The sequence below is a fragment of the Amborella trichopoda genome, chromosome 13 (assembly GCF_054954075.1).
Source record: "Amborella trichopoda isolate Santa Cruz 75 chromosome 13, AtrichopodaSantaCruz75HAP2 v2.0, whole genome shotgun sequence".
In the NCBI taxonomy this organism is placed as follows: Eukaryota; Viridiplantae; Streptophyta; class Magnoliopsida; order Amborellales; family Amborellaceae; genus Amborella; species Amborella trichopoda.
The window spans coordinates 34099728-34171816 of record NC_142348.1 but is presented as its reverse complement, the minus strand read 5'-3'; the positions used below and the strand labels follow the sequence as shown (position 1 = coordinate 34171816).

Genomic DNA, 72089 nt, shown 5'->3' with positions numbered 1-72089 from the left:
AGGCAAAAGCTTAATAAAATTTCTCATTAGAGGTGGGTCCAAGAGTTGAAACCGAGGTACTAATAGTCCATCGCCGAAAAAGGCCAGGAGAGTCGCGAAAAGGCACCGTGACATAAATCTATTGACCCGTGTACTCATCCGTCACCCTAAATGGAAAATTTTATCAGGACATTGTCCAATAAAACAACATCATCATCTAATTGTACACTTAGACTAAAAAATAGTGAAGAAATAATTATTGATAACATAGAGAAACAAATACATAATTGGAACATACCCAAGGATCCTATTACTGATATATATAAAAAAGGCACGTTTGAATTCAAAACTAGTTATGCTATGAAAACAGTTGAACAAGGTGTTTCTATTAATAATGAACAAGAAAGTTTCCAATTACTATCTGTGAAAATGTTACAAAAACATAAATAAAAAGAATATAAGTATCTACATATAGGTCTAATCCAAATAGTTGTTAAGCCTTTAACTAGGTTAGGGCTAAATAATTATATATTATTATGTTTAAGAGATAATAGGCATAATAAATTCTTTGATTCACTCCTAGAAATAGTTGAGTCTAGCCTCTGTAATGGTCCTATATATTTTAATTGTTTTCCTAACTTTTCTGTTTCTCTAACGGATCCCAATATTTTAAAAGTTGTTAAGCCACGGTTATCCATATAAGTTCTAAAAATAACTTCAAGAATAGATCTTGGGTGTAATGGTATATATATATATATATATATATATATATATATATATATATATATATATATATATATATATATATATATATATATATATATATATATATATATACAAACGGTAGTACTGTGCAAACAGTCAAACTGTAACAAACAGTAACAGTAACTGTTAAAGGTAAAAGTTACATTTTTACGGTAGAAACCAAATTAAATTTACATCTAAGAAAGTTGGTCCGAGAGTTAAGGCAAGAGACGAAAGGACAAGCCTAGGCAAAGTACTTGCCAAGGCCAGGAAGAGGCGCTTAGGGGAACACGCTGGACCCTTGATCGTCCAGATTGTCATTATCCGCAACCTACAGATGGAAAATTTAATTAGGAATCTTACAGGTAATAATGCAACTTCATCTCAAACACTTGGAGTTAAAAATAAGGAACCGATCATAATAAATGGCATTGAAGATCACATTCAGAATTGGAATATTCCTAAGGTACCAATAACCGATATTTATCATAAAGGCTCATTTAAATTTAAAATGGGTTATGCTATTAAGACAATAGAAGAAAGCTTGTCTGTTACAAAGAACCAGGAAGACTTTCAACTACTATCTAAAAAAGTTATTGAAAAACATAAGGAAAACCATTACAAATATTTACACATTGGCCTTATTCAAATAGCAATCAAACCTTTAACCCGACTAGGGTTAAACACTTCAGTGCTTGTATGCCTAAGAGATACAAGACACAATAATTTCACTGATTCACTCCTAGGCATGGTCGAATCCAGTCAGTGTAGTGGACCAATATATTTTAACAGTTTTCCGAATTTTTCAGTTTCTTTAACTGACCCCAATATCTTAAATATACTTTCAATAAATCTGAAAACTCATGGATTTAATATGTTACATGGTTCCCAGAATTTAGCCATAGTATACAGAATATATTATAAGGCAATGAATACTCTTTGTCTTAATATTATGAGAATAGATAGAAAAGATCAAACCATATTATTCCAAACAAATATGGAAAAATCCCATACTATTGTACCTAAAACAATCAAATGGTCAGATATTGTTTTACCACAGTCTTGGCATTGCAACATGCAAATCAACCCCAAGAAGTACCAAGTCATAATATTCCAAATCAAATAATTAAACATCCAGATGGAAATATTGAAATAAAATTTCAACAAATACAAGATGATATAAATGTGAACATGAAAATAAAAAAAAAACCAATAATACCAAATAGAAAATCATGTTCTAATACTCCTAATGTCATTATACTTCCTCCTCCTTCTCAAACAATACCCTACTCAGATTTACAATTCCAAGGAACACGAAGAACAGCTGACCATGTTGTTCTCTCTACCTATACTCCTGAGCCAAGTATAGAAGAATTTCAAATATTAACCTTACAAATAGAGGATAATATAGAAGAAGATAACGATATATATACTGATGAATATTTCGCAACTAAAGAAGCCTATTTAGTAGCCAAATTAGCGGCTAAAAGAGAGAAAAGGAAGAAGAAAATCAATACTACTGATATTAAGCAAGATTATATTTCAGATGAAAATAAACATATTAGAGAATGATATCTTACAACAGTACCAATAAAATTAAGAAACTTATTACAAGCAAAATATAATAAATTTCTCAAAAAAGAAAGAGAAACAACATGATATTTTATATGGTTAAAAGAAAAATATCAGGATAAACTTAATATTCCTTCATTTGAAAATATTCAAACTTTAGAAGAAAAAACCTATATAAGTACAAATCGAACTACAACTGCTAGTACACATCCTCCTGAAAAAAACATAATACTTAAAGGAGTCACTCCATCTAATAAAGGAGAACTACCTCAATCTGTATATGATATCATTGCTACTCCATACAAGGTCTTACCCAAAGAAACTGGTAAGAAACAAGAATTGATACCTCATATAGTGGAACAAAATAATTATACCATTTTATATATGCAATCTTTAGGGAAACAGGCAGAAAGAATAGAAAGACTAGTATCCAAGGAAAAAGCAATTCCTTCTCCTCCTAAAGCAGTTTTGTTCAAACCACCTCCAGAATTAAATAAAAATAAATTCCATATTGGAGACAATAATAAATCCCTAATGGATCAATTAATAGCCAAACTATCTCAACTAGATATTAAAGGAATACCATCTCCCAAGATTACTATTCCCACACCAACGATACCTAGTCCAATACCTTAATCTTCAAAAAAAGGCAAAGCTAAAATCTCAGAGCATGAGACAATGATGCTCCAAGAAGAACCAAAAATAGAAGATACTATCCAAAATCAAGAGAATGCATTTATGGATACCACTCCTATGAATCTGAATGATAATCTGAATAGAATAGCTTATGGAAAAAATTGGAAACCAATTACTGCTCTTCCATATCATAAAAGACCCACACCTGTTGATATCCAAATGGAAGAAGAAGCTATACAACAAGTAGTATCATACTCAGGTAGATCAATAATCAATTGGACCATAAATGGTTTATCTAACTTAAAGATTTTAGATGTCATGAGACATATGACAATGTTTGCCTCTGCAAATAAAATGGCAGGCAACCCAGATCAAGAGGTTGCAAAAGCAATCGTTAATGGATTCACTGGCTGGTTGAGAGGATGGTGGGATTTTTATGTAGACGATGAAACAAAAAATAGAATCCTCACCAATACTAGACAATGGACTGCCAGAAATGAACATAATCAAAAAATAATTTATACGGAAAGTGATGCCGTCAATACTTTGATATATACCATTACACTTCACTTTGTAGACAGTACAACACTGTTAGCAGCAAGATCGAAAGATCTGCTGTCCAATCTCCGCTGTCCTACATTATCTCATTATAAATGATATAAAGAGGTATTTTTCTCACGATTATTAATACGAGAAGACTATCAGCTAGACCACTGGAAAGAGAAATTCATAGCCGGTCTACCATATTTATTTGCTGAAAAAGTCAAGGAAAGACTTAGGAAAAAACATAATGGAATCATTGTATATTCATCTTATACACTTGGAGAACTCTCCACAGAAATATGTGCTGAAGCCTTAGCCTTATGCATAGATATGAAACTCAAAAGACAATTGGATAAACAACAAACAACCAAGAGGAAAGAACTTGGTGACTTTTGCGAACAATTTGGATATTATCTTGATAGAAAAAATATGCCTGAAAAACTCAATAAGAAAAAGAAAAAATATAAGAAAGACAAGTATAAATCCAAAACTGATAAATCTCATAAACAATATAAAAAATCTAAAAGAAAACTTATCAATAAATTTTCTCCCAATATAAAACATAAAAGAAAACTTCCAGTATGTTATAAGTGTGGTAAGGTAGGCCATTATAATCATCAATGTAAATTAAAAAAGAAAATAGAGTCATTACATTTAGATGATACAATTAAAACCAGATTATACAATAAAATCAACTATGATTCTACATCTTCAAATTCTTCCTCCGATTCTCATATAGACAATATACATGATGATGATCTGCTATGGACAGAATCATCTGATTCTTCTAATACTTCAACATATTCAGAATCATTGAATCCAAAGAAAGATAATGATTGTAGCTGTCCCATACCTTCACATAATCTTCATACACTTACACAAGAAGATAATTTCATCTTAGACATTATTGACAAAATTACTGATCCAAATGAAAAAAGATCTGTTATTACTCAATTCATTTCTATAACGAAAAATAAAGCAAAATACCTCCCATCAATAAATCTCCTGATGAATACAATTTTGCTTCAATAATGAAAAGAGTAAGTGAACAACATACTTCTCAACAAAAAGAACCTTCAATTTCTGATTTGAAACATAAAATCAAAGACATAAAAAGAGAAGTATCTCAACTAAAAAATAGAATTAAAATTTTAGAATTACAACAAGTATCTCCACAAGTTACAGATACAGATGAAATAGATTTTGATCAAATCATAATGGAAGAATCAGAAGAGATTCCAGAAACCTCAAAGAATAAACCTTATCTGGTAACACTCCCTTCAGTCAATTTAATAGATAAAATAATGATTCAAAAATGGTTTGTCCAAGTCAAAATTATCGTTGCAAAAGATTATAGTTTTGAAACTTCAGCCTTAATAGACTCAGGCGCTGACCTGGATTATATCAATGAAGGTCTAGTACCTTCAAAATATTTTGATAAGACAACCTAAATATTGAATACAGCAGATGGAAGTAGATTGTTTATAAATTATAAAATATCAAATGCTTCTAATTGTAATAATCATCAATGTATTAGTACACCTTTCATAATGGTTAAAGGGTTAAGCCAAGCGGTTATACTTGGAGTCTCATTCCTTACCCTTTTATATCCATTGACAATAGACCAAACAAGAATATCTTCTAAATATCAAAATGTACCAATACACTTTGACTTTATACATAAACCCAAATTAAAAGAAATAAATAATGTAAAAAGTCAATTACAAAATAAAGAAAAATTTCTTTGCACGTTGAAACAAGAAATTAAATATAAGCATATTGAAGAACAACTAAACAATCCTTTGATTCAACAAAAAATACAATGCATACAAAAACAAATAGAAACTTCTATATGCAGTGAACATCCCAATGCTTTTTGGGAAAGGAAAAAGCATAGTATTAGCTTACCATATGAACAAGGTTTTGATGAAAAACAAATACCTACCAAAGCTAGACCAATACAGATGAATACTATCCTACTTGATATGTGCCGCAAAGAAATCAAGGATCTTCAAATAAAGAAATTAATAAGACCAAGCTCCTCACCTAGGAGCTAAGCAGGCTTTTATGTTAACAAAAACGCTGAAAAAGAACGAGGAGTTCCTCGACTGGTTATTAATTATAAACCTCTTAATAAAGTATTAAGATGGATTCGATATTCTATCCCTAATAAGAAAGATTTATTAGATAGAGTTGCTAATACTTGTATCTTCTCTAAATTTGATATGAAGTCTGGATACTGGCAAATACAAATTCAAGAACAAGATAAATATAAAAACTCATTTAATGTACCATTTGGTCAATACGAATGGAATGTCATGCCCTTCGGTTTAAAAAATGCTCCATCAGAATTTCAGAAAATAATGAATGACGTTTTCAATGCTTATCATCATTTCATGATAGTCTATATTGATGATGTTTTAATCTTTTCTGAATCTATAGATCAACATATCAAACATATTCATACTTTTATCACTGCAGTCCAAAATGCTGGATTAGTTGTATCAGCCAAAAAGATTACTTTATTCAAAACTAACATTAGATTTCTAGGACATATGATCCACCAAGGTACAATTATTCCCATTGATAGATCAATTCAATTTGCTGATAAATTTTCTGATCAAATACTTGATAAGAAAAACCTTCAAAGAATTTTAGGATGTTTAAATTATGTTAGTGATTTTTATCCTAATCTTGCCATAGATTCTAAACCTTTATATGATAGACTCAAAAAGAATCCTCCACCATGGACAAATATCCATACTCGTACAGTACAAATAATCAAAGAAAAGGTAAAAACTCTTGTTTGCCTTTCTCTTCCACATCCAACGGCGTTTAAAATTATAGAATGTGACGCCTCTGATATAGGCTTGGGTGGTATTCTCAAACAAAGAATTGAGAACAAAGAACAATTACTCAGGTATACTTCGAAAGCTTGGAATCCCACACAGAAAAATTATTCAATAGTTAAAAAAGAATTATTAGCCATTGTTCATTGTGTCACCAAATTTCAAAGTGACATTCTTAATCAATCAATTCTTATACGAACTGACTGCAAGGTAGCCAAAGATATTTTGCAATAAGATGTTCAAAATTTAGTTTTCAAACAAATATTTGCTCGATGGCAGGCTATATTGTCTGCCTTTGATTTTCCATCGAACACCTTCCAGGGTCTTCTAATTCCTTGCCTGACTTCTTAACCCGTGAATTTTTGTAGGGGGGGCAACACTGACAGCAACGACGAATCACCCTTGTCCCTTGCACTACAGCTATTCAACGAGAATAGAAATAATAATATTACACTTTCACCTTCACCTATAATGGGTTCTCGTAGCACTTCTCGCCACGATAAACGCCCAATGACTAATATAATACCATTTGAAGGAGAACCTTCGCCTTTGGCAACCCGTTCCCCTTCACACTCTCCTATGCACCAAATAGCCTATCCTGAAGCAAATGCTTCCAATCCCATATATTCTCCAGCCCAGTCTAAGTCTGCTTCAAGACCTAATATACCCAGATCTTCATATATTGAACGAGCTTACCTTATGGACATTACTATTGATGAACACCACATCAATACAGAACCAATAAAACTTACTCCATTATATCTGCTCAATCACTTAAATCCAACCAATGGTGTAAAAACCAAAGAATACTTTGAAGCCATCCTTATGGAAACGGGATCCATTTCCGTTGTCCATTATTACCAGTAAAACACCAGAGTCATTGCGTACTCAAAAGTACAAATAAAAAAACTACTTTCCTATGATGAGTGGGGTTGTAATCCTGCGCAAGGAAAGAAATTGCACAACCCAGATTTCTCTTATAAATATGCATTGAAACCTGGCATAAGTTCTTTTACTACGAAAATCCAAATAACACACACAGTTGGTACATACAGTTTCGACTACCTGTTTTTGAAAGATTCCCTACATGGTTTAAAAACTGGTTCTTTGTGTGGGGCTCAACATCTTCAATCTTACCTCCTGCTTTCAAAACAGTGCAGGAACAATTTATGGAATACAATAATATTAATAATACCATTGATATTCACCTATATTTCAAGGCCTTGTATCAAATCCCATGGATTATGAAATGGGAGTATACTATTTCAGTCAATACCACTGCTGACTACACCCATATTCCCCGACTGGGAAAAACGATCTCTGTAAAATGGTGGGACATATTCAATATGGATCCCACAACAATTACACTCAAAAGAATACCTCGGCCAACACCTATATACCAGCCAAGCCCAAATACTGCCAACACTTCTTTTGATTTCCCAACCTATTTGAGAAATATGCTCCAGTCCAACCCCAATGCCTCAAAAGAAGCTCTAGAGCAACAAATGAAAGAAATATTTGCTGAAGCAGGAAGAAAGCCAGTTTCTTCTGAAGAAACTGTACAATCTTCACCCTTACACACCAATCAGTACTTGCAACTACCCGTAACAGATCCGGATGTTAAAGAAGATCCAGAAGAAGATGATCCGGATGAATTCAGCCAAAGACCATAAGGAATCCTTGAAGAATATTCCAGAAGGACACCTTACCTCACCAGCATATTCCAACAAAGATTCATCTTACTAACAAGATCACTATCACCGACAAAGATAAAGCTCCATTGACGCATATGCCAAAAGAAGAATAGTCTCCACCGACATATATGCCAAAAGATAAATAGTCAAAGATGCCAGCACTATGCCCATTGTCATAAAATTCAACAAAGTCACTATAGCCATGATCATATAAGACAAAAAGAAACACTGTACAAAGATGCTTTCTTTTCTTTTTATTTTTGTCTTTTATGCTTTAAGTCATATCTCTTTTGTCCTCTGTCTCCCACTAGACATTATTCTTTTGTCCTTTGTCTCCCACTCGGCTTTTGTCCTCTTCCTCTTTTCTTTGCTTAGCCCCTAAGCAATCTCGCTTATAAAAGGGGGGCCTCTCCCCTTTCATTCGGCAGGGTCTCAACCTCTTCCCTCCTCTGCTCTTCTTTGCTCTCTCAAAGGTCTAAACCTTTTCCCTCAGAGGTCTCCTACTCCTCAGAGGTCTCTCTGCTTTTCTCTCTGCTCCTCTCCGCTTCTCTCTTTGCTCCTCTCTCAGCCTCTTATGAGCTCCTTATCTCTCTCTCTTCTCTTTCATCCCCGAAGATAAAAGCATACCAGCAATCAAGAGCTATCCTGACCTTCATAGCTCCATACTCAAATACCAAGTTCTATCATTCTCTCTTTTTAATATGTGTGACTGCAATATAAATTCTCTTCCTTCATATTGCTCGCAACACTGGAAACTCTTTTCCAGTTACTGCATCTGTAAACAGTAAGTCTACTGTTTTCATACTCTTTATACAGTTGGTTTGTCTATGAGTCTGTAATCATCTACCCAGTTCAGTTAGTCCCTCTATGTTTATTTCTATCTTTAATTCAGTTTGTCAGTCTGTAAAATAGTTTCAGTTTATATTAAGTTTGCATCAGAGCACTCATCTTTGTGGCTTGTGGCTTAGTTTGTGTAATCATATATTGTGATTAATACAGTGTGATGTTTAAACAGTTTATCTTAGTTTGTCTCAGATGTTTTAATATTTAATATGCAGTTTAAAATTTTATTCAGTGTCAAAATTGGAGATAATAATTATGCTCAATGGTTTATTATTGATATATCGATTATACTCCTTCTTTGCATAATCCTCTTCAATCTAAATTATTATAAAATTCTACAAGAACTAATTAAATATAATAGTCTCATAGTTACATATCTACTCTAGAGTTACTCTAGAACCATAGTCACCACCTCCCCGGTCTTCTAATTCCTTGCCTGACTTCTTAACCCGTGAATTTTTGCAGGTGGGGCAACACTGACAGCAACGACGAATCACCCTTGTCCCTTGCACTACAGCTATTCAACGAGAATAGAAATAATAATATTACACTTTCACCTTCACCTATAATGGGTTCTCGTATCACTTTTCGCCACGATAAACGCTCAATGACTAATATAATACCATTTGAAGGAGAACCTTCGCCTTTGGCAACCCGTTCCCCTTCACACTCTCCTATGCACCAAATAACCTATCCTGAAGCAAATGCTTCAAATCCCATATATTTTCCAGCTCAGTCTAAGTCTGCTTCAAGACCTAATATACCCAGATCTTCATATATTGAACGAGCTTACCTCATGGATATTACTATTGATGAACACCGAACCAATAAAACTTGCTCCATTATATCTGCTCAATCACTTAAATCCAACCAATGGTGTAAAAACCAGAGAATACTTTGAAGCCATCCTTATGGAAATGGGATCCATTTCCGTTGTCCATTATTACCAGCAAAACACCAGAGTCATTGCGTACTCAAAAGTACAAATCAAAAAACTACTTTCCTATGATGAGTGGGGTTATGATCCCGCGTAAGGAAAGAAATTACACAACCCAGATTTCTCTTATAAATACTACAAGTATGCCGAATATATTGAAGCCTGGCATAAATTCTTTTACTACCAAAATCCAAATAGCACACACAGTTGGTACATACAGTTCCGACTACCTGTTTTTGAAAGATTCCCCACATGGTTTAAAAACTGGTTCTTTGTGTGGGGCTCAACATCTTCAATCTTACCTCCTGCTTTCAAAACAGTGCAGGAACAATTTATGGAATACAATAATATTGATAATACCATTGATATTCACCTATACTTCATGACCTTGTATCAAATCCCATGGATTATGAAATGGGAGTATACTATTTCAGTCAATACCACTGCTGACTACACCTATATTCCCCGACTGGGAAAAACTATCTCTATAAAATGGTGGGACATATTCAATATGGATCCCACAACAATCACACCCAAAAGAATACCTCAGCCATCACCTATATACCAGCCAAGCCCAGATACTGCCAACACTTCTTTTGATTTCCCAACCTATTTGAGAAATATGCTCCAGTCCAACCCCAATGCCTCAAAAGAAGCTCTAGAGCAGCAAATGAAAGAAATATTTGCTGAAGCAGAAAGAAAGCCAGTTTCTTCTGAAGAAACTGTACAATCTTCACCCTTACACACCAATCAGTACTTGCAACTACCGGTAACCGATCCGGATGATGAAGAAGATCCAGAAGAAGATGATCCTGATGAATTCAGCCAAAGACCATAAGGAATCCTTGAAGAATATTCCAGAAGGACACCTTACCTCACCAGCATATTCCAACAAAGATTCATCTTACTAACAAGATCACTATCACCGACAAAGATAAAGCTCCACCGACGCATATGCCAAAAGAAGAATAGTCTCCACCGACATATATGCCAAAAGAAGAATAGTCAAAGATGCCAGCACTATGCCCATTGTCATAAAATCCAACAAAGTCACTATAGCCATGATCATATAAGACAAAAAGAAACGCTGTACAAAGATGATTTCTTTTCTTTTTATTTTTGCCTTTTATGCTTTAAGTCATATCTCTTTTGTCCTCTGTCTCCCACAAGACATTATTCTTTTATCCTTTGTCTCCCACTCGGCTTTTGTCCTCTTCCTCTTTTCTTTGCTTAGCCCCTAAGCAATCTCGCTTATAAAAGGGGGGCCTCTCCCCTTTCATTCGGCAGGGTCTCAACCTCTTCCCTCCTCTGCTCTTCTTTGCTCTCTCAAAGGTCTAAACCTTTTCCCTCAGAGGTCTCCTACTCCTCAGAGGTCTCTCTGCTTTTCTCTCTGCTCCTCTCCGCTTCTCTCTTTGCTCCTCTCTCAGCCTCTTATGAGCTCCTTATCTCTCTCTCTTCTCTTTCATCCCCGAAGATAAAAGCATACCAACAATCAAGAGCTATCCTGACCTTCATAGCTCCATACTCAAATACCAGGTTCTATCCTTCTCTCTTTTTAATATGTGTGACTGCAATATAAACTCTCTTCCTTCATATTGCCCGCAACACTGAAAACTCTTTTCCAGTTACTGCATCTGTAAACAGTAAGTCTACTGTTTTCATACTCTTTATACAGTTGGTTTGTCTATGAGTCTGTAATCATCTACCCAGTTCAGTTAGTCTCTCTTTGTTTATTTCTATCTTTAATTCAGTTTGTCAGTCTGTAAAATAGTTTCAGTTTATATTAAGTTTGCATCAGAGTACTCATGTTTGTGGCTTGTGGCTTAGTTTGTGTAAACATATATTGTGATTAATACAGTGTGTTGTTTAAACAGTTTATCTTAGTTTGTCTCAGATGTTTTAATATTTAATATGCAGTTTAAAATTTTATTCGGTGTCAAAATTGGAGATAATAATTATGCTCAATGGTTTGTTATTGATATATCGATTATACCCCTTCTTTGCATAATCCTCTTCATTCTAAATTATTATAAAATTCTGCAAGAACTAATTAAATATAATAGTCTCATATTTACATATCTACTCTAGAGTTACTCTAGAACCATAGCCACCACCTTATACTCTAACAAATGTTATAAATAGGATCGGACTGTAGATCCTGGGCGTTTTGGTATCATAATGGAATCATTGTATATTCATCTTATACACTTGGAGAACTCTCAGCAGAAATATGTGCTGAAGCCTTAGCCTTATGCACAGATATGAAACTCAAAAGACAATTGGATAAACAACAAACAACCAAGAGGAAAGAACTTGGTGACTTTTGCGAACAATTTGGATATTATCTTGATACTGGAGAAACCAAATTAAATTTACATCTAAGAAAGTTGGTCCGAGAGTTAAGGCAAAAGACGAAAGGACAAGTCTAGGCAAAGTACCCGTCAAGGCCAGGAAGAGTCGCTTAGGGAACACGCTGGACCCTTGATCGTCCAGATTGTCATTATCCGCAACCTACAGATGGCAAATTTAATAAGGAATCTTACAGGTAATAATGCAACTTCATCTCAAACACTTGGAGTTAAAAATAAGGAACAGATCATAATAAATGACATTGAATATCACATTCAGAATTGGAATATTCCTAAGGTACCAATAACCGATATTTATCATAAAGGCTCATTTAAAGTTAAAATGGGTTATGCTATTAAGACAATAGAAGAAAGTTTGTCTGTTACACAGAACCAGGAAGACTTTCAACTACTATCTAAAAAAGTTATTGAAAAACCTAAGGAAAATCATTACAAATATTTACATATTGGCCTTATTCAAATAGCAATCAAACCTTTAACCCGACTAGGGTTAAACACTTCAGTGCTTGTATGCCTAAAGAGATACAAGACACAATAATTTCATTGATTCACTCCTAGGCATAGTTGAATCTAGCCTGTGTAGTGGACCAATATATTTTAACTGTTTTCCGAATTTTTCAGTTTCTTTAACTGACCCTAATATCTTAAATATACTTTCAATAAATATGAAAACTTATGGATTTAATATGTTACATGGTTCCCAGAATTTAGCCATAGTATACAGAATATATTATAAGGTAATGAATACTCTTTGTCCTAATATTATGAGAATAGATAGAAAAGATCAAACCATATTATTTCAAACAAATCTGGAAAAATCCCATACTATTGTACCTAAAACAATCAAATGGTCAGATATTGTTTTACCACAGTCTTGGGCATTGCAACATGCAAATCAACCCCAAGAAGTACCAAGTCATAATATTCCAAATCAAATAATTGAACATCCAGATGGAAATATTGAAATAAAATTCCAACAAATACAGGATGATATAAATGTGAACAGGAAAAGAAATAAAAAAACAATAATACCAAATAGAAAATCATGTTCTAATACTCCTGATGTCATTATACTTCCTCCTCCTTCTCAAACAATACCTTACTCAGATTTACAATTCCAAGGAATACGAAGAACAGCTGACCATGTTGTTCTCCCTACCTATACTCCTGAGCCAAGTATAGAAGAATTTCAAATATTAACCTTACAAATAGAGGATAATATAGAAGAAGATAATGATATATATACTGATGAATATTTTGCAACTAAAGAAGCCTATTTAGTAGCCAAATTAGTGGCTAAAAGAGAAAAAAGGAAGAAGAAAATCAATACTACCGATATTAACCAAGATTATATTTCAGATGAAAATAAACATATTAGAGAATGGTATCTTACAACAATACCATTAAAATTAAGAAACATATTTCAAGCAAAATATAATAAATTTCTCAAAAAAGAAAGAGAAACAACATGATATTTTATATGGTTAAAAGAAAAATATCAGGATCAACTTAATATTCCTTCATTTGAAAATATTCAAACTTTGGAAGAAAAAACCTATATAAGTACAGATGGGACTACAACTGCTAGTACACATCCTCCTGAAAAAAGCATAATACTTAAAGGAGTCACTCCATCTAATAAAGGAGAACCACCTCAATCTGTATATGATATCATTGCTACTCCATACAAAGTCTTACCCAAAGAAATTGGTAAGAAACAAGAATTGATACCTCATATAGTGGAACAAAATAATTATACCAATTTATATATGCAATCTTTAGGGAAACAGGAAGAAAGAATAGAAAGACTAGTATCCAAGGAAAAAACAATTCCTTCTCCTCCTAAAGCAGTTTTGTTCAAACCACCTCCAGAATTAAATAAAAATAAATTCCATATTGGAGACAATAATAAATCCATAATGGATCAATTAATAGCCAAACTATCTCGACTAGATATTAAAGGAATACCATCTCTCAAGATTACTATTCCTACACCAATGATACCTAGTCCAATACCTGAATCTTCAGAAAAAGGCAAAGCTAAAATCCCAGAGCATAAGACAATGATGCTCCAAGAAGAACCAATAATAGAAGATACTATCCAAAATCAAGAGAATGCATTTATGGATACCACTCCTATGAATCTGAATGATAATCTGAATAGAATAGCTTATGGAAAAAATTGGAAACCAATTACTGCTCTTCCATATCATAAAAGACCCACACCTGTTGATATCCAAATGGAAGAAGATGCTATACAACAAGTAGTATCATACTCAGATAGATCAATAGTCAATTGGACCATAGATGGTTTATCTGACTTAAAGATTTTAGATGTCATGAGACATATGACAATGTTTGCCTCTGCAAATAAAATGGCAGGCAACCCAGATCAAGAGGTTGCAAAGGCAATAGTTAATGGATTCACTGGCTGGTTGAGAAAATGGTGGGATTTTTATGTAGACGATGAAACAAAAAAAAGAACCTCACCAATACTAGACAATGGACTGCCAGAAACGAACATAATCAAGAAATAATTTATACGAAAAGTGATGCCGTCAATACTTTGTTATATACCATTACACTTCACTTTATAGGCAGTACATCACTGTTAGCAGTAAGATCGGAAGATCTGCTCTCCAATCTCCGTTGTCCTACATTATCTCATTATAAATGGTATAAAGATGTATTTGTCTCACGATTATTAATACGAGAAGACTGTCAGCTAGACCACTGGAAAGAGAAATTCATAGCCGGTCTACCATATATATTTGCTGAAAAAGTCAACGAAAGACATAGGAAAAAACATAATGGAATCATTGTATATTCATCTTATACACTTGGAGAACTCTCCACAGAAATATGTGCTGAAGGCTTAGCCTTATGCACAGATATGAAACTCAAAAGACAATTGGATAAACAACAAACAACCAAGAGGAAAGAACTTGGTGACTTTTGCGAACAATTTGGATATTATCTTGATAGAAAAAATTTGCCTGAAAAAACTCTATAAGAAAAAAAATATATATAAGAAAGACAAGTATAAATCCAAAACTGATAAATCTCATAAACAATATAAAAAATCCAAAAGAAAGCTTATCAATAAATTTTCTCCCAACACAAAACATAAAAGAAAACTTCCAGTATGTTATAAGTGTGGTAGAGTAGGCCATTATAAACATCAATGTAAATTAAAAAAGAAAATAGAGTCATTACATTTAGATGATACAATTAAAACAAGATTATACAATATAATCAACTATGATTCTACATCGTCAAATTCTTCCTCCGATTCTCATATAGACAATATACATGACGATGATCTGCTATGGACAGAATCATCTGATTCTTCTAATACTTCAACAGATTCAGAATCATTGAATCCAATGAAAGATAATGATTATAGCTGTCCCATACCTTCACATAATCTTCATACACTTACACAAGAAGATAATTTCATCTTAGACATTATTGACAAAATTATTGATCCAGATGAAAAAAGATCTGTTATTACTCAATTCATTTCTATAACGAAAAATAAAGCAAAAATACCTCCCATCAATAAATCTCCTGATGAATACAATTTTGCTTCAATAATGAAGAGAGTAAGTAAACAACATACTTCTCAACAAAAAGAACCTTCAATTTCTGATTTAAAACAAGAAATCAAAGACATAAAAAGATAAGTATCTCAACTAAAAAATAGAATTAAAATTTTAGAATTACAACAAGTATCTCCACAAGATACAGATACAGATGAAATAGATTTTGATCAAATCATAATGGAAGAACCAGAAGAGATTCCAGAAACCTCAGAGAAAAAACCTTATCTGGTAACTCTCCCTTCAGTCAATTTAATAGATAAAATAATGATTCAAAAATGGTTTGTCCAAGTCAAAATTATAGTTGCAAAAGATTATAGTTTTGAAACTTCAGCCTTAATAGACTCAAGCGCTGACCTGAATTGTATCAATGAACGTCTCGTACGTTCAAAATATTTTAATAAGACAACCCAAATATTGAATACAGCAGATGGAAGGAGACTGTTTATAAATTATAAATTATCAAATGCTTTTGTTTGTAATAATCATCAATGTATTAGTACACCTTTCATAATGGTTAAAGGGTTAAGCCAAGCGGTTGTACTTGGAGTCCCATTCCTTACCCTTTTATATCCATTGACAATAGACCAAACAGGAATATCTTCTAAATATCAAAATGTACCAATATACTTTGACTTTATACATAAACCCAAATTAAAAGAAATAAATAATGTAAAAAGTCAATTACAAAATAAAGAAAAATTTCTTTGCACGTTGAAACAAGAAATTAAATATAAGCATATTGAAGAACAACTAAACAATCCTTTGATTCAACAAAAAATACAATGCATACAAAAACAAATAGAAACTTCTATATGCAGTGAACATCCCAATGCTTTTTGGGAAAAGAAAAAGCATAGTATTAGCTTATCATATGAACAAGGTTTTGATGAAAAACAAATACCTACCAAAGCTATACCAATACAGATGAGTACTATCCTACTTGATATGTGCCGCAAAGAAATCAAGGATCTTCAAATAAAGAGATTAATAAGACCAAGCTCCTCACCTTGGAGCTATGCAGCCTTTTATGTTAACAAAAACGCTGAAAAAGAACGAGGAGTTCCTCGACTGGTTATTAATTATAAACCTCTTAATAAAGTATTAAGATGGATTCGATATCCTATCCCTAATAAGAAAGATTTATTAGATAGAGTTGCTAATGCTTGTATCTTCTCTAAATTTGATATGAAGTCTGGATACTGGCAAATACAAATTCAAGAACAAGATAAATATAAAACCGCATTTAATGTACCATTTGGTCAATATGAATGGAATGTCATGCCCTTCGGTTTAAAAAATGCTCCATCAGAATTTCAGAAAATAATGAATGACGTTTTCAATGCTTATCATCATTTCATGATAGTCTATATTGATGATGTTTTAATCTTTTCTGAATCTATAGATCAACATATCAAACATATTCATACTTTTATCACTGCAGTCCAAAATGCTGGATTAGTTGTATCAGCCAAAAAGATTACTTTATTCAAAACTAACATTAGATTTCTAGGACATATGATCCACCAAGGTACAATTATTCCCATTGATAGATCAATTCAATTTGCTGATAAATTTCTTGATAAAATACTTGATAAGAAAAACCTTCAAAGATTTTTAGAATGTTTAAATTATGTTAGTGATTTTTATCCTAATCTTGCCATAGATTCTAAACCTTTATATGATAGACTCAAAAAAAATCCTCCACCATGGACAAATATCCATACTCGTGCAGTACAAATAATCAAAGAAAAGGTAAAAACTCTTGTTAGCCTTTCTCTTCCTCATCCAATGGCGTTCAAAATTATAGAATGTGACGCATCTGATATAGGCTTGGGTGGTATTCTCAAACAAAGCATTGAGAACAAAGAACAATTACTCAGGTATAATTCGAAAGCTTGGAATCCCACATAGAAAAATTATTCAATGGTTTCAAAAGAATTATTAGCCATTGTTCATTGTGTCACGAAATTTCAAAGTGACATTCTTAATCAATCATTTCTTATACGAACTGACTGCAAGGCAGCCAAAGATATTTTGCAAAAAGATGTTCAAAATTTAGTTTCCAAACAAATATTTGCTCGATGGCAGGCTATATTGTCCGCCTTTGATTTTTCCATCGAACACCTTCCGGGTCTTCTAATTCCTTGCCTAACTTCTTAACCAGTGAATTTTTGCAGGGGGCAACACTGACAGCAAAGACGAATCACCCTTGTCCCTTGCACTACAGCTATTCAACGAGAATAGAAATAATAATATTACACTTTCACCTTCACCTATAATGGGTTCTCGTAGCACTTCTCGCCACGATAAATGCCCAATGACTAATATAATACCATTTGAAGGAGAACCTTTGCCTTTGGCAACCCGTTCCCCTTCACACTCTCCTATGCACCAAATAACCTATCCTGAAGCAAATGCTTCAAATCCCATATATTCTTCAGCCCAGTCTAAGTCTGCTTCAAGACCTAATATACCCAGATCTTCATATATTGAACGAGCTTACCTCATGGACATTACTATTGATGAACACCACATCAATACAGAACCAATAAAACTTGCTCCATTATATCTGCTCAATCACTTAAATCCAACCAATAGTGTAAAAACCAGAGAATACTTTGAAGCCATCCTTATGGAAACGAGATCCATTTCTGTTGTCCATTATTGCCACCAAAACACCAGAGTCATTGCGTACTCAAAAGTACAAATCAAAAAACTACTTTTCTATGATAAGTGGGGTTGTAATCCCGCGCAAGGAAAGAAATTACACAACCCATATTTCTCTTATAAATACTATAAGTATGCCGAATATATTGAAGCCTGGCATAAGTTCTTTTACTACCAAAATCCAAATAACACACACAGTTGGTACATACAGTTCCGACTACCTGTTTTTGAAAGATTCCCCACTTGGTTTAAAAACTGGTTCTTTGTGTGGGGCTCAACATCTTCAATCTTACCTCCTGCTTTCAAAACAGTGTAGGAACAATTTATGGAATACAATAATATTGATAATACTATTGATATTCACCTATACTTCATGACCTTGTATAAAATCCCATGGATTATGAATGGGAGTATACTATTTCAGTCAATACCACTGCTGACTACATCTATATTCCCCGACTGGGAAAAACTATCTCTGTAAAATGGTGGGACATATTCAATATGGATCCCACAACAATCACACCCAAAAGAATACCTCAGCCAACACCTATAAACCAGCCAAGCCCAAATACTGCCAACACTTCTTTTGATTTCCCAACTTATTTGAGAAATATGCTCCAGTCTAACCCCAATGCCTCAAAAGAAGCTCTAGAGCAGCAAATGAAAGAAATATTTGTTGAAGCAGGAAGAAAGCCAGTTTCTTCTGAAGAAACTGTACAATCTTCACCCTTACACACCAATCAGTACTTGCAACTTCAGGTAATAATGCAACTTCATCTCAAACACTTAGAGTTAAAAATAAGTAACAGATCATAATAAATGACATTGAAGATCACATTCAGAATTGGAATATTCCTACGGTACCAATAAACGATATTTATCATAAAGGCTCATTTAAATTTAAAATGGGTTATGCTATTAAGACAGTAGAAGAAAGCTTGTCTGTTACACAAAACCAGGAAGACTTTCAACTACTATCTAAAAACGTTATTGAAAAACATAAGGAAAATCATTACAAATATTTACACATTGGCCTTTTTCAAATAGCAATCAAACCTTTAACCCGACTAGGGTTAAACACTTCAGTGCTTGTATGCCTAAGAGATACAAGACACAATAATTTCACTGATTCACTCCTAGGCATGGTTGAATCCAGCCTGTGTAGTGGACCAATATATTTTAACTGTTTTCCGAATTTTTCAGTTTCTTTAACTGACCCTAATATCTTAAATATACTTTCAATAAATATGAAAACTCATGGATTTAATATGTTACTTGGTTCCCAGAATTTAGCCATAGTATACAGAATATATTATAAGGTAATGAATACTCTTTGTCCTAATATTATGAGAATAGATAGAAAAGATCAAACCATATTATTCCAAACAAATATGGAAAAATCCCATACTATTGTACCTAAAACAATCAAATGGTCAGATATTGTTTTACCACAGTCTTGGGCATTGCAACATGCAAATCAACCCCAAGAAGTACCAAGTCATAATATTCCAAATCAAATAATTGAACATCCAGATGGAAATATTGAAATAAATTTCCAACAAATACAGGATGATATAAATGTGAACAGGAAAAGAAATAAAAACCCAATAATACCAAATAGAAAATCATGTCCTACTACTCCTGATGTCATTATACTTCCCCCTCTTTCTCAATCTTCTTCTTCTCAAACAATACCTTACTTAGATTTACAATTCCAAGGAATACGAAGAACAACTGACCATGTTGTTCTCCCTACCTATACTCCTGAGCCAAGTATAGAAGAATTTCAAATATTAACCTTACAAATAGAGGATAATATAGAAGAAGATAATGATATATATACTGATGAATATTTTGCAACTAAAGAAGCCTATTTAGTAGCCAAATTAGCGGCTAAAAGAGAAAAAAGGAAGAAGAAAATCAATACTACCGATATTAACCAAGATTATATTTCAGATGAAAATAAACATATTAGAGAATGGTATCTTACAACAGTACCATTAAAATTAAGAAACTTATTACAAGCAAAATATAATAAATTTCTCAAAAAAGAAAGAGAAACAACAGGATATTTTATATGGTTAAAAAAAAAATATCAGGATAAACTTAATATTCCTTCATTTGAAAATATTCAAACTTTGGAAGAAAAAACCTATATAAGTACAGATGGGACTACAACTGCTAGTACACATCCTCCTGAAAAAAGCATAATACTTAAAGGAGTCACTCCATCTAATAAAGGAGAACCACCTCAATCTGTATATGATATCATTGTTACTCCATACAAAGTCTTACCCAAAGAAATTGGTAAGAAACAAGAATTGATACCTCATATAGTGGAACAAAATAATTATACCATTTTATATATGCAATCTTTAGGGAAACAGGCAGAAAGAATAGAAAGACTAGTATCCAAGGAAAAAGCAATTCCTTCTCCTCCTAAAGCAGTTTTGTTCAAACTACCTCCAGAATTAAATAAAAATAAATTCCATATTGGAGACAATAATAAATCCTTAATGGATCAACTAATAGCCAAACTATCTCAACTAGATATTAAAGGAATACCATTTCCCAAGATTACTATTCCTACACCAACGATACCTAGTCCAATACCTGAATCTTCAGAAAAAGGCAAAGCTAAAATCCTAGAGCATGAGACAATGATGCTCCAAGAAGAACCAATAATAGAAGATACTATCCAAAATCAAGAGAATGCATTTATGGATACCACTCCTATGAATCTGAATGATAATCTGAATAGAATAGCTTATGGAAAAAATTGGAAACCAATTACTGCTCTTCCATATCATAAAAGACCCACACCTGTTGATATCCAAATGGAAGAATATGCTATACAACAAGTAGTATCATACTCAGGTAGATCAATAATCAATTGGACCATACATGGTTTATCTGACTTAGAGATTTTAGATGTCATGAGACATATGATAATGTTTGCCTCTGCAAATAAAATGGCAGGCAACCCAGATCAAGAGGTTGCAAAAGCAATAGTTAATAGATTCACTGGCTGGTTAAGAGGATGGTGGGATTTTTATGTAGACGATGAAACAAAAAATAGAATCCTCACCAATACTAGACAATGGACTGCCAGAAACGAACATAATCAAGAAATAATTTATACAAAAAGTGATGCCGTCAATACTTTGATATATACCATTACACTTCACTTTGTAGGCAGTACAACACTGTTAGCAGCAAGATCGGAAGATCTGCTCTCCAATCTCCGCTGTCCTACAATATCTCCTTATAAATGGTATAAAGATGTATTTTTCTCACGATTATTAATACGAGAAGACTGTCAGCTAATTCACTGGAAAGAGAAATTCATAGCTGGTCTACCATATTTATTTGCTGAAAAAGTCAAGGAAAGACTTAGGAAAAAACATAATGGAATCATTGTATATTCATCTTATACACTTGGAGAACTCTCCGCAGAAATATGTGCTGAAGGCTTAGCCTTATGCACAGATATGAAACTCAAAAGACAATTGAAGAAACAACAAACAACGAAGAGGAAAGAACTTGGTGACTTTTGCGAACAATTTGGATATTATCTTGATAGAAAAATATGCCTGAAAAACTCTATAAGAAAAAGAAAAAATATAAGAAAGACAAGTATAAATCCAAAACTGATAAATCTCATAAACAATATAAAAAATCAAAAGGAAAACTTATCAATAAATTTTCTCCCAACACAAAACATAAAAGAAAACTTCCAGTATGTTATAAGTGTGGTAAGGTAGGCCATTATAAACATCAATGTAAATTAAAAAAGAAAATAGAGTCATTACATTTAGATGATACAATTAAAACCAGATTATACAATATAATCAACTATGATTCTACATCTTCAAACTCTTCCTCCGATTCTCATATAGACAATATACATGATGATGATCTGCTATGGATAGAATCATCTGATTCTTCTAATACTTCAACAGATTTAGAATCATTGAATCTAATGAAAGATAATGATTGTAGCTGTCCCATACCTTCACATAATCTTCATACACTTACACAAGAAGATAATTTCATCTTAGGCATTATTGACAAAATTACTGATCCAAATGAAAAAAGATCTGTTATTACTCAATTCATTTCTATAACGAAAAATAAAGCAAAAATACCTCCCATTAATAAATCTCCTGATGAATACAATTTTGCTTCAATAATGAAGAGAGTAAGTGAACAACATACTTCTCAACAAAAAGAACCTTCAATTTTTGATTTAAAACTAGAAATCAAAGACATAAAAAGAGAAGTATCTCAATTAAAAAATAGAATTAAAATTTTAGAATATATATATATATATATATATATGGGTGCTGTTGGTATAAAGATGCATTTGTAGCTGTAGAGTTAAGGTGCACCTTTAAATTTTATCATGATATATAATTTTGATGTAAAATGTTCTTAGGATTATCTCAAAATCTATTTTTATATCTACTTATAAAATTTTAAAATTAAAAATGGTTAAAATCAAATAGATCTATAAACATACGAAAATCTTGAAAATAGACCGTGTAGATAATATATTGTAAAATGCACTATTTCTAAGACTTAAAATCTTTTTATTTTTCATGATCATACATCTCGATGTCGAGATGATCAATCAAAAGGGTTTTCAACATTAAAACTACCTTTTCTGATGGATCTTTTAGGTGCATTCTACACTATAAGGTTGCATCCTTATATAAACCGCACCCTATATATATATATATATATATATATATATATATATATATATATATATATATATATATATATATATATATATATATATATATATATATATATATATATATATATATATATATAGGTTGCGGTTTATATAAGGATGCAACCTTAAACAATCCAATCAAGGCGCACTTTAAATTTTTATCATAACATATAATTTGGTTATAAAAAATTCTTAGTAGTATCTTAAAATCTATTTTTATACTTAATTAGAAAATTTTAAATTCAAAAAATGGTTAAAATCAAGTAGATCTATAAATATATGAAAATCTTGAAATGGACGGTCTAGATAATGTGTTGCAATATGCACTATTTTCGGGACTCGAAAACTTATTTTTTTCATATTCATAAATCTTAATGTCGAGATGATCGATTAGAAGGTTTTTTCAACATTAAAACAACATTTTCGATAGATTTTTGAGGTGCATCTGTGAGTCTACATTTTAAGGTTGCAACCTTAGATAAACTTTTCCCATATATATATAGAGTACTGATCCTATGAGACCCTCCCATACCCATGTATGTAGGACTTCAAAGGATCACCATTAAATTTAGCACAGATCTCTAGAAAAGTTATCACATGAATGTGGGACTTGACTTTTCTAGAGATCTTTATTAAATTTGGTACATATCTCTAGAAAAGTTATCACATGGGTGTAAAACTTGATTTTTGTAGATATCTATGTCCAATTACAATCACAGTTGTCTGGTAGTATTTCAATTTTCATTTTTGTTTTACTAATCAGAATAATTTGAAATTTGGAGCGTGTGTACATATTAGTGAGACGCACCTAATAAAAATATGAAAAAAATAATTCGTAAAATATAAATTGATAAAAATAACATCGTAAATTTATGGGGGGTATTTTGGTTAATTTATATTTTAGAGAATTATTTTTTTCATATTTTTATTAGGTGCGCCTCACTAAGATGTACACATGTTTCAAATTTCAAATAATTTAGATTTGTAGAAAAAAAATGAAAAATAAAACATTATTAGATAATTGTGATGTGATGAAATTTGGATGGTGATTAGGATAAACGAAATCTTTCATGTAAAATTGAATCTATTTGCATTTTTGGTATTACGTTGGATGAATGAAAAAATCTTATTTAATTATAATTTTTTTTTAAAATTTATCAATGAACTACATAGTGGAGAAGTATTACATGCAGTTTAGTTTTGAGTTTTTCCATTTTCTGACATCATATTTGAAATTCATATTGAAAATATTAAATGCAGTTTCAAGCTTTCCCATCCCCACATTTTATGGTTTTCAGCCTTCCACCTACCAATTTTCGCATGCATTCTAGAATCTAGGAAGTCAGTAGCCAGGGTGATTCCTCCCAGAGACACTGCAAAGTTATCAAACGGAGTTCTGTGGTGTGACTTGCTTTGATCGTTTAAATAGCAAGGGTGATTCCCAGGGACCCTGCAAAGTTATCAAACGGAGTATGGTGGTGTGACTTGCTTTGATCGTTTAAGGCTGACACCTTCGGCAAACTACCTTTCAGAATTAGGGTTTCACTGGTGGAAAGGCGCGAGGAAGATCAATGAGCTCTGGTCACTAACCCTAAAAACTGGTAATCTTTTCTTTGCTCGGATCCTCACCGTAGGTCTTTCAATGTAATGGATGTTTCTTACAGGTCTGTTTCGCATAAGATTTGAAGTTCAATTATCATAAAAGATTAGTGTTTTTGCTGTGAAGAATTTACCATTTTTGAAGGCGGAATTGTTATTTTTTTTGTAGGAGTTGATATGTAGGGCACAGTTTGAGGGATTCTGAAATCAGTTTTTGTTAGATTGGAATCAGGCTTCTCTGGTGAATGAATGGGAAGGGATTTTTTTCTCATTTCTTGAGTAATTAACTAAGTGGGTTTTTCTGAGAATGAATGAGAACTAGTGTCATGCTTCGTTTTAATTTGAGTTCTGCAAAATTTTAGAATATTGGGATTTATTCGATGCTGAGGTTAACCCTGTGATGTTAAATCAGGTCCGTTTATGTAATCGTCTCATTACCAGGTTTATGTGTTTATATAAGGCTACAATCCGGCTCTTAGAAGCTAGGGTTTTTCCAGTGTGGGTAGTTCAAAGCAACTCATGCTCTTGTTCAGGAAACCCTAAAAAATGGTAAGATGTCCTCATGTGCTTAAAGCTTGTGCTTTTACATGGAATTTTATGGTGAATAATTTTGTTGTTACTTTCATTTTATGACCAGTAATATGTTAGTTTGTGTTGCTTTTGCTTTACCATGTACTACGCTAGGTATTCTGGACTAATAAATCTATCATTAGTAACTTTGTGGCCGATATAGCTTGAATTTGTATAGTTATTAGACAATATAGTCTTTATCTCTTTCACAGTTAAGATTAGGGTTTATTACACGTTGAATGAGTGGCACTAGGGTTTCTTCTATTGACTGAATCAATGTTGTTAGGACTGGACTGGTGAGCACGAGTTTGATTGGACTGTCCGAATTGGACCAGTCTAAGAAATTAAATAATTGATAAAAAGAGTAAAATAAGAAAAATTGGAAAAATAGAAAAAAATATGGAAAACTCAAAAAAATGAAAAATTCAAAAAATTCTAAAAACAAATATAACTCTTTAAGTAATAAAGAAATGCGGATTAATAATACAATAACTCAAATTTGTAAAGAATACTTGAAACAAAAAATTATCATATAATATTACAAAATTAGTCGTGAACCACAATCATATGTAGGGCGAAGTAAGTAACATCACCGCATGTCCACAATCTGCAACTCATAGGCCTCAAAATCTTAGCAACTCATAGGCCTCAAAATCTCGTTAGAATTAGAATATTACAAAACTCAAGTGATATAATAACAATGTAAAAAACAATTAAGTTTTCTTCATTAATTTCATTTCCATCTCCTTGCTTATCATTGGGCTCCTCAACATTGACCTTTGAATCATCATCATTATCATAGGTCAACAATGAAGAGCCCAATGATAAGCAAGGAGATGGAAATGAAGTTGATGAAAAAGTCAATGTTATGTGGAATTGAGATGGTTGACTGTATTAAGAAAGTGGCAACAAAAGTTATAGGAAAAACTAGAGGGAAAAAAAAATTCCGATTAGGAAACTTGCTGGTGAAGTGATGAGGTTCATAAAGCCATTAGCGAAAACTGATTCATGTTATGAAACTTGGCAATGTAATAGAAATGATCAAAATTTATAATGATATAAAAATGGCAAGAAAAATATTAAACAAATAGTAAGGCTAAACTTAAGGCATATGATAATCTATACAGTAAACTGGGAACAAGAAAAGGTAAAAAAAAGTCTTTAAAACAACAAAAATGAGAGAGAAAAAATGTAGGGATCTAGACCATATTAAATGCATTAAGAGTGAGGATTAATTTTTAAATGATGAACACATTGGGAACACAGTGGTAGAAGGGACCGTTGGCATAAATGAGGGTAGTGGCCATCGATACATTCGTATGATTAGGATATCAAAAGTGAAAGAAGCCTTGCAGATGATGAAGATAGGAAAGGCTTTAGTATCAAATGGTATCTCAAGAGAGGTTCGGAAGTGCATGGGGGAGATCGGCATTGACTGACTGACCAAGTTGTTCATCAAAGTCTTGAGAACAAAGAAAATGATAGCTGAATGGAGGAAAACCATTGTGATACCTGTTTCAAGAGCAAAGGAGACATACAAAATGGTGCGAACTATCGAGGGGTCAACTTATGAGCCACTCTATGAAGTTGAAGGAGAGAGTGATTGAGCAATGACTAAGGAATGAAACAAGTGTATCAGAAAACCATTTCGACTTTATGTCAGGGAGGTCAATAATTGAGGCTATTTTCCTACTTAGACAACTTATTGAGAAGTTTAGGGCGAAGGGAAAAGACGTGTACAATCTACATGGTCTTTATTGATATAGAGAAAGCTTATGAAAGAGTACTATGAGGTTTACTTTGGTGAGTGTTGGAAAAGAATGGAGTTTCCAGATACTATATCGACTTGGTAAGAGATATATATGAGGGAATGCTAACTAGTGTGTAGGCAAGTAGTGGAGAGACGAGTAAGTTTTCAGTGACAATAGGTCTACATCAGGGGTTAGCTTTGAGTCCATGCCTCTTTGTCTTAGTTTTGGCTGACTGAATTAGGTACCTACAAGATGAGGTACTGTGGTGTATGTTGTTCGTGGAAGACATAATTTTGATTGATGAGACCCGAAACGTCAACACAAAGTTCGAACTTTGAAGGGATGCTCTAAGATTTGAAGGTGTTAAAATTAGCCGTTGCATGGAATGCTAATTTAATAATAATTGGAGAAGAGATGAGAAATTAGTTAAAATTGATGGCTAAGAAATACCAAAAAGAGCGCATTTTTTATATCTTGGATCAATAATCCAAAAAAATGGAGACATTGAGGATAGATGTTGCACATAGAATTAGAGCTGGGTAAGGAAGTGGAGATGTACGACTGGAGTTTTATGTGATCGCTGCATACCAATGAAGCTGAAGAGAAAGTTCTATAGGACAGTTGTGAGACCATATTTGCTTTATGGGGCAGATTGTTGGGCGGTCAAGAAACAACATACTCATAGGATGAGTGTAGTTAAGACGAAGATGTTGAGTTGGATGAGTGGCAAGACAAGAAGGTATATATTTCGAAATGGATGCATTACAGAGAATTTAGGTGTGGCTCCAATAGGTGATAAGATGAGAGAAAGTAGACTTAGGTGGGTTGGGCATGCGCAGTGTAGGCCCAGTATGGTAGCTGTTAGGAGGTGCGAGTTAGTTTAATTGGAAAGCTCAAAGTGGGCAAGGGGTAGGCTCAAAAGGATATGGTTGGAAGCAGTAAGATAAAATATGGGGACTTATGACCTCGCTGAAGGTATGGTCCTTGATAGAGCAGAATGACAAACCGGGCTTTGTACAGCCGATCCCAAAAGTTTGGAAAAGGCTCTGATGATGATGATGATTATTATTATTTTTATTTTGGGGAAAATTACAAAAAACACTCTAAAATGGACTATCTATGCAACTTACCCCCACCCCAATCTTTTCTCTCACTTTTTTCCCCCAAACAACCTTTCCTCGCAAATAACCCTCCCAACCTAAAAGTAGCATGAAATAAGACTAAACTACCCTTGTTTGTTTTCTCACGGTCTTCTCTCTCCTGTTTTCACACGCGCTTCAGCAGTACAAACACGCGCTCCGGCATTCTGAATGTGCGCTTTGAAAATGTAGGTCTGAGCCACAGTGCTCCGACATTATGAGAACTCTCTCCGGTAGTGCAAAGATGCACTCCGGCAATGAAGTCTCTGGAGCCATAGCGCTCCGGCAATGGAGGATCGCGCTTTGGCAGTATAAACAAGCACTTCGGCATTCTGAATGTGCGCTCCAGCAATGCAGGTCTGAGCCACAGCGATCCGGCATTATGAGATTGCGATCTGACATTATGAGAACGCGTTCCGACAGTGCAAAGGCGCGCTCCGGCAGTACGCTTCTTGGGATCCGTGAATTGATTTGGTTTGTACACGAAGGGCATTTCCGTCCAAAAAAATAACAACTTTTTACCTTGGGAGGTTTTCACGAGGAAAGGTTGTTTTGGGGAAAAAAGTGAGAGAAAAGATTGGTTGGGGGTAAGTTGCATAGATAGTCCATTTTAGGGTGTTTTTTGTAATTTTCCATTTATTATATCAGTTAGGTTTTGTATCAGTCTAATAGTAAGAAGCTTTTAAGGCTTAAAAGTTACAAATTGTGGACTTGTGGTGATGTACTTACTTTGTCTCTACATATGATTGTGGTTCATGATTAATTTTTAATATTATATGAGGATTTTTTTTGTCTTCTTTACAAATTTAAGTTATTGTATTCTTAATGAGTATTTCTTTATTGCTTGAGAAGTTATATTTGTTTCTAATAATTATTTATTTATTTTTAAGATTTTCCTTTTTTCCATATTTTCTCTATTTTCCCCAATTTTTCGTATTTTACTAGTTTTATCAACTATTTAATTTCTTATACTGGACCAACCGGTAAACCGGTCCAGTTCAGCCGGCCCAACTGAACCTGTGCCTTCACTGGTTCGGTCACTGGTTTGATCCTGAGAACATTGATAATGACAATTTTATAGTAGATGTAAGAACCAGTATTTTCAACACTTAATTTTTCTTTCCCTTTCCTTCATCTATATTATTCCTTTCTTCTTCTTAGAGTGCATTGTATATTATATTATGATAAATGTTAAGAACCAATATTTTCAGGCTGTGCTGACAAAGGCCACATTTCTAATGTACTCTAGGGATTCTCTGTGGCTCTTGTTGTTTACACAGATCTATCAATTATACTTCTTTCACCCCAGTGGTTTATTGCCCAACCTGCCAAAATGGTTGAACCATTGATTGCCACATAAACAACTGGTTGCATTGAACTCTTTTTATAGCTAGGTTATCGGTGTTTTGAGCCCCTTGCCTTTAAATAAATGACTAAATGATACGTAGTCATTAAAATGCTGAAGATCACAATAAACAAAAGCAGTCTCCCTTACATGAAACTAGAAAATGGTCACCAGAAACCATCCGTGGGGAGACATTGACAGTGGCTCCCATATAGTAGTCTCCTCATTTGCTTCACTAGCTAGTAGTAAATCTGCCGCCTGAATCCTGATTAATTGCCTGAAAATGTGAGAGAATAACTGGTTGAAGCGCATTACACTCTTCCATTATTGGACCATCCTTCTAAGCTCCAAGCCAGGTGCTTGCGTTTTATGAAGCCAAATGGTAACTGTGAGGAGCTAGATTCAATCCATTAATGAGAAAAGCATATTCTTTTAGCTAATAGGTGCCTAACTGGTATTGCTTGCAATTCCCATAATTGTATGAACCCTCCATGGATTCCCAAAGGCTGTAAACATGTAACCTTTTTTTTTTTTTTCCCTGAAATAAGAATGTCTGAATGATATCCAGCACTTTGTCTTTCCATTTACAAATGTTTCGTCCGTGATCAAGTTGGATTCATATCACCTCTGTTTATTCTTCATCTTACATACTAAAGGCCAATGTTTTAAAGACTGACATTCCTAAACTTTTCTCGAGGGAAAGAAGTTAAATACCATTATGCAGATAACTTATGTTTCGGGGTTGTAGGGTTTTGGCTTTATGGGTGAGTGTTATTAATTTTAATCTTTTTGATCCATGTCCTAAGTTGAATATGGCTTCCAAATGGTCATGTATATTCATGATTTGATTAAAAAATATATTTAATCAATGATGTCTAACCAGTTGGTTTATTTCCTAGGGTTGCTTGGTAGTTTCTTCCTGTAATCTGTAAATTTGACCATCAATAAAATATTTGATCAGTCCATCATGACATACACTTACATGTATACATTCAAAACAATCTTTTGAATTGAATGAGAAATTCTGCATAGACTTGAGCTCTGTGTATGTGTACTAGCGCACACGTGGGTCTTCCTCTAAGATAGAAAAGTGATCCATAGTAGGAAAAAGTGATTGCAGTGTTTGAATTTCTTTAACCATTTGTTAAGACTGTAAAAGAATGTTCTACAGTTTAACATGGTACACTTCTTCATTCTAGATGTTATAGAGCTAGATAAAAAGTTAAGGATATTATTAAGGTCTGTTCTTACTAAAAAACAGTTACAGAAGATTTATTTCAAAATCTTGTGAAACTAGTGCAAGTGCAAGGAGTTGTAAAAGTTGTTATCTTTGATATCAAATTTTCCGTTTGATACGTAATATAGCAGTAGTCGATATGACGTATGGATACTTAGTTGCATTTATTTTCTCCAAAAAAGGAAAACACTTGTATGTTTATCTAGTTGGTTTGCAAGAGTTAGCTAAGTGGCCTCAAGGGTTCTAAACTGCAATAGTGAGAAGAGTGGAAATGACACTGAAGTTTCTAATTTGGCTTTTGGTCTAAACTGAAGCACAAAGGAAATATGAGGGCCTGGCTCCCCTCTATGGAGGGAGGGAGGGAAGGAATAAAATCGTAGAAGAAGTTAATATCCCCATAATTGTTCTATTTATATGGTTCTGTTATTGTCTTCAATGAATTTTTTTTATAGTATTTGTAGCTCTTGTGGTTAGGCTAAAGCTCTCCCGAACTCTATTAGCATGTGTATGAGTGCACGTGTGTGATCTTTTTTGGAGAGGGGAAACACACAAATGCACATGCACAGGGACACAAATGAAATTCATATTTGAGTGTATCCATTTATGTGCAGGCAAAGGTTCAAGGTAACTAAATAGGAAGGCCAATATGGTGAATGCCATTAAGGGCCTCTTCATCTCATGGTGAGGAAAATCGATCAAGCATTTCCATGTGATCTCTTTATATCTGTACTCTTTTAACAATGAGCATATGTACTTCTCTTCTTATATGTTATTTCAATATAGGTAATTAGATGGATGGATAGGTAGTTCTATATAAATGGGTGGGTTTTGTTAACCTTTTCTATTTAGAGTGGAAGTTTTGTGAACTGTTACCAGAAGTTTTTAAACCCAAAATGCTCTTTGCTCTTTGTATTAGTCATTTGCATTTATGGCCAGTGCGATTGTGCCATTTATTGAGGGGCTATAAAAAAAAAAGTACTATAAAAGCTGAAATTCAGCTATGTGAAGGCATGCCATTCTTTCTTACAGTTGCATGTGAATACTTGTGTTTTCAGTCATTGCTCTTCAAATTGTGTTGCAAATTTTCTATGAAGTCTTATATACTTTCACCCTTCATTGAGACGCTTCTATTCTTATAGAAAAACAAAGACTTCTATTTCGTTATAGTGGTCAGGTATCACAGAGCTTTTATGTATGTTTATGTAATTTGTTTCTGGTGTTGTTTTGTAGTGATGTTCCAATGGCTCAATTTATTGTGAGTCTAAATGCATCATTACCCGCTTCTCAGAAATTTATCATTCACATGTTGTACAACTCACACTTGTTTGTGCAAGCTCATGCTGGTGAAATGATTCGGAATAAAATCTCAGAGTTTAGAGATCTGAATTCATATGAGAAGCCTGCATGATTCGGTTCCAGGGGTGTTTTTTTATACGTGTTTTTGTTATGTCCATTGTAATATTAACTCAGATGCTTGCCTATTGCAGTTTGGTAAAGTTGAGTTGTGTGTGAATTAGTGAAGAATGAATTACAGGGTCTTATGATCATTTTTCTTTCTCGCATGAGCTTTTACAATTTTTTTTTCATTTCATCTCTCTCTCTCTCTCTCCGTGTGGATTTATTCGGTGCAGCATACAGCTCTTTTGTATTGTGAACTCTCATCTCTTCAATAATAATTTTATTTTAGATAAAAATTTGTATGAGATGTCAAATGCACACTTTAAAAAATCATTTAGAATAGTGTTTAGATGTTGGAAAACCTTATGATTTGATTATCTAGACTTCAAGATGTATGGGTATGAAGAGAAAAAAAGATTTTCAAATTTTAATAATAGTATATATTGTAATGAGTAATGATTCTATAAGACCCTCACCCACCTAAAGGATCTCTATTAAAGTTGGCACTGATCTCCAAAAAAGTTATCACATGGGTGTGAGATTTGATTTTTCTATAGATTCGTGTCAAATTTAATGGTGATCTTTTGGGGGTCTTACATATGGGTGGGGGAGGGTCCTATAAGATCATTTCTCGTTTGTAATATATGGGGGAGGGTCTTATAGGATCATTTTTCGTTTGTAATATATTATTTGGATGGTCTATTTTTAGGATTTTCAAATGTTTACCTGTATGTTTGGCATTTTTAGAATTCTAAATTTTATAAATTAGGGATCAAAATAGATATTCAAGGCATTATAAGGTCTCCAACACAGGAAGTACATCCGACAAAATTTGGAGGTACGTCACTTCTACAGTCCAAGAAAGATGCCTTATAGAAATGTCCTTTTTTTTGTTTTTGTTTTTTTGCATTGCAAGGCGTGAATCTGTGCTTAAACCCATATGCCTGTTGTACCCAATCGGATATTAAATGTGGTACCACATTACAGTAAAATCAATGACACCTATAAATGGTTGGTGTACCATATGTCAGTAAGCACTAACAACTCATACTTGTAAAATCAAATTGACGTCGAGCCTTAGTGGCGGACATCATTGGTTTGGGTGAGTGAGGCCAACGGTTGGAATCCTTGAAGTTTTTTCAAAGGTTTTGTAATGGCATACACATGGATGCTTAATAGTTAATAGACGAGCATCCTTTAATGGTTTAGATTGAAAAAAACTGAATTTTATTTTTTTTTTAATTTATTATTTAAAGATGATATTAATTTGAAATTAGGATTTTTTTCTTCAGTTTTTTTAAGTAGAATTGAATTAAAATAATAAAAAATATTTTGAATAAATATTGATCAAAATAAATTTAGGCTTAGTTTGGTTTTTTAATTTAAAATAATTTTAATTATTTTCATTTGGTTTGCCTTTATAAAAATACTTCAGAATTCAAATAAATGTTTTATTTAAATAGAAGATAAAATATGAAATTAATTTTTGGCATTAGATATGGCCTTGTGAAATCTCGACCATTAGATAGGTTTGTGCACCCTTCTACCCGTCCACATGATGTAGACCGGATACTTTTAGTGAGGGCCCTAACGCGTGTAGATCATTGTCCAAAGTCATAAGCTTCTCTATGCTCTTTCTCACTGCCATCCAATTCCCACTCTCTCTCACATGGATTAGCGTTCATGAATCTTTGCTCTCTCTTGTGAGCTTACATTCTACATGTGGAATAAATCTCTTCTCTTATCGCGACTGATCGAATAGAGACAAATGCAGAGGTTCTAAGAAAAGTGAGAAAAGCAGCAAGAAGAGCAAGGAGTATGGTTGAGAACCTCTTCTTTAGAAAGGAGAATAGCTCTGGTAAAAACACAGTTAATGACTTCACAGAGGAAGAGTCGAGATGATCGGTTTGTGATAGAAAGGTTCGGTTCATGGACAAAGATGACACCAATTTGTGCCATACAAATATGCAGAACTTTTCATGGCATGACAGTGTGATCAGAGAACCAAATTGAGTTCGATTCTCTTATGAGAGAGTTGTTTGGTTATGTAAGACCATGAAGAGTGGGAGAAGATTGAACAGTTTGGCATGACTACAGATTACTCGTGGCACCTCAGCATCATGAATAAAGAAGTTGGCATGCAAATATTTTTGAGTGTTTGTTAGGCATCAAAGATGAAAACTGTGTGAGCTTCCATGGAAGCAATGGCTCTGGTTTGTTAGGTGGTAGTAGAATCAGGGGAGAAGAGGCCAGATAAATGGAAAGCTTATGGGTAGGTTTGGGAACAAAATTAGAGCCTTGATCACAAAATGTGCATCTTGGATGAAACTTGGAATAATCTATGTTAAAAAGGCCTGTATTTTGGTGCAGATTTGAGCCTCAGGAAGCATTCTAAGTGTCTTTGGGCTCTTCTAGACCCAGAGTTTGAGGAATACTTATTTTGACGCCAAAATTGGAGAGGGAAAGAAAGAGATTTAGTGAGAGCAAATCTAACAGGCTTTTGTTGATGATGTTGTGAAAGCTTATGAGAAGCTTAGCGATGAAAGGAAATGAGATTGTTGGGATTGCTTGTTCTCGAACCATCAAAGTTCTTCTTCTTCATCTTCATACACGTGAACGGAAGGCCAAGCTCGAAGCCATGGAGACCGGTTACTTCAATGAAGATCAGATTTCTAGTCGTGAAACTGGGAACTGATGGGCGACTATGAAGTAGAGGATGAAGAAGATGAAGAGGGAGAAACAAAGAATTGGGGTGAGGATGATGAAGAGGTTGAGGAACAGGTAGAGACTAAAGAATCAAGGTAATTATGAAGATGTGGAGGATGAAGACAAAGTGGTTGAAGCCGAAAAAGTGGAATTGGGAATCAGAGAGGGAAGCTAGGCCTGAGGAGAGAAAGAGCTGTTGGAAAGAAGACTTTGAGAAGGCAGTGAGGAGCCCAGAAGCCATGGACGACTGGTTAAGAGGATTGTGGAGGCTTCTACTAAGCTTAGAAGAAGCAAATGAGAGCTAGGAGTCAGATGAAGAAGGAAACAAAGGAGCTTGATTAAGAAAAGGAGAGGATAAAACCCGAGCCTGCTAGAGAGGATAGGGAGCATATAGGCTATGATACAAGGAGGATAAGGAAGATAAAGGTACCACCTGACCTGTTTCTTAGATCAGAGAATCTAGGTGAATGTTTAATTAGAGTTTTCAATTAGGAAAACAGATTTGGAGCTTTGAGATTTTGTGGGGCTCTTTCTGGTTTGCTTTAGGAGCAAGTGAACTATCAAAGCTTACATCTTTGATCCAGCATTGATTTGAGTTGGAAGAGTTGAAGAAGAGTAAGAATATGTTGGATTTTTTTTCTCTCTGTCTTGGTTTAATTTGATCATTCACATAAACCATTATAACTTTTATATCATGCACTGTGGTTTGAAATTTCAGTTATAAAAGATTGAAGGGGCCTGCTAGGAAACTCTCTGGAGAATATTTATTGTATTTTGCATTACACAAATCATTAGACATGCATTATAATGATGGGCAGGTTGGTACTTACTAGTCATAATATGGGTCATTAGTTATCAGTGATTAAAACCTCACCAGTCTAACTAGGGAATCACCTGAGTTGGATTTGATCAGGATCCTGGCAATTTGAAAAGCATGAAAATCAGGTGTCTCACAATCTTAGGATCCCATGTTATTTTCGGCAAAAATTGGACAACTCTGTGATGGATCTAGACTTGCGAGCATGGCAAGTTGGAGCCTGAATACAACTTTCTAAACACTGGTCTATGTAAGTTGGGAAAATTCGGTTAAGGAGAATGAAGTTCACACCCAAGTGACCATGGGAGCATCCGGGCAATTTCATTGTTAGAAATTTGAGGTTCAAATTACCAGTTATACACTTCTTTTGTTTTGACACTTGCGGTTTCTAATTCCAGAATTTGGGAAGCCAGAAAAAATAAAAACTGCAAAAAGGAAGAATGTGATTTCAGAGATCAGCATTCCAGTCTAACATGTCTTAATTTGGGAGCAATGCAAACAACAATTTCCGTATTTGGATGTGATTCAGTTCTTCAAACATTACCTTTATCATGTAAATGTATGCGTTTTAATGCGTATCAACATGTGTATGCATACACATGCCTACATGTCTGTACATTTATATCTGCGGGCATATGAGTGTATTCCTTATAACCAAATTGATTGAGCTTTTCTTCCAAAACATCTTGACACTTGGTAGGCCTGCTTATCAGCAAGTTGACTCAACCGAGTCCAGGTATGGGTCGGATCCAGGTCCACTTGATCTAAACCTGACAGGAACCAGCTACGGCCTCCCTAGTTAGATCAGGGTTGACCTAATCCAACCCGACCAGCGATATGGTACGTATAACATCTTGTAGCAATACAATGGATATAATATAATTGGATGCAACCCAACCTGATCTCTCTCTCTCTCTCTCTCTCTCGTATGGTTATGGTGCGCCGATGCTCACTGAACCATATAGGCCAGACCCAGAAATCAGCAAAAGAGAAGAGCAGGGTGTACGAGGGGATGACTCTCTCTCTCTCTCAGAGAGGTGAAAGAACAATATCAGCTCAAGGGCCACAAAGGCTAGTGTGAAGCCAATAATGATCACATCCTTGCCTCTTCTCTTGAGGAAGTCAACTAGATATCAATACAAGATTGTTCTTGCAGCGTTGATGCCAAACTCAATGAGCTCCATCTTCATCCTATATCGCTTAATGGTGTCGAGAACCTACAATACAAAAAGTAGATTAAACACAAAGTAAGGGGTGATGAAACCTTTTATGAGTTTTAATCAATCTGAGATGCTACATTCACAGCTAAGGTATTTCAAACACTCTTGTTATTGGCTTAAAACGAAACAACAGAAGGAAAAATAAAAAATGGATAGTGTGCGTTTGTTTGGGAGGTCGTTGGAAAGACACTATAGGTATCAAAAGAGTTCTAGTCACAGTTCATTATAGTAGGAAGAGAAAGTGGTAAGAATATTCTCATGGAGAAGGCTAGGATCGAAGTTTGGAATCCTAGAACAAGAAAGAATAAATCAAAGAGATACAGGCTGGAAAAACTATCAAGCGGAGGACAAAACTTTTGAGTTTCTGACAAGACTGTAGCAGGCGAGGAGCTCCAAAGTTTCAAAAGCGCAAGTCCACTCCCCTTTCGTTGCTCTGTCCCTCCACTCTTAACTGCAGATGCCATTGCTTCGTCAAAATGGCTTGTTGCGGAAGAAAACCAGTGTAGTCCATCAAACAACTCGCTTTGCCCCTTAAGATGTAATCATTTTCAAATTAAATCTCCGAAACATAGTGAGATAAGATCTGTCAGTTTTATGAGAAATGCATGGCAAAACAGTAAGCATGGAATCCAAGTCTATCATGGAAAGAACCTTGAGAATGTAAGCAATCCCAAGCATGAAGCCATCATCTGATGGTGTTTGGTTTGCGGCATCACGCCTCCTCCGCAATACTTTGTCTTTGTAATGGATTTTACAATCTACTACATTGATTGTTAAAGCTGGAAGTATGAGGAAAAATTGCTTCAAATGTGCCTTTTCACTGCCTGGGGGGCCCTGCAAATAATAAATTGGTACAAAAAGGAAGTTATTTTTGTCACTTCGATAATTCAACAAAGCATTAGGGAATACTACTTAAGAGGAGATAATTAGAAGCAAAGATTGATCTAAAGGACAATATTTTTCTATAATGTTGACATTTATAAGCATAATGGTTCAAGGCATTTGTCCATTACAAGCATGCATTGTTTCTGAAAACTTTCTCAATGCCATAAGCAGCAGTTTAAAACTCACATACAATGGCTTTGTAGATTTCTCTAAAGACCATTTCAAGTTACAACACAGTGGTTGTTACAGAAATTAAATGCAAGGGTATTTGAAACTTCGAATCACTAGATGCATCCGAAACAAGCGGGGAAACTCCAAATGTTCTAAACCTCTCCAAAATGGTATCCATTCATTGAAGGTTGGTAAGTATAACAAACTCTTAGGAACAAGTGCTCCATTGAACTAAAATGAAAGAGTTGAGGTGAAAGGTAATCCGAATTCACCAACCTTAAAAAGTGCATTGTCAAGGATTGAGAGATAATTCGCATGATCCGACAAACTGTACTTATGATCCAGCATTGTGCACATATCTCTACTTGCTCTTCACATTTTGTCAGTAAAACCTAAGTGCTGAGGATTTCCCGTGAGGCTCACTAAATATTTGGGGCTTTGTATAAACCTGAGATTTGTGAAGATTAAAAGCTCCAATAAAAAAATGTGAACCCAAAATAACAAGTAATCAATGCATCTTCATGAAATGTGTCGAGTACATACTGAGAAATAGTATGGGCATGACGAAGACTTCCTATTTGGAGAATTATCGCGGACCCAAGTACATTACCAATCTCAGTGACAAGAGAACAAACGTGTTCCAAATGCTCAATTCTTCAACCTCCACATCCTTTTTTTACAGTGGCTTCGTTCAACTCTTCTGCCCGAGAAAAGGCGTATTTGTTTAGATATCCTTTGTCATTCTGCAGGTAAAAATTGAGTTATTAAACAATATGCCTGCGATGAAGAAAACACCTTCACAAACATATAAAAAAAAACTGAGCCCCAATTAAAAGGTCACAGCTTCCATTCTCACTAATCTTTAAAAAACATGATTCTATCCAAAATGGTTAGGGGCTGTTCAAGCTTTTGTATTTATTTATCCTCCTTGTTTCTACGATATTCGGTATTACATTTGGGTGCAGTTATCGTACGGATGCATCCGTAGCTATAGAGGTAAGGTGCACATTCAAATTTTATCATGGTATATAATTTTGATGTAAAATGTACTTAGGATTATCTCTAAATCTATTTTTATATCTAATTGAAGAGATGTAAAGTTGGACCCTTTGAAGAGATGACACTTACATGCACATTCCACACATGCACACATAGTCCCCCTCTCATAGCATTGAGGCCTAGAAGAGGTTAGTTTTAAATGCATGTGCATGCACACACACCATAGTCGCTATTATGTACTTTTACAGAGAGAGTCGCCATGGACTAAATTTTCATAGACACACACACACAAAGCAGTCAGATACACATGCAGACATGCAAACACACAAAGGTTCAACCACTGAGTTGAGAGAGAGAGAGAGAGCGCAACTAAATATACTTGTACAGACATACAAGGCCCAATCACTGAGTTATGATTCCTTGTTCTTGGGATTTGTCATTGAGAATTTAATTAATCATTTGAGATTGGTAGTTGTTGGAGTTGATTATTACTTGATCTTGTCATCAACAGGATGGTTTTCTCTATTCTAGATGATGATTAATAAGTGTTGATTACCACTTCCATGACATTCTCCTTTGTAAGTAATGCCCTTACCTATATATATCATATGCATGGCATGCAGTAGTGTAACATGGTTATATTATATTATAAGACTGTTTGCCTTTGGCACAAGAAAGTTACAAGCATCCCTCGCTGTCAGATGCGAAACAGGGCCACACAAAGTTTGAGAAAATATATTTTACACAATTCCACACCAAATAGCTATAGGGGTGATTGCGGCCTCTTATACCAAAGGTAAAGAGTCTTATAAAATACGATGCCATAATGTGTAAGAACCATTTTTCTATTATTAAAATATTGTTTGTTTATTGTGTGGTTGTAGGTGTGCTTGTCACCACCAGGAAGTTGCTTCAGTATTTATATTTGGCTCCAAAATTGGTTGCCGAGATTGCTTGGGAATCTTGGCCACCTTTGTATAACTTATATGATGCTCCCTTAACTTATTAATCCTATGTATGGTTGTCTGTTATATGATGACTCGTTCTTTCTGAAAGAGGGTAATGGAAAGGAAGCGTGCATTAGAGATGGTGTCATAGTTTCTGTGTATTCTTATCAAGAGATTAGAATCTCAGTAGTTTGGATTGGGTCATTCTTTCTCTCTCTTTCTCAATTGCTTGGATGTTTTTGAAATACTCAGTCTGTCATTGTGTCGATTTGTGGCTAGCTCCAGTTGTTGCTTGGTTTTGCCTTCCCTTTCCATCTCTAGTTCCTTGAGTTTTCCATTCCCCTCCCATTCTGGTATTCCCCACAGGTTCTTACTTGCTTGAGTTTCTCCTTCCCCCTCCAATTCTGGCTAAGCCCCCTGTAGTTTCTTGAGCTTTCCCATCCTCTCCCATCCTTTGAGCAGAGGGGTTAATCTGGTCATTCTCTCTATGTAGAAACTCAAGAAATCTCTGAGCTCGCAAGGAAAAACAAGCATCTGGCAGAATCTTGTAATGCATATGAACTCTCTCAATCATCAAAACCAGCTTTCAAAATGCAGGAAATCGAGTGCTGACTCAGGTACCTAACTATCAGAGTTGCCTTGCCAATTCCATAAGGTGAGAAAACAAAGGAAGGTCGGGAAGTATCGTACAAATTATATCCATTTTCTCTCCTCAAATACTATCAACTGATTTTTTTGCTTGAAAATGGATATGAAACTTTTTTATGATTGTGAAGAATGTAAAATTGCAAAGTCAGTTGAACATGGCAAAATAAAAGGTCAAAAAAGCTTGAATGAAGTACGTTAGTTTGAAAAGCCAATTGATCGCAAATGTGAATTCAAGCCCATTAACTACTTTGCGCCATTTCCAAACTAGACTTTTGAGACTAAAGATCGGTTGAAGTTTTGGTGAAATAGTTAAGTACTTCCTTTGAAATGAATGGCTTTTCATTTTCTCGAAAGAATGGTCAAAATCTCGATGATTATGAAAGCAAAAAAAAAAAAGAAGAAAAAGAAGCAAAAAACGGTGGTTTTGGACGGTTCCCGGAGAATTGGTCAGGGCATTTGGTAACTAGAACTTGTAGTCAAAAATGAAAATTTCTAATTTTGAAATCTAGAATCAAGAGATTTCAGTTTCTTAAATAATGTATTTATATGTGGAATTTTGAGGATTCTACAAAATTGTGCGCGATTTGCATGGGATATTGTAAACTGGAATTTTTAACTGTTCATTGATATTTTTGTTAATGATATGGTGGTGGTTCTAAATGAATGAGGATTTGAAATGTAGGTCTAACAAAATAGACAATCTAGACCACATAAAGAGAAAGAACCTTTGAGATGATATACTAGTATTGAGCTTTTTTTTTTTTTTTTTTTTTTCTGTATTTTAAATTGAACAAAATTTTTGGGAGTTTATATTTCTTCCCATTATACACGTAAAAATTTTAGAAGAATAATTTGAAAAAAAATATATCAAAATATACACAGATCTGATGGGGAGGGGACATGTATATGTATTTCAATTTTTATTTGTTTTATATATAAGGTTGCAATTTTAAAATGTCGACTCACTTATGCACCTAAAAAATCTATCGGAAATGTTATTTTAATGTTAAAAAAGCCCTCTAATCTATCACCTCGGCATCTAGATTTATGAATATGATTTTTTTTTTTTTTTGAGTCTCGAAAATAGTGCATCTTGCAACACATTATCTAGACCGTTCATTTTCAAGTTTTTCATATATTTATAGATCTACTTGATTTTTACCATTTTTGAAATTTAAAATTTTGTAATTAGGTATGAAAATAGATTTTAAGATAATACTAATAATTTTTTACAAAAAAGTAGATGTTATAATAAAATTTTAAGGTGCACCTTAATTGGATTGTTTAAGGTTGCAACCTTATAGAAACTGCACTCATATATGATTGAGCTAAAATTTTGGACATCGGTGCCTCTCAACTTAGCACTAACAAAAAAAGTTAAAAAATAATTTAAAATGAATATTGTACGTCTTAAATTTCCACAATATAGTTTACTTACTGGGCTATAATTTTATGCAACAATTGTATCATAGTACAATGCAAGAAGATAGAGAAATGAGCTTGTAAAAAATTGGTCCCACATCAAGCAGATGTAGGAGCAATTGGGCAGATATACGAACTGAGCTTATGCTATCTCTTACGCGTGACAAGAACGTTAAGGACCACGTTGAAAGTTTGAATGGGTAACGTGTGGTCGTTTCATGCCCATATGTGGTGGGCTCCTTTAACAAAAAAATTTCAAACAACTCTACAAATTTCCTGATTTTCAAAAAGTCAAAGACTTTTTACAAAAAATTTCAAACAACTTTACAAATTTCCTGATTTTCAAAAAGTCATTTCAAACAATTTTACAAATTTCCTGATTTTCAAAAAGTCAATCAAAATCTAACATGTCCTTTGTGGGACATCAGGATAGGCTGGACGATACCCTGTCACGTGATAGGCTAGACGATACCCAATTCGGATCGCCCGATTTCGGATTGGGTCACCCATTTTTTAAACAAACGGCGAATTAATTTGATGGTGAATTGTCCATTAGGGACAATGTTCAAAATGTCTACAAATTTGATGGTGAATTGTCCATTAGAGACAATGTTCAAGAGGTTTATTGATGCTTTCATGCTTTAGACAAGTCACATGATACATAAGTCTTTTTTAATGTGGTTGACCAGTATATATAGGAGAGAAGGAGGATAAAGTGGTCTAAGTTATATGACTGATATATATTCAGCTAAATTATGATGACCTCCAGGTTATTGACAGAAAAGAGGCCACATATTTTCTGGTCCCTTTGTACAGCACATTGTATAGACCTCATGCTTGAGGCTATTGATAAGAGGAAGACATTCATGACAACCATTCAAAAAGCAAAGAAAGACAATTTATTTGTACAATCACACTCAGGTGTATATTTTAATATGGGCAAGCTTTCTATGCTTCCCTTACAATATAAAACTTATATACTTCCCCTTATCCAACCGTCCATTCTAAACGGGACTAAGATTGCCCCAATCACAATTTCACATCTATACTATTTTTATTTTTAATTTTTTTCTCTAAACTATTTTGACACCAAATTTTGTACGTCCAATCCTCTATTAAACTCGCACTAGAGAAAAATATAAAAAAAATATTTCCAATAAATTAAAATGATCAAAATACCCCTGAAAGTTTCAATGGGTATTTTAGTCATTATATTTTATCAAAAAATTATTTTTAATATTTTTTATAGGTGCACCCCAATGAGAATATTTCATATTCATACAAATGTATAAAAAAACTAAAAATAAAATACTTTGAGACATCGGATCTAAGATCAACGATGAGTGGCTTTCTTGATCAAAATTGGACGACTGGATGGTAAGGGAAGCATAGTTCTTCTATGATGTAGGGGAAGTATAGAAACCTTTCCTTTTTACTATTATATCATGTTTAGTATTAATGTATTATGCTTCTTTAATTATTTTGAGTATTTTTAATGTGTTGAGTTATTGAAGGTAATTTAATTAACTTAGGGAATTCTATGTTGGTTAAGTCCTAGCCATGATGAGGAAATTCACTAAGTACAGAGACTTAGTGAGGTCTGGGGTGACTAGATTTGCCACCTCATACCTGTCCCTGCAATCTTTATTTGAACAGAAGGAAAAATTGAGGTCCACGTTTGTGTTTGACGATTGTACCAAGTCCAAGTGGTCCAAGAAAGCAAATGGAAATGTTGTTATGGACATTATCATGGACTCAAGATTTTGGAACAAGGTCTAGTATGCCTTCTTTGGTAACGGTTCTCAAGATGATTGATCCTGAGAAGAAACCTGCTATGGGGCATATTTATAAAGCCATGAGGATGCAAAAGAAGAAAACAAGAGATTTTTGGGGAGATGAAAAGAAGTATGAGGAGCTTTTGAAGATTATTAAAGACAAGTGGAACTACCAGCTTGAGAGGCCACTACACATAGCAGGATACTACCTTAACCATTCTCACTTTTACAGTGATGCTAAGGTACATAGTAGACCTGTTCATGGACACTTGCAACCAGTGCAATGTCAAGCTCAAACCTGATCCTAAAGTGCAGGATAAGACAATGATGGAATTAAATTTGTATAGGCTCACTACTGGATCGCTAGGTAAGGAGGTGGCAGTCAGGCAGAGAGGTCCAAGATCCCTCCCTATAAGTTTAGAACTTCCTAAATTTGATTTTATGATTTGAGTATTTTATTTCAATTACCCAAATACCTAATTTACTAAAGGGTGAGGTTTGTATAGAGCCTACGCTCTAAACAATCAAATTAGAGCCTACCTTCAAATAGTGTCGAGAAATGTGGTTTCAATATTTAGAAATATTTGTGATAGCCTTAAAATATGTTTTCACATTTATTTATAAAGTTTAAAGCTTCAAAAATAGTGTAGATAGACATATCTATGAAAACTTGAAGATCTTGAAAATTGACGGTCCAAAAATGCATTACAAAATATACTATTTCCAAAACTTGCAATCCATTTTTTTTCTCATGTTCATGCATCTTTATGTTGAGATGATCAACTTGAAGATATTTGGGCATCAAACCAACTTCTTTTGGTGAAATTTTTGAGGTAGGCTCAAATTTGATTGTTTAGAGCCTTGGCTCTATATAAACTTTTTCTTTTACTAAATTACTACATTTACAATTTTATATTTACATGAAATAGGTACGTGGTGGATTGGCCATAGTGGAAACATCCTTCATTTGAGGTAGATGGCTATGAAAGTACTAAATCTGACTTGCAGCTCTTTTGGATGTGAGTGCATCTTCAACACCTTTGAAATGATAATATTACTTATTTAGTTTTTCACTTAATAAGTTAATAGTTACTAATAATAGTTACTTAATAGTTAATTTCATACATACTTAGCAGTTAGTATTTAGTTAGTAACTAAGTAAGTTTTTTCGTATTAGATACATACAAAGAAGAGGAACAAACTAGAGCAAAAACGATTGAACGACCTAGTCTTTGTTCAATATAATCAGAAGTTGCAAGAACGCCATCGACAGTTGGAGCACAATGAAAGGGAGGTCATTGAAGCTTTTGATATTAATGACACATGCGAGGGACTGATCAATGCTAATGATGATGAGGTATTCCCTAGAGGGCTTGACCTGAGGCCAAGTTTGCGAGGCTGTTGGGACATCAATGGCCCCTATGCATACCATTTGAGTTCAATCTCAAAGTCAAAGCCAAAGGAAGGGGAAGGAGAAGGCCCAACAAGGGAAGGTAGTGGTGAAGGAGAGGAAGAGCGTGATGACATCAAAAGAGGATGAGAAAGAAGTAGATTCGAAAGAGACGAGGCATGATGCTCAATAGGCTAAGGAGGGTGATGACTCTTATGATGGCATGGCATCGTCATCATCAGATGCTCCTCATGATCCACTTGAACGCCCTGCATGGTGATGCTGTTGATGCCATAGAATTGTTTGGTTGATGACTTAATGTATTTTTTTTATTTTTTTTTGTTTTTGCCTTATTGACTTTGTGCATTTGTTTCTAAACATATGGGATTTCACGTGTTTTAACGTCTTATAATCTCTTTGAGACATGTATCCATAAATCGGTTATGTGTGCAATTGTAATATTATATTTTGCATGGCATTTGGGGCTCTAAAATTGCCTTAAAAACTCCCTAAAACTTAAAACCCTACCTAAAAACTCCTTTGTTTTTTGGGTTTAATCCTTTGTTTTTTGGGTTTGGAGGGGGTACTGTTCAATTTTTGTGAGGATTGTGAGGGTACCTTGGTCCTACTTTCTTGAGCATTGGTCCTCATTGATTCTTCTCAAATCAACACCTCAATTCACTAAACTCAGGAAATAGCAAGAGCATAGAGATGATTAAGAGTATAGAAGGAAAAAAGAATTCGCCTCCAAATTTTATTAAGTCAAAGTTTTCAAACAAAAAAAAGTCATAAACCAGCCCTCAAACCCTTTAGTAACCAACTATTTCAACAAACCCAAATTAAAAGCTCTTACAAAATTGTAGCTAAACTGAAGAAATAGCAAGAGCATAAAGATGATTAAGAGTAGAGAAGGAAAAAAGAATTCACCTCCAAATTTTAATAATTCAAAGTTCTCAAACAAAAAGTCGTAAACCAGCCCTCAAACCCTTTAGTAACCAACTATTTAAGCAAACCCAAAACTTTAAAAACTCGTAAAAAATTGTAGCTAAGATTTTGTGAAGCCCAGCGGTGTTCATTAACAGTCCTCACATAAACATATTGGGAATCCTTAATTTGTTTAGAAAAAGATTTTGTGAACTTCAGCGCAAAAAAAAAGAAACAAGGAACTCCAAATACAATCATCATGCCGTTCATCATAGCATCATCCACTATGCTTAATTAACATGCATAAAGAGTTCGATGGCAAAAGAGAATACCAAATTTCAAGAGAACAATAAGAGGATATTAAATGGACATGGAAAGAGTGCCCAAAAGATGTATCCTTTTAACTAAAGAGATATTTACGTAAAGCTGCAATTGCTGCAGGGACAGTTCCACAAATCCCCATGCAGACGGCAACAGTTTGGAAGTTTGAACCAAATCACAAGCCTGTTCGGCACAAGTGGTCCAATGCAGCATAGGAAACGCTTTCAAAACCTCTCTCCAATTCTTCCTAGTTAATGAAGTGCGTAATGGAAATCTGACAAAACATAATGGTGTTTACTCTAGCACAGGGGAGATTCTCGCCGAAGTTCTTAACAAACCATAGGGGTTAATAATACAGCGAAATGGAGGATCAAATCCAAATTTTCATTAACCTTTTGCACCTAAACTTGGATCTTGCCTTGCCCAGAGTTTGAAGCCAAGTACTAAACACAAAACAGGAAATGAAGGGAATTCTACAAAAGGAAAATGGGAACCGGAAGTTGCAGAGCAATGAATACTCAAGAATATACTCCAAAAATTTGTCAATCTTCACAAGAAAGGCCAAGCTGGCCACAAATTTCTAACTTCCTCAAAGTCTCCACAAAAGGATCTCCGTTCTATCTTACAAAGACAAAATAAATAAATTAATAATAATGCCTGAGTGAAGTTTGCAGCTACAGCTAGTACCAAAAAGACTCACAATACTTTCAGCACCATCAGCATAAGGGAGAGGGAAAAAGTAAGAATGAGTCGTGAGAAACTAAATAATTAACCCCCCCTGTCATTTCTTTTAATCAACATGTCAAGTATTAAAATGTAAACTAGATATGGAAACCAGATGTGTAGAGAGCCAGGAGAATCGACAAAACACTTAAAGCTCTGTTTGGCACACACCAAAGTTAAATTCTTAATGCGATGGCGGCAGAGTGGCATTGCACTCCATAAAATAGGAGCAAGAAAAGGGTCAGGGGATCTTTCAAAAATTTTGTCAAAGGGGCCTTAGGAGCGACATTTTGAATGTTCAATCCCACGCATAAGGTAATGGCAAACATTAACCAATCGACAGGCATATCAGAGCTATTGTATTTTAATGCATAAATACACAAATACAGCCTTAACTAAAAATAGTGTAACTACGAACAATTATCTGAAGCCCGTAAATCAAAGACTTTTTTATAATTGTCCAATGAGCTTTTTCTTTTATGATTGTTCGTTGAGCTTAAGACATTTAAAAATAGAAACCAATATAATAAGCCATTGTACTATCAGTTTTGTACTATTGTTTTATATACAGTACATGCACTAAGTATCACTTATCTATACATAAATCAGAAGTGATCCGTAAAGTCAGAAGGATCCAAACCAGAAATAATACATCACAATGTGCGATCACCCACGTCCTCTGATAGCCGGGACAGAAAGGAGTACATTTGAGTCAGAAAGCAATTCAAACCGGCACTTTATTAATCAAACCTAGTCAAGTACCAGCATGAGCTCAGCAATCTTGACGCACAATAGTTTGACTACCTGCATCAACATATATCTCACATGACACTTCCGCCTGAAGAAACAACAACAGAAAGAACTCGTTCAGTATGTGTTTAAGATGATGATTGCCTTTTTTGCCATTGTAGCATTAAATTTTAAGAATAGTATAATTACTTACCATTGTATCAGTATTAATATAAGTTGTTGCATTTATTTGTATATAGCACATTCAAAGAAGTCTAGTCATGATTTGGCACGTGGTTCATAAAAAGCACAATCCACAACAGAGATAAGTGTCTTAATGTGCAAGTTTTTGCAAACCAGTTCACAAGCCATATACAGAAGCAAATTGAGAGATAAAGGTTAGTCTGGGTTGGAAATGGTTATATTATTCATCATGTTCAGCCAGATGGAGTAACACACTAGATTTGTCATATACTCCTATATAAATGAAGCTACTTATAGTCATTGCTCATATTATGAAAGCCATTAGTTGTTACTAATTATTAATCTTTAATTCCTGATATTCATGCTAACAAAGCAAAAATAAATAAAGGACCAGGAAATTATCAGTCCGTCGGCCTTAACTTTATGGTCCATAAACTTTTGGAACAGCAACCAGAGATGCCAGATAAAGATAACCAAGAAAGGCAACCAAACAATAGATCTTTGGAGTCCATAAGGACCAAGGCACATGAAAGGTGCATGCAGACTTCAAATGGAAACTCAATGCCATATCTTTTCAAGATGGATGAAAAGATACAGACTCCTAGAGGAAGTTACAACGGACTGCTACCAGATGGCCATGCCCTCTGGCAAAACGGGTGTTGCAGGGACAATTGTCATGCTATAGAACACTAACTCTAGATTTTTGAACGCACCTTCTTAACTCTTGGAAAAGGTAGACTTACATTATTTGACTCAAACGTCCAAGATGACCCCCTCAGAACAAACACAGTCATCACCAAAGTCTAAGGGCACATATTAAGAAACAGAGTCTGATGGAATCAAAGATAATAGGCTATTCCCTACCTCTGGCATCTATTCGGCTACAAAGAGTGGAGATAACTGACGGTGATGTCCATGGTTATCATATTTTACAAGACATCACATCCTAAGACTGCGTTAAACTTCGCATTCCATGACCCATGCATTACCACACTATTTGGCACCCATAAAAGCTTATGAAGCTGCATAGCAGCATCAAAAACTCAAGATACTCCATTATGCCAGAGTTCACATATTATAACTTGAAAGCACCCAACATGGTATGAAGTGCCCATGAGGGGTGCCTTAAGTTCATCTATGTCCTGCCATTAATAATTGATCATAAGTACACAAGAAATACTCATAGAGATTTAGCTTTTGCAATTAAAAAAAGCTCAAAATTCTTGGACAAAACTCACCAACAGTATCTGTCAGTGGAGATTTAACTGACAATTATTTTAATTAAATAAAGCAAGTATAACATCATCACAAGGTGAACCAAATATGGCTTAAAACTTCATCTGAAACTTTGCAGTCAAGCTTTTAAGGGAAAGTCATCAATTAGATACTTTCCTCAGAGTCTCCAATCCTTTTTATGGGCCCAAGGTTCACAACCAGTACTACAATTTAGGCAATTGAAAAATACGCTAACTGTTTCAGCAGACACCGATTATAAAAATGAAAAGGAAATACATGCCCTACTGAAGTAGACCATTCCGAAAGGGTAGGAGCTTAAGTGAATCAAAATGGAAGAAGTCTTGAACTTCACATTGACGCCCCACATAAGAACAAATGCTGTTCCTTTTAATTCTTATTAGTAATGGATTTCTCAAATTTCATTTAATCGAAAGAAGTATGTTATTCAATGAAATAGGACATGGAAAGAATTTACCATGGGGAAGTGAAACTAAATCGTGCTTTAGAGGCCCCACAAGAGAGCCTTCAGTTAGCACTTTCCCTTTTTTTTTTTTTTTTTTTTTTTTGTGCGATTAAAGGGGCTTGAGTTATCATCTTGTTATGAAGTATTAACCAATCATCCCAAATGCAATGGGTAATTGTTTTAATGTAGATTACATCGACTTAGATTCACAGAAAAATGATTTAATATATGAGTCTCCATGCCCAGAAAGATCTAAATTCAACAAAACAAGCAAGTTAGGGAAATCAAATTATGGAGTTTGAATATCAAAAGGGATATGACTTGTGCATTCTGGAACTTTATAAGGCATTTAAAAAAGTCCAATCCTATATGTGGCAATAGGGCTCATTTAAAACATAAAAACCTTCCCCAGAGATCTTGGAACCCAAAGGCATCATTAGGTGCAAAAAAAGAAAAAAAAAGATCCTGTCAAGAATTCACATTCTACGGTGAGAGGCATCAGATGTGGAAAACAGACAATCCCCAGTTAATACACTGGTTTACCTTGGCGCCCAGACAAACCACCTACGCCATGTGGGACCACATTATCGAGGATTTGACAGAATGTCAGATAGATCCAGGGAAGGCCAAATACTTATCTTTGGACAGAAGGATAACCCCAAATAAGTCAAACTTATCTAACTTTCCAGTATATGCAATGCTCCCTTTCTCTAATCAAAACCCCATTGCTAACCATATAGAAAGACTTCTGAGAAATTTTCTAAGGAATGGCTCATCTGAAAATCGAAGAACACATCTAGTGAGCTGGGAGAAGGTCTGCAAGTAAAACAATAAAGAGGATCTGGGAATCAAAGAAATTAGGGAAACAAATCAGGCACTATTTGGAAGGTCCTAGTGGAGATTTGGGGAATCGGAGGAGCAACTATGGGAAAAGGTAACGGGGGAAAATATGGCATTAGAGAAGAAGGTTTTCTGTTTGAAATCAGTACACAACTGTCCTCCAGTTTCCGGCATCTGGATTGGGGGAATCAGGTGAGCAACAGATTCAAGAATAACATTAGAATACAGGTGAGAGACGGGAAGCTCACCAAGTTTTCGCATGACCAATTTATGGAGGAACCAAGCAAAGCTTCTTTAGTTATTCAACTTAATCACAAAACCAAATTCTCTGTCACCAAATATTATAAGGTGAGTGGCATTGAGATCTCTGGAATATAAATCTAAGAAGAGAACTGAAAGATGAGGACCTTCAGGCGCTAATCGAATAACTAAATGAATTGCATAATTTTTTCTATTACTGAGGAAAGAGGACCATGTGATTGGATCCGAGGCCACAAGAAAGTTTCTCGGCAAACCCCTGCTACAAGATTCTGATGTCAAACAAAGCCCTCACTGTGGACCCTTATCAGCAGAGCTATCCTGATTTAACAGATGTATATTGTGCAAAAGTGATGGAGGAAGAGTGACCATCTATTATTGCACTGTAAAATCACAAGTGCAATTTGGTAAGAGGCTCTGCACTTCTCCGGTCTGCACAAGGTACAACCGGAGTCAATAGACACATTACAAATACAATCATATTCTTATCCCCTACCTAAAACTGATTTGGTCATAAGTCAAATCACTGTTCTGGCAATTTTTTCGTTTTTATGGCAAGAGAGAAATGATCGTGTATGCAAGTTGAGGCACCATGGTTTGCAATGGGTAAAGGACTGGATTAAATCCAATGTTCACCATGGTGAAGAAAACCCTGGGGCTATTCAGCAATTGACTTTGAGATGCAATGGGATACCATATCCAGAGGCACACCACACCAGTATATAAGCTAGCTGGAAACTTCCACGTCAAATTTTTGAAATTAAACTTTGAAGGCAGCTCAAAGGTTAATCCTGGTATTGCCAGGATTGGAGTTTTTACATCAAGACGTATGCCAAACACCCATTCAGTCCCATTACTTGGTTGTGGATCAAATGAAGCGGAAGTGAGAATTTTAACAAGGACTGCATGTTTAGACCCAAGGTCAAAGAAGCTGCACATACAAGGTACTTCAAGGAGTGTAATCTCATGGGTGAATAAAACTCAGGATCACCATGGATATTATCCAACATGTTAGATGAAATTTTTGAATTCAAAATCGGCCTCAGGTGACATTTCTTCATCTGTGGGGAGATGCAAATTATTTGTGCATAATTGGTGTAAGATAGGTCATCCAAACCATACTTTGTAATGACGAAGTCTTGATGATTTAGACAGACACTAGAAGAGTGCAGTTTCATATATGGCTCTATACATATCCAGCTGTCCATGCTTTTTTATCGAAATTTGCACATGACAGCTCCTGAATATAGAACTTTTGAATAGTGAGAAAGGTTAACTTTCAGTAAAAAAGAGTATATTCTACTGCCCACATCAATTTTTCCATCAGCCATTAAAGGAACACAGATTAGTCAATTCCTTCTAATTCATAGGTTCTTCCTTTTCGAACTTTGGTTGGAAGGATTATATATATATATATATATATATATATATATATATATATATATATATATATATATATATATATATGGAAAAAATTTATATAAGGATGCAACCTTATAATGTAGAACTACGGATGCACCTCAAAAATCCATCGAAAAAGGTAGTTTTAATGTTGAAAAACCCTTTGATTGATCAGCTCAACATCGAGATGTACGACCATGAAATATAAAAATATTTCAAGTCTCAGAAATAGTGCATTTTACAACATATTATCTACACCGTCCATTTTCAAGATTTTCATATGTTTATAGATCTACTTGATTTTAACCATTTTTAAAATTTTAAATTTTATAATTAGATATAGAAATAGATTTTGAGATAATCCTAAGAACATTTTACATCAAATTTATATAACATGATAAAATTTGAAGGTGCACCTTACTTCTAAAGCTACGAATGCATCCGTATGCCAACTACACTCTCTCTCTCTCTCTCTCTCTCTCTCTCTATATATATATATATATATATATATATATATATAGATATAGAACATGAAACTTCATCTTAGTGACTACCATTTGGGAATTTCTTTGCTCTCCAGACTCCAGCTGATTCATATATACAAGAACAAGTACTTGAAGTCTCTTTTTAGCACTGTCATGTCATTTGCTTCAAAAATATGGTCCGTAGAACTATAGGGAAGGAAGACAAGGGATCGGATACCCAATGCCTCTTTCTGGCCTAGAGATTTTCAGCCAAAACCATTGTTTTAAAGAGAGGACCGCCTAGGTGGTCCAGAAGGCCAGGGCGCATTCACCCAAGCTCAGGCGGCCAAATTAGGAGGGCTGTCCCTAGGTGGCCACCTAGGGCTTGCGCCCCACCTAACGGCGGAAACACCCTTTGATGAAGAGATTTTTTTGGGTTTTTATTTTTAAAAAAATTGTTTTCAAAGATGGGTTTTAGATTCATTCAGTGTTAAAAAGCGGACCACCTTCGCCCCGCCTAAGGGCAGAAATTGTTTTTTTGTTGTATTCATTTTTTTAAAAATATAAAAGGTTTTAAGGATGAGTTTTAGGTTCATTTGAAATCTAAACCCACAAAAACCCATTTTAGAGACAAAAAAACCTCAAGAAAACTAAATTTTGTCACTTTCATTGGATCGAAGTGTTTCTCAAAATTACGAAAAACGGATCCAAATATCGTCCAGGTAGATTTGATTTAGTTTTGAAGCTTTATAATCCTATTAGAGGGTGTTTTTTATTATTTTAGTACCAGAAAACATCTTAGATGTGGGAGTTTGGAGTTCAAGTGATCAAAGTAAGTGCAAAAATTTATTTTTTAGATTGCTTGTTTTATTTTGAGATGTCTTCTTCTGGATCTAGCTGAAGTAGAGATTTGGGTTGGAAATATGGATATAACCCGAATCCAAATTTGTAAAAAAGATACGAACGGGGGCAAAAACCGGTTTAAGAAACATCTTGGCAGTATTAAGGGGATGTTGCCCTTTGTAAAAATATTCTTGAATCTATCAAAGAGGAGATTAAGCACGATATGAGTTTCATAAAACAAAAACAAGACAAAATCCTTGTCATTTGAATAAGTCTATTTTTACTACTTCTAGAAGAAGTGATTTGGGTTGGAAGTAGAGTTATAACCCAAAACCAAATAATAAAAATTGTATATAAAGTGTATTTTTTGTGAAAAAGATACCAATGGGGGTATTAACCGATTCAAGAAACATCTTGCCGATATTAAAGGGAATGTTGCTTCTCGTAAAAAGGTTCCTGAAGCTGTTCGAGATGAGAATAAACACGGGCCGAATTTAAAAGAACCAAAAAATGACAAAAATGAGTCTTGTTCTATGGAAATATTTTCTCCAGGTTCTCCTAGAAGTGGTAATCTTGGTTGGCAGTATGGTTATTACTGGAATCCGAATGACCAAAATCGTATTAAATATAATTATTGCGTAAATGATACTAATGGGGGCATTTCTTGTTTAAAGAACAACTTGCCGGTATTCAGAGGGATGTTGCCCCGTGTAAAAATGTTCTTGGGGCTACCAACGAGGAAATTATACAATATTTGAGTTCAGGGAAGCACCAAAAGATAGAACAGTGTAGAGCAGTCAAGACTCCTAGGGCCTCATCTGCACAAACTAGTAAGAGGGAAGTAGAATAAGAGGAGGAGGAAGAGGCAGATTTAGAAGAAACAGAGGAGGGCGAGCGTTATATTAAAGAGGGAGATGACTCTGATGATGGCCTAGATTCCGATGCATATGATGGAGCTTACTATATTCCTTCTGATGATGATGATGACTAAAGAGTGAACACTCTTGGTGTTGAGTGTTGACTGTGAGGGTTGACTATTGTGTCCTAGACTGTAGATTTTCTGAATTTCTGTATATTTTCTTTTTCTTATTTTTAGTTTCTACTTTCTAGTTTCTAGTTCTACTATCTAACTTTGTATGTACAGTCTACAATGTATCAAACTATCAGTATATGCTTGTATGGTTTTACTGTTTTAGCATTGTATGAAAATATGGATTATGGTATTATGGATTATCAAAATTCTCTTCTCGACTTTTATCTTTTTTTTTTAACTGGGATCATGGTCTTATGGATTATCAAAATTCTTATGGATTAATCATTATCAATCATCAATCATCAGTTTTTTTTTTTTTCAACTGGGCGGCTTGGACCCCCATGGCCGCCTGAGTGCCGCCAAGCGCTTTTTGAAACACTAAGTTTATTTGAAACCTAAACTCACTAGAGCCCATTTGAAAGAGAGAGAGAGAGAGAGAGAAAGAGAGAGAGAGAGAGAGAAACCTAAAAAAAAAAACTAGTTTTTTTTATTTTCATTGGATCGAAATGTTTCACAAAGTTACAGGAAGTGGATGAAAACATCACCTATTAAGATTAGATTTAGTTTTGGAGTTTTTTTAGGCCTATTAGGGGGTGTTTTTGAAGATTTCAGCACTAGAAAACATCTCAGAGGTGGAAGTTTGGAGATCGAGCAATCAAAGTAAGGGAAAAAATTTATTTTTTAAATTGCTTGTATTATTTTGAGATGTTTTCTTCAAGATCTAGTCGAAGTGGTGATCCGGGTTGGAAATATAGATATAACCCGAATCTTTTGTATAAAAATTATACAAGATGCAATTATTGTGAAAAGGATACAAAAGAGGGTATAAACCGATTTAAGAAAACATCTTGCCGGTATTAGGGGGAATGTTGCCCCTTGTAAAATGTTTGAACCTATCAGAGAGGAGATTAACCAATATATGGGTTCAATAAAACACAAACAAGAACAAAATCCTTATTATTTCGATAGGTCTATCTTTTATTTTGCAAGAAGAGGTGATCCAAGTTGAAAATATGGTTATAACCCGAAACCAAACGATAAAAATTATTAGGTGTAACTTTTATGAAAAAGACACCCATAGGGGTATTAATCGAATCAAGAAACACCTTGCTGGCATTAAAGAGAATGTTTTTATTTTTTTATTTTTTGAATATGAGTATTAAAGAGAATGTTCCTTCTTGTAAAAAAGTTCCTAAAACTATTTGGAATGAGATTAGACAATATTTGAATTTAGTAGAACCAGAAAAGGAAGAAAATGAGCCTTGTTTTATAGAAATATCTTCTCCAGGTTCTTCTAGAAATAGTGATCCGGGTTGAAAGCATGGTCATAACCCAATCCAAATGACAAAAATTATATTATGTGTAATTATTATGGAAATGATACTAATGGGGGTATTTACCGGTTCAAGAAACACCTTGCCGGCATTAAGAGGATGTTGCCCCGTGTAAAAATGTTCTTGAGGCTACTAGGGAGGAGATTATACAATATTTGAGTTCAGGGAAGCACAAAAAGAAAGAAAAGGGTAAAGAGGCACTAGGTAGAGCAGCCAAGACTCCTAGGGCCTCAACTGCACAGAGTAAGAGGGAGGTACAAGAAGAGGAAAAAGAGGAAAATTCTGAAGAAACAGAGAAGGACAAGCGTTATGTTAAAAAGGGAGATGACTCTGATGATGATGGCCTCGAATCTGATGCAGGCATACCCTACTCCTTCTGATGATGATGATGATTGAAGAATGAAAATGCTTGCCTCTTCGTGTTGACTATTGAGTCTTAGATTGTATACTAAATTTTAAGTTTCTAGTTTCTACTATCTAACTCTTGTGTGTATGCTTGTATAGTTCTAGCATTGTATAAAAATATGGATTATGGACTATCTAAATTCTCCTCATTCATGCAAATATAGATTATGGATTATGTGCCATATAGTTATCCTGCTAGAGTTAGACACTTAGACTACAAACATTTTTCTTTCTAATGGGCAGCCAAGGTTCTGAGCGCCCGCCTAAGCACTGGGCGGCCTGGCCCCCCAGTCGCTTAGGTGACGCCTAGCATTTTTTGAAACACTGGCCAAAACTGTCAAGAGACAAGTCCATGGAAAAGGGATCATGCCAATCTTAACCATTTCAGACCATGTCACGTGTCTTATAAGCGAAATGGTTTGCGGACCACAGGCAAGAGGCAAGTCATTATTTTATTTTATTTTTAATGTGTTAACTTGTATTAAATGGTATGCATATACAAAAAATGACCCCTTTAGACGGGGCAAGAGACCCATTTAGAATGAGCTATACACTGTAAGTATAAAGAGCCAAAACTTCATGCACTCAAAATGGCTCTGAGGGTATAAAAAGGTGAAGGGACAGGCTCTGAGTCTTGCTCCTTCTCTGGCTAGCGCATTTGCGACTGCGTTCACCTTGCACCAAACATGCTTTCAAGAAACTCGATAGCCCCAACATCTGTGCTCTATCTCATCAAAAAGATGAGCAAGTTTTCATGGGCAAGGGGCCTCACCCGAACCGTAAGTGATCACATTTGAGGAGTCTCCCTCGGCCAGTAACAACGTGCCCCGACTAGGGTCTAGATTTCTAAGGCCCTTGAGGAGGGCAATAGGATTGGTTGTAGTGGAGACGGTCACCCCAATGGACTTGGAGAAGGTAAAGAGCGTAGAGCCAGTGGTCAAGAATGGTGGCCCCAATACCCATTGGTCCGGGGTTGCCCAACGAGCAACCATCGAAGTTAAGTTTGATTTGGCTAGGGCCATAGCAAAGGCTGAGAGATTTGAGTGGGTCTGAGGCACAGTAAATGCTCCCAATTCTTGATGAAGTTGGAGTGGGAGTAGTGTTTGAAGACCAGGTTATTCAAGGCTTAGAATCTCACGAGTTCCTTCACCCGAGACTTTAATGTGACAATTGGAGCGAGTTCTCCTCGAAAGGTCCCCCTATTGTGCCCGGTCCAGATGACCCAGAGTGTGGCTGCAACAAAGGCACGCCACAATAGGATCCCTCATATGGCCCACAGCAAAGGAGAAAAGGAGGAGAATAGGTGGGCGACATCTCTTGGGGTAACCAATTCCGATGGAAAAGCTGTAGGAGAATGCCCCAGAGTTCTGTTACTGTCTCACAATGGATAAAGAGATGTGCATTGGTCTCTTCAGGGCGAAGCATCGTACATCTATTTGGAAGGGGAACACCTACCTCTTCTCTATATCTGGTCTATAGTTAAGGCTTAATGAGGTAAGCTGTTGATGGGGGTAAGACCGACTTACTGTGGACAACTGATTTGAAATTTGGGATGGTGTAGTCAACACATAGGGAGAGGCCCGTGATAGCATGGCTAGAGTGGGTGTCACGTGGGAGAAGGCCTCGAATGGCCCACTTGGAAGGGATAGGAGGGCGCTAAGGGCGTCATGCAAGCGTGAGAGAGAGGCCAAGTTGCTGATGTGTGGCAGTGCGCATGGGAACCAAGGCCCCATTGATCCACTGAGGAAGACATGGAAGGATATGGAACGGGAGAGGGCCGAAAAGGTCGAATCCCAAGGGCTGTTGTGGAGAGATCATGGGTGTAGGATTTGGTGCGATGGGGGTGGGGGCAGATCTGCCCTTTGGGAGGGGGGAATCTACAACCGTGATTTGCCTAGGGACAGCGTCACATGTGACTGCGGTACAATCATTCAAGTTGGTGGGAGGACGTGGCAGGGATCCTTGCTCTTATTTTCCAACAAGGTTATGGATTGGCCTGGGAAGTGACGAAGAGAGGGAGGGCAAGATGCTACCAAGGCCAAGGACAAGAACTCCAAGCTCCAAGCTTTTCCAATGAACAAATATGAAGCCTCGGACTCTAACCAGATTGATGAGGGGATACGATTGGGGTCCACCGTTTCCAAGAGGAGTTGGATAGTGCCCAAGGGCAAGAACTCCAAGCTTTTCCAACAAAGAGATATGAAGCTTCCACAGGCTTCGCCAATCTGTTTAAAGGTTTCAGCGTGCAAAACATGGAGAGGGATATGGAATGCTCTGAGCCACAATTTCTGTTTGACTAAGGCCTTTGCTCCACCTAGAGAGAGAAAGAGAAGCATCGTTGAAAATGGGTTTTGCCCAATGAAATGCTCCAAGGGCAAAGTCAAGAGTTGGGAAGGAGAAGAGGATTGAACCATTAGAGACGAGGCGGTAGATAAGATTGGGTTCAATCCAAAGCTTATGACCCCACCTTTCTATACGCCTGCTATCATTGCAAGGAGACTTCGAGAGCTGAATGGTGGGGGTTGTTAAGATGGATGATAATGATGCCATCGACAAGCAGGGGTGGCAAGCGGCAGACGAATAGGAGGTGAGAGGGACCTAAAGAGGGTGATAGGCTTGAGCCTGGGCAGAGGAAACCAGAATATGGGATGGGAGATGCTGAGATAGGTCCAAAGATAGGCAGGGGGTAGGGGGGGGATGAATTACGCCATGGTGGGGAGCAAGCTGAGGGGGAGCAGAGGCAGAGGAAACGTTGGGAGGGAGGGGGTGGAAGGCTGGGGTCGATGAAGATGGATGTAATTCTCGTAGAGCGGAGGGAGTGAGGAGGGCCTGAGGCGACCCTCAAACAAAGCCATTCGTCTTCAAGACACAAGTCATTCAAAGGTGTAATCTACTCATCCATGAGATTGGCTATGTAAGGGTTTCGATTGCTTTGGAAACAATGTTTAAAACCCAACTAAAAGATATATTGAAACCCTTCTAAGGCTTGTGAACCAAATTCTTAAAAAAAAATTGGAAATGGGAAAATAATCTTGTCAAATGCTTCATGATTGTCAAGTGGGACCTGAAGTCTCGAGTGTAAATTCTAGGGATTACTTAGACTCAAATCATGAAATCAGAATTGGTGAGGTATCTCTCTTGCTCTCCCGTGAGTCACCCGCACCAACTTGACCGGTTTTAAATACAATGAAAAATAGCTGATAGACTTTAAAATTTTAAGGAAATTAAGAAAAATGACTAGCTGAATTTTTATTTTATTCAAAAGATTAGCAGGATAGATAAGTCAACTATGGTGAGTCTTGGAAGTCTCATGCCAAGGTTTCCTAAAGTGATTTCATTGATAATTTTCAGGTGATCTCTACTTCGGGATTTGACTAACTTAAGCCTTAAAGCTCCCCTGGAATTTAAGCCTTAAAGCTTCACCACTGGCTGATACAGGAAAAAGGATTTGGCTGATCAATGACGACTCAGCTTGTTTGAATTTTCAATATATGAAATTTTAGCTAAACAAACCTTGAGCAATATTCCTCAGTCTAGAACACCTTGAGCATAGAACTCACAAGCACGTCTCTCTAATTGCAGAGAGTTTTGAAAGCAATATTCTAATCAAATCTATGTCCCCAACCATGTCATGCATCAAATCCAATTCACTCTTTTAATCCCTGGTTTCAAAATGAGTTCTATGCATACACATGCACCAGATGGATGGATGAGACTCCAAGCTTATTGCAAATGTGTGAGATAAGGAAAAGTTTTCAACAAAATTTCCAGATGCATTATGAAAGCGACATGAATCAGCAACATCAGTATATTTTAGAGGGAAATAGAAGTGAGAAAATAGATACGCAGAGAAAAGCAGTCACCTGCAAGGGCATTCGAAAGTTGAGGATGTGTAGGTGCCCCTTAAACTCAGTAATTGTATACAAAGGGACGGATCCCCTTGCCAAATCCTCAATAAGATAGAAAGCATCCTCAAGCACCTGAATCCCATTAAGATGCAGAGTCGCATTCACATATGAACTGCCCCGTGCCTTCAGCTCGCCACCCTCCGACCTCACAAACCCAAGCTTGCGACCCCTATAACCAATCCAAACAACCACCCTCTCATAATCCAAGGAGAAAAAATCCCTGTTTCTAACCCTAAGTGTGAGATCCATCGATATATCCATCAATACAGAAGGAAAAATGGAGGATTGATCAGTGGAGAAGTGGACATGGTTAAGAGAGGCTCGAGCAACCCTGATTTGGGGTTTAGAGGGCCAGAGAAAGAAGAACAGCAAGGCAAAGAGGAGCACGAGGGAGGCGCAGGCCCAGGCATTAGAGCAGTAGCGGCGTGCGCGCGTGTAGCGAGGCGGTGCGGGGAGGAGGAGGACATAGTGGGGGTGAGGCTCCTGCTGTTGGTGGTGGTGGTGGTGCAGGGGAGGAGGGTACCACAAGGGCGAGGACGCTCCTTCTTTCTGGTCCGCACCAGCCATGATGGGGTGGACACGGAGCAAACAAGAGAGCCATCACCCCACCCTTTACTTCCTGATATAAGGATTTGGTTAGCCGTGGAATATGGAATGGTGGAAATTTTATCCCGATCACGCCCCACTTTTTGATGTAAGGGTTTGGCTGGGGTGGATTATTCAAACGTCGAAATTTATCTAAATGGAGATGTGTTTTAACCGGTGTTTTAAAAAACGCCTCGACTCGAAAATCGTAAAAAGTGGATCGTATCGGTTAAAAAATCGAAAATTGTCCGGTTCTAGAGAGAATCGGACGATTCTGTACAGTGAATCGTCGATTCACTGTACGGAATCGGCGAGTCCGAACAGTAAATCGGCGAGTCCCGTACGGAATTTTTTTTTTTTTTTTTGGTAATCCATGATAGATTTTTTTGTAATACTTGATCGATTTTTTTGTAATCCATGATCGAATTGTTTTTGTTTTTTTGTAATCCATGATCGAATTTTTTGTTTTTTTGTAACCCATGATAGAATTTTTTGTAATCCATGATCGAATTTTTTGTAATCCATGATCGAAATGTTTGTTTTTTTTTCTTGTAATCCATGATCGAATTTTTTGTTTTTTTTTTTTTTTTTATAACCCATGATAGAATTTTTTGTAATCCATGATCGAATGTTTTGTATTACATGATCGAAATGTTTGTTTTTTTTTTGCAATCCATGATCGAAATGTTTGTTTTTTTTTTTGTAATCCATGATTGAATTTTTTGTTTTTTGCTTTTTTTGTAACCCATGATAGAGTTTTTTGTAATCCATGATTGAATTTTTTGTAATCCATGATCGAATTGTTTTTTTCTTTTTTTGTAATCCACGATTGAATTTTTTGTTTTTTTTTTTTTGTTTTTTTTTGTAATCCATGATCGAATTTTATGTAATCCACGATCGAATTTTATGTAATCCATGATCGAATTTTATGTAATCCATGATCGAATTTTTTGTAATCCATGATTGAATTTTTTGAAAATTTGTGATTTTTTTTTTTTAATCCATGATCGAATTTTTTTTTGTAATCCATGATAGAATTTTTGGAAAATTTGTGATTTTTTTTTTTTTAATTCATGATCGAATTTTTTTTTGTAATCCATGATAGAATTTTTTGAAAATTAGTGATTTTTTTTTTTAATCCATGATCGATTTTTTTGAAAATTTGTTTTTTTTTTTTTTAATCCATATTATTCAAAGAGAAAATAAGAGAGATGATGATTCTGAGGCCACCCTATCCCAGCCATATTATTCACATATCGAGTCCCAACAGCAAAAGTGTAGGGATGAGCACGACAGTGCAGGTGAGCATGAAGGATGGACAATCTTCGGGGATTTTAGATTGGAAACACAACAAAACACTAACACTCAGGGATTTAGGAATAGTCAGACGCCTGCTAACATCGATGATTCGTTTTTAGATCGAATCAATGAATTGTTAAACGAATTCAATCAATAGCACCAGCGTGACTAAGAAGAACAATAACGTTGTCTATCATTTTATTTTTAGATCATATGTTACTAATTTTATGCTTTATTGTAGTCCATGTATGTTGATATACTTATTCCATGATAATTATATATTTATCCTTTTGTGTGATGTAAATTAAATGCTGAATGGCGGTTCATGCAGGGAAAGAACATATCAATATTCGCATATTCATTTAAAAACATGAAAATTCTTAATGGAGTACCCTCATTTCTTATTGAATTCCTAAAAAATAATATTTATAATGAATTTTAATAATTTTTTTGGATTTTTTTTAAGCTTTATTCTGACCGATTCACCCGATTCTCGATCCTGATCGCCGATTCGCCGATCCGGATCGATTTTTTGGAAGCCCGATCCGGGTCACTGATCCGTTTTTTAAACCATTGTTTAAAAAAACGTCGAGTCGAACCGGACTCGCCCGGTTCGACTCGGGAATCAATATGAACGGATCGAATCGGCGAAAAAGCGGAAATCGTCCGGTTCTAAAGAGAACCGGACGATTCTGTACAGTGACTCGCCGATTCATTGTACGGAATCGGCGAGTCCGTACAGTGAATCGGCGAGTCCCGCATGGAATTTTTTTTTTTTTTTTTTGTTGTAATCCATGATAGATTTTTTTGTAATACTTGATCGATTTTTTTGTAATCCATGATCGAATTGTTTTTGTTTTTTTGTAATCCATGATCGAATTTTTTTTTTTTTTTGTAACCCATGATAGAATTTTTTGTAATCCATGATCAAATTTTTTGTAATCCATGATCGAAATGTTTGTTTTTTTTTCTTGTAATCCATGATCGAATTTTTTGTTTTTTGTTTTTTTTTTTGTAACCCATGATAGAATTTTTTGTAATCCATGATCGAATGTTTTGTAATACATGATCGAAATGTTTGTTTTTTTTTTTGTAATCCATGATCGAAATGTTTGTTTTTTTTTGTAATCCATGATGGAATTTTTTGTTTTTTGCTTTTTTTGTAACCCATGATAGAGTTTTTTGTAATCCATGATTGAATTTTTTGTAATCCATGATCGAATTGTTTTTTTCTTTTTTTGTAATCCACGATTGAATTTTTTGTTTTTTTTTGTTTGTTTTTTTTGGTAATCCATGATCGAATTTTATGTAATCCATGATCGAATTTTATGTAATCCATGATCGAATTTTTTGTAATCCATGATTGAATTTTTTGAAAATTTGTGATTTTTTTTTTTTAATCCATGATCGAATTTTTTTTTGTAATCCATGATAGAATTTTTTGAAAATTTGTGATTTTTTTTTTTAATCCATGATCGAATTTTTTTTTGTAATCCATGATAGAATTTTTTGAAAATTTGTGATTTTTTTTTTTTAATCCATGATCTATTTTTTTTGAAAATTTGTTTTTTTTTTTTTTTAATCCATATTATTCAAAGAAAAAATGAGAGAGATGATGATTCTGAGGCCACCATATCCCAGCCATATTATTCACATATTGAGTCCCAACAGTAACAGTGTAGGGATGAGCACGACAGTACAGGTGAGCATGAAGGATGGACAATCTTCGGGGATTTTAGATTAGGAACACAACAAAACACTAACACTCAGGGATTTGAGAATAGTCAGACGCCTGCTAATATCGATGATTCGTTTTTAGATCGAATCAATGAATTGTTAAACAAATTCAATCAATGGCACCAGCGTGACCAAGAAGAACAATAACGTCGTCTATCATTTTATTTTTAGATCATATGTTACTAATTTTATGCTTTATTGTAGTCCATGTATGTTGATATACTTATTCCATGATAATAATATGTTTATCCTTTTGTGTGATGTAAATTAAATGCTGAATGGCGGTTCATGCAGAGAAAGAACATATCAATATTCGCATATTCATTCAAAAACATAAAAATTCTTAATGGAGTACCCTCATTTCTTATTGAATTCCTAAAAAACAATATTTATAATGAATTTTAATAATTTTTTCGGATTTTTTTTAAGCTTTATTCTGACTGATTCACCCGATTCCCGATCCGGCTCGTCGATTCGCAGGTCCGGATCGTCGATTCGCCGGTCCGGATCAGTTTTTTGGAAGCCCTATCCGGGTCACCGATCCTTTTTTTAAACCATTGGTTTTAACATTTTAACATATTTTTTTATAGGGAAAATATCATTCCAGAACTATTAATGGGATTTCCATTTGAAGGGCTATTATATTATTTTCATCTGACTCATTTATTTATTTAAAAAAATAAAAAAATTTATTCATTTAAAAAAAAAAGATTTCTATTGTATGTAAGTAGGATCCTGATCTAAAGTCCGGATTTCTTGCTCTATTCAGATCCCCATATAAACCCAAACATGAGATTCAAAATTCGGATCTGAATATCTAGAATCCTTTCTGAAGTCGGATCGGATCTGATGTATATCATTTGGATCCGGATTTAAATCTGACCGGATCCGATCCTGATCTGCCTCACCCCTATACGTTAGTAGTTTAACCTGGAGAGGACTCAACGAACTAGCAAAAGCACCCCGCTTCATGTTTGCAAGTAATCATCATCATTTATTCATGATTACAACTAAGGAACAAATTATTCTAAATTACTAATGAGGAAGTAAGTATTAGGGGTATTTTTATTATTTTGCGCCAAATGGCTTGTGTATATCATTATAAAAAATAAATAAATTCCTTGTACATATCAAATAATAAAAATACTCATAATTATTCCTCATTGAGAACCATGAACTATTGTATTCCTTATTTGTAATCCTGAACAACCAAGGGTACTTTTGTCCTTGTATATATCAAATAATATAAATACTCCTAATTATTCCTCATTGAGAACCATGAACTATTGTATTCCTTATTTGTAATCCTGAACATCAATGTTATTTTTGTCATTTTATTAGGCCTCTAAAGGTCAAATTACTGAAATTTTCCTAATGGTTCATCTTCTTAATCTTGAAAAAATACAATTTGGATTTATTTTTTTTTTAAATATTTAACAACTTATCCATACTTTTTTTTATCTCATTTCAAATTATCCACCATCCTTTTGATCAAATTTCAAAAGGATATTTTGATGATATTTTTTTAGATGATCAAGCTTTTATTGTTATGTGTGTTGATATATCTATATCGTAAGTTATGCCAATGGATTTATGCAACGAGAGATATGGGTGTGGTAGTTGCTTAACGCAACAAGAGCAAAGGAACAGATGCCAAGCGTTAAAGAGAACATATTAATTGAAAAATAATATATTATATTAGTATGAGGGAGGGCTAACTAACGTGAAAATAACTAGTAGATTGACAAGTGGGTTTCTAATGATAATAAGATTACATCAAGGGTAAGTATTGCACCTATATACCTTTATTTTAATTATAAATGAGTTTATTGGACATCTACAAGATGAGGTCCCATGATATATGTTGTTTGCAAATAACACAGTTTTGATTTTGATTGATGGGACTAGAGACAATATAAATGCAAAGAACTTTGGAGGGATACTTTAGAAGCTAAAGGTATGTTTGGTTCACGCGTAAATATTCCACATGAAATATTTACATATGTAAATTGCATTTGATATATTTGGTTAATGTAAATGCCTATGCAAATAAAATACCATGGTAAAAACTTCTACCATGAAATAGTCTAATTCATGGTAAAATAAAACCACACCTACTGAGGTGGGGAAACATTCCCGTGTAGTTGTTTTCACATGCGGACCCACTATTCACTATTTACAATATAATATTTTATTTATATATATATTATATATTTAATATATAAATTATATATTAATAATAATTAATATGTAACATATAAATAATATTTTATATGATTATATGCATATAGAATTAAGAATCACTTGTATATATATATTTAACATAATATAATATATATATATATATAAAATGTATTATTTATTTATTGTATTGATGTATATTTGTATTATATAACATATAATATAATATATAATATAATGTGTGACATTTATATATAATATGTAATATAAATATGTATATATATGTTATAATGTATATTATATATCATATATTTATAATTTATATATTAATTATAAATATATAATATATGTAATATAATAATATAAATATAAATATATTTATAAAATATATAATAATACAAATAATATATATATATATATTATATGTATTATATAATATTTATATATATTTATATTATATATTATATATTGTACATATAATATTGGTCGACCCTAGCTTTTGAATGAAGAAAAACCCTTTTTTAAAACCGCGGTGCTTTTTAGAATAGAGAGAAGAAAAAGAATGTGCCACTCCCCCCCCCCCCCCCCCCCCCCCCCTCCTTCCCTTTTAGGGTTCATGCACATGCATGCGTGAGGGTGACTCCAATGCCCGGTAGGATAAGGGTATGGCAGTGTGATGTATGCAGTTCGAACCAACAAAGCAAGTGGTGTGAGGTAAGTTGGTTGAGCCTGGGTTGGGTTGACCCCCTCTCGAACAACCGCGTGACCTCGCGTGAGTCGCTTCGCGGATAGGTATGTCCAACTGTTAGATGATTTTAATGCGATGAAGACATGGACTCGAGCATCTACCTCACCGCGGGTTGAGTTTGTTGGATAGGCTCGGGCTGTTGCCCTCTTAGATCAATAACGAAAGCCCTCTAGCTATCGAGCAACGTGGTTTGGACACAGGCCCTTCTCAAAACTTAACACTTCACCTCGACTCTATTGGAATTCAAATGAAAATGCTCCTCTTTAGTGGGATTTGTGAGTGAGTGGCTCTGGAATTTAGGATAGGGTGGTTGAAGGGACGATAAAAAGAAGGAAGGAAGGAGTGTGCTTTTTACAACTTGAGCAATATGAAATCTGGTGGTTAGAGTAGTGAAAGGGTCATAACTCTAGATAAACCTAACTCAGGATGGCCTCACCCGAGTGACGGAGTGCAAGAGAATCAATATCTCTTGCGACTCGTCTCTATTGTATAGAATGAAGGTTAGAGTAGCAATCAGAGAGTTAGAATCCTAAAGCGTTATCTCAGGACAACCCCAAGTTGAGTGCTCAAGAAATGAGAGAAGAAACCGACAAAGAGATAGACAAGGCCGTTAGACAAGCGGGTGTGTCTAGGCTAGAGGCATGTCCGGATGTGTAGAGTTTGGGGCGTCTCTGGGTTAGGGGCATGCCTGGGTGCATAATGGACTTGGGGTGTGTTCTACCCTAGGTGCACATCCATGATTCCCTATGCATGCACATGAGAGAGAAGGGTTAGGCTTGGGTCAACACTATAGTCTAAGGTTTAGGTGTATGGTGTATGATGTAGAGATAGAACTATGGTGTATGGTGTAGGGAAGAGCTATGGTGTATGGTGTAGGGTTTAAGGAAGGGACAATGGTGTATGATGTAGGGAAGGGACCATGGGGTATGGTGTAGAGAAGGGGTAAGGACTATGGTGTATGGTGTAGGGAAGGGGTATTTCCTCTCTTTACCAAATGTTTCTCTCTCCTCTCCACTTGATCTTGAACTTGAAAGTAAAGCAAAAAAATAAGCTAAGAATTTACTTTAAAATTCTCAGGTGTCCTCAAAATGATCAAGCTCAATTACAAGTGACTTGGGTTTCTTTATATAGTGCAACTACAAAATAAGGGTGAAATGCTCAAAAGTACCTAAAATTGTCAAAAAATACGCAATTAATCAATTAAAATAATAATCCCATTTTTGACCAAATGATCAAAATACCCCTAAGTACTTTTCAACAAATAATAAAACCATCCCTCCACGAGGGACCTCTTGCCATTGCTAGACTTCAGGAGCTTTTTCGGATGCTTGTGGTGGTAATTCGGGTAATCAATCATCGTAGATGCTTGAATGATACATGTTTCGATACCCTTTGATCGTCTTGAAACATATTTTTTAGGAAGAACAAAAAATCCGGTCAAATCCATAAACTTTGCAATTCTTCGACCAGCAATCCGAGGCAATCTATAATGTTCTGAGAAAGATGGGCTAAAAAGTGAATGCCCAATTCACTTCTCGGGTAAACTCTCTCTATCTCTCTCTCTCTTAAATGCTCACAACCCTGGACCTGCACCTAGGCGCGAGCCTGTCAAATCCATCCTCATTTCCCTCTCTTGTTCATCACAAACACCTTGACCCCCGCCTAAATGTAGGCCCGTCAAACCATTCCCCATCTCTCTGTCTGTCTTGATTGATTTCAAGTTCCTGGACCCGCGCTTAGGAGTGGGTTCGTCAAACCAATCGCCATCTCTCTCTCTCTATCTTGATTGCAAGTTCTTGGAGCCGCACTTAGGCACGGGTTTGTCAATCCAATCCCCATCTCTCTCTCTCTCTTGATTGCAAGTTCCTGTACCCATGCCTAAGAGAGGGTTTGTCAATCAAATCCCCATCTCTCTCTCTCTCTCTGTCTCTCTCTCTCGATTGATTGCAATTTTCTGGACCTGCGCCTAGGCGTGGGTCCTTCAAAAGCCATCTCATCTCTCTCTCTCTCTCTTGTTCACTAAAACACCCCTCTGCCCACGCCTAAGCGTAGGCCTGTCCATTAACAATCTCATCTCTCTCATTAGTCGGGTATCCCGAGCACGTGCCTAGGCATGTGCCCATCCATCCACTTTTGTCTTATCTCGTCCCCTCTCACTTGTTAAGTAACCCAGACCTGCGCCTAGATGCGAGCTCATCCTTTTTCCATCTCTTTTACTCCCTCAACCACTCACAAACTCTCATCTCTCATTTGAAAGTTCGGGCCCGCATTTAACGCGAGCACCATCTCTTTTACCATCATTTTCTCTTATCCCCCTCTCCTATACACTTAAACACATGGACCCATGTCCAAAAGTGTATCTCCTCTCACTCTTCACAATCTCTTCACGGAACCACACAAGCTCATGGTTTAACCATGAACTTAGCACACATTAGTGGACAATAAAACATGGTGGACAAATGGGCTATGCTCCTTGTTCCACCTACACACACTAGCCCCTCAGCGGGCAACCTTTGGCTACATGAAGCCCAAAACCTTGAGCTCATTAGCCCTCTTCCCAAAACCTCTCAGTTCATGTCATGAACCGGTCAATCCAGTATAACCCTGGCTTCAGCACGATAAGCTTTGAGGGACCTTAAAGACGATTCTTATCATCTAATGAACCTAACCCCCAACGAAGTCATACACCTGACCCCCAATGACTCACAAAAACATGGGAGTCTTGACCACCCTGTCATAAACCCTTGTCCACTTGGGCTTCAGTTCAACACTCCATTATTCTCATGGAGCATATCCCACCTATTAAATCCCCGTGAGATCCCATGAGTAATGTCTTGCTCAAGCAATCACAAAAACCTGCGATAGTCTATCGTCCCCAGTGAGCCACCACTTCCAATGGACTATTAGCTCCAATGGTCCATCACCCCAAGGGACCATCAACACTAGTGGCTGTGCACCCAAAACGTTTGTCACTCAATTGGTTTACAATCCTCAGTTATGAGAAACCATCCCATTGGTGTGTTATAAGGCCATCCACCAAGACTTAGTGAAGGCAATTTTAAGGTCGTGCCTTCGAGACCATAAGGTTGGTGTGTTTTAAGGTCATCCACCAAGACTCAGTGAAGAAAATTTTAAGGTCGTGCCTTCGAGACCATAAGGTTGGTGTGTTTTAAGGTCATCGACAAGACCTGGTGAAGGCAAGTTTTAGGTCACGCCTCCAAGACTGTAATGTTGGTGTGTTTTAAGGTCATCCATCGAGACCTAGTGAAGGCAAGTTTAAGGTCGCGTTTTTTAGAACATACGTGATGCAGTTTAACGTCATGCCACCGAGACATGTGTTATAGTATAGGGTCGTAAAACTTGGACCGTTGCCACGTAGTTTAAGGTCGTGTGGCTATGACCAAAGTCTATGAATAATACTTTTTTCAAGTATCTCCCATTGATTGGGGGCATGGCTTCTTCACCTTCAGTATTGACTAGCATATTGGCTCCATTAGGAAAAGCCTTTTTCACCACAAATGGCCCTTCCCATTTTGGTTCGAACTTCCCATTCGTTCGACCATGCGTAATGATTGATCTTCTTATTGCCAGGACCAATTCTTCTTTCGCAAATGACCATATCCTTATTGATTTATCAAAGGCCCGCTGCATACGACTTCGATGAATCTCAAGGCTTTGTTGCACTTTCAGTGTCTTTTCATTGAGCACATCTAGCTCTTGACAACGAAGAGCGGCTTCTTCTTCATTTATCATCCCATAATGAAGGGCTATCCTGAGAGAAGTTAACTTAATCTCCAAAGATAACACGACCTCAACCCCATATACCAGAGAGTAGGGTGTCAACAGGTTTGGCCGTCGAGCCGTAATGTGATAGGCTCATAGGGCTTCAGAAAGCCTCTCATGCCAATCTCTCTTTGTGTCAGAAAGCATCACAAAGGGTTTTGTTAAAAGCTTTGGCCAGACCATTAGCTCTTGGGTGGTACACTGAGCAAAAGTCTTAGAAGCCATTGTCGGGTGGAGGGGTTCAGGATCTTACTGAATGAAGCTCGAATGAATCTGGCACACTGGGCAGTTCTTTGTAAACATAAGGGAATCGACATTCATGGTAGGCCAATAATAGCCTATCTTGATGATCATATCATACAACTTAATAGGACCAGATTGATGCATTCCATAAACTCCGACATGAGCTTCCTTGAGTACGTGGTTTGCCTCTTTCTGATCAATGCACCTAAGCAACTTATCATTGTAAGAGATTCGAAACAAGATACCGTCACACTACACATGTTGTGTGGCTGACCTTTAGATCTTGTTGCATTCAATAGGGCTTTCAGGAAGCCAGTTATGCTATAAATACTCATTTATAGGGATACATCAATCTGTTACTGGCTCCACTTTTGCACACATGTAATCTCGAGATTCTGACTCTTCATCGTCTCCTTTTTCTTCCTCTACAATCACAAGAGGTTTCTGAGAGCTGCTCAAGGCTTGCATGGCCCTTTTAGCTGCAATTAGTGCCCCGAATGGATATTGTCCATTTTTTTGACAAAATCAATGCATCTCCATTCAACTACCCATACTGGTGTGGGCTCTTTCAATGGGATTTTAATAGTTGCACCCAGCTTGGCGAGCATGTCGACTTGTGCATTAAGCCTTCACGATACATGTTCAAGACCAACTTCTTTGAATTCTAACATCAAGAATTTGGCAGTGTTGAAGTAAGGATTGAGGTTATCTTTCCTTACATCATACACCCTTGGAGTTGCCTGATGATTAGTTATGAATCTCCATAAATGGTCAAGCATTTCAAGTTCATATGGGAAGATATTTTCAAGCTTATGATGGGAGCTTGATATTCTGCTTCGTTATGCGATTCTTATCTCTAGGAGAGAGAATGATAGTGGGACAATGCCATCACAAGGGGTGGATAACACTATTCTGAAACCACCTTTTTCAGATTGAAATGCCCCGTCAAAATGTATTTTTCGATCACATTAAACTTCAACATGAATACTTCTTCATCGGAAGATCATCAGTCAAGGGGGAATCAACTGGGACAGGATGGGCAGCCAAGAAATCTACAAGGGCTTGGCCTTTGACAAGTTTTTGTGGTACATATGTAATGTCAAACTCCATGAGGAATAGTGACCATTTCGCAAGTCGACTCAATAGACACAGGCGAGACAAGAGAAATTTAATGGGGTAAGCTCGAGAGATGAGCTGAACTGGATGTGCGAGAAAATAGTGTCTAAGCT

At 35.5% G+C, this 72089-nt stretch overlaps 2 protein-coding genes and 1 long non-coding RNA gene across 7 annotated transcripts; 2 read left to right on the top strand and 1 right to left on the bottom strand.

The window, feature by feature from the left end:
- The first annotated feature begins 24369 nt into the window (after positions 1-24369).
- LOC105421787 (general transcription and DNA repair factor IIH subunit TFB5-like) lies at positions 24370-32367 on the top strand. 5 transcript variants are annotated; one of them, XM_088855913.1, is made up of 5 exons: positions 24422-24780; positions 24948-25019; positions 25220-25327; positions 31432-31501; positions 32051-32367. In XM_088855913.1, exons 4-5 carry the CDS (start codon positions 31467-31469, stop codon positions 32226-32228), a joined length of 213 nt encoding a protein of 70 aa, XP_088712039.1. In that variant the 5' UTR covers positions 24422-24780; positions 24948-25019; positions 25220-25327; positions 31432-31466; the 3' UTR covers positions 32229-32367. The 5 variants fall into 5 exon arrangements, with proteins under 5 accessions (XP_020532167.1, XP_011628864.1, XP_088712040.1 ...); XM_020676508.2 differs by having other exon boundaries at positions 24370-24780; positions 24948-25327; XM_011630562.3 differs by lacking the exon at positions 24948-25019 and having other exon boundaries at positions 24372-24780; positions 25191-25327.
- Positions 32368-39025: 6658 nt separating this feature from the next.
- LOC148779175 (uncharacterized) lies at positions 39026-45651 on the top strand. The gene is made up of 4 exons (XR_016047598.1): positions 39026-39594; positions 39901-40618; positions 44738-44827; positions 44986-45651. It is a non-coding gene; the product is annotated as an uncharacterized LOC148779175 (long non-coding RNA).
- Positions 45652-47591: 1940 nt separating this feature from the next.
- On the bottom strand, positions 47592-60903 carry LOC18449015 (uncharacterized). The gene is made up of 2 exons (XM_011630564.3): positions 60240-60903; positions 47592-48004 (listed from the first exon to the last, which is right to left on the bottom strand). The coding sequence occupies exons 1-2, from the start codon at positions 60849-60851 to the stop codon at positions 47939-47941; spliced, it is 678 nt and encodes a 225-aa protein (XP_011628866.1). The 5' UTR covers positions 60852-60903; the 3' UTR covers positions 47592-47938.
- Positions 60904-72089: the final 11186 nt, after the last annotated feature.

What these genes read in the sequence shown, in the direction of transcription:
- LOC105421787 (XM_020676508.2), top strand. Translation starts at nt 31,467, where the DNA reads ATGGTGAATGCCATTAAGGGCCTCTTCATCTCATG. An exon ending in AAGGGCCTCTTCATCTCATG is followed by an intron (nt 31,502 to 32,050) that starts GTGAGGAAAATC and finishes GTTGTTTTGTAG; the next exon opens with TGATGTTCCAATGGCTCAAT.
- LOC18449015 (XM_011630564.3), bottom strand. Translation starts at nt 60,851, where the DNA reads ATGGCTGGTGCGGACCAGAAAGAAGGAGCGTCCTCGCCCTTGTGGTAC. An exon ending in ACTTTCGAATGCCCTTGCAG is followed by an intron (nt 48,005 to 60,239) that starts GTGACTGCTTTT and finishes TTGTTTCTTCAG; the next exon opens with GCGGAAGTGTCATGTGAGAT.